The sequence below is a fragment of the Mytilus trossulus genome, chromosome 8 (assembly GCF_036588685.1).
Source record: "Mytilus trossulus isolate FHL-02 chromosome 8, PNRI_Mtr1.1.1.hap1, whole genome shotgun sequence".
Taxonomy (NCBI): Eukaryota; Metazoa; Mollusca; class Bivalvia; order Mytilida; family Mytilidae; genus Mytilus; species Mytilus trossulus.
Window position 1 is genome coordinate 41,924,444 of NC_086380.1, and position 72,089 is coordinate 41,996,532.

Below are 72,089 nucleotides of genomic sequence, written 5' to 3' on the forward strand. Positions count from 1 at the left end.
TCTGCCATTATACGTTTCTATTCAATACAACATAAAGTATAACAATTACGCGACGTCACAAAGATAGCGGCCGTACCGCAAAAAGGTTCGTTAATATTAGCGCAATTCTTAACATTCTGGGGCCGCAGAAAATGATATTTAACTTAAATTTGAAATACAATATGAAAAATTCGTAAATTGTAACATAAAATGAAATAAAATCATAGTTAAAGTCTCTCAATAGTTTTTTAACTGTTCCATCTGAATAATTTAACACTTTCACAAGTATATTTAATAACCGTAGTTAATTGAACAGTCTATACATCCACTAATTTCTCCAGGGCAGAAAGTTCTCCAGGGCAGAAAAGTTCATTCACTGTCATCATGTGTACTGCGTACTTCCAACGGATAGAGCTTCACAATCGGACGGTTGGTAATTCCTGTGTCGGTCTTGATAACAGCTGATCGAATGAGTCCATCCTTTCCACGAACTAAATCTTGTACAACTGCTAATTTCCACATTATTCGATTTGTGTCATTGTGTACTTGTACAATGTCACCTATTTGTATTGTTTGTTCGTTTCTCCCAGATGTACGGTGGAATTCACGGAGTGACGTCAGATATTCGTGTTTCCATCTTGAGCGAAAATGGTTTATTAGTTCATTATTTCTCTGTAGATTTTTATTCAGTTTCACGTGCAAGTCTTCTGAAGTAACACTGTCAATATTGTGTTCCGATTGGTTGTCAAGTCGACGACCATATAACAGGTGTGCTGGCGTCAGCGGTTCGGGATCTTTAATATCAGTAGAAATGTGAGTTATAGGACGATTATTTAGAGTTCCCTCGATTTCGATTACAATTGTATTCAACATTTCCGTAGTGACACATGACTTTCCTAGTATTGCTTTAATTGACTTTTTCGTGAGTCCAATTAGGCGTTCCCAAAAGCCTCCAAACCACGGTGCTCGGTTGGGTATGAATTTCCACTCAGTTCCTTGATCGGCAAGTTTTTCTTGTATTCGGTTGTCTTTGTTTGATCTTGTAATCTTTTCGGCGGCTGCCTTGAAGGTTGTTGCATTATCGGACAACATAATCCTTGGTGTAGATCTCCGAGCGACAAATCTTTTAAAAGCAAGTATGAAAGACTCCTCAGTTAAATCTGTGACTTTCACTATCTCCAAGTGTATAGCTCGTGTAGCGGCGCAAGTGAATAAACAAATATATGTTTTGCTTAATTCGTTGTGTTTTCCTTTTGTATACAAAGCTCCTGTGAAATCAACGCCGGTTACTGAAAAAGGATAATCGTAGTTGACTCGATCTTTAGGAAGCGGTGGCGGATCGGGTGCGCTGTAAGGCATTCCTGATATTTTAATGCATTGAACGCATTTACGAATTTGTGATTTTACGCACTGTCTTATTCTCGGTATCCAATATTTCTGTTGAATATATGCGATTGTACTGTTAAGTCCGGCATGTAAAGTCTTTGTGTGAGCATCCATTACGATTAAGGACGTAAGACTGTGGTGTGTTGGCAATAACAACGGATATTTAGTACTCTCCTTAACAGGTGCGTTTTGTATTCTCCCTGTACAACGTAGTAATCCGCTTTTGTCTGTATAAAGTTTAAGTTGTCGAACAAGTTGCACTTTTTTCTGTGAAGATGAATTCAAGCTTTCAATTTCATCCTTAAATGTTTGCTGTTGTGCTGTTACTATTAGAACTTCTAATGCTTTACATCGCTCCTCAACACTGATAAATCCGATTGTCCGTTTATCTCTTGAGTTCCGTAAATTCTGTATAAAGCGCAAGACGTATGCTGTTACTCTAATTGCTTTTTCTAAAGATCTGTATCGTTGTATATCTATACATGAAATTGTCTGTGTTGAAGCATTTGTACTTTCATCATCTGTATTTTCATCACTAACAGTTACCATCGTGCTGCAATCTTCAATTTTCCTCGTCCATGTCGGCCAATTTTCACGATTTAAAATCCATTGTGGACCGTTCATCCATAAGCAGTTGTTAAAAAGTTGTTTAGCGTAAATTCCGCGAGTTAAGTAATCAGCTGGATTGTCATCTGTTGGACAATAATTCCATTCAGCATTCTCTGTTAATTTTCGTATTTCTTTAAGTCGATTTTCTACGAACGGTTTTAAGATTTTTGACGATTTAATCCAACTCAAAACAATCTGACTATCGCTCCACATATACAAATGTTCTGTTGTTATGACTTTAAGAAGATGCGTTGCTAATCTGGCGCCGATAAGCGCGCCCATAAGTTCTAAACGTGGTAATGAAATCGGTTTTACGGGTACTACTCTGTTTTTAGCCATGACGATGACCGATGAATTTGCTGTAACTAAGTAAGCACAAGCTCCGTATGCTAACTGACTGGCGTCTGTGAAAATATGTAGTGACGTTTTCTCGTTTATAACTCCTTCCGTTAACATTCGTGGAAATACTATTTTGGTAGCCTCCTCGATATCTAAAGCTATTACCTGCCATTTACTTCTCAGTTCGTCGGACAAAAATTCATCCCAATCTAACTTTGCTTTCCATAAAGTCTGCATAAACAGCTTAGCTTTCACCGTAATTGGCGTGATTAATCCAAGGGGGTCGAAAATTCTAGACGATGTGCGCAAAACCTCGCGTTTTGTTATCATTCTGTCCTTTTCCATAAATTCAATCTGTTGAAATTTCAAATCATCGGATTCCCTATCCCATCTCATGCCTAAAATTTTGACTATGTCGTCATTGTCGCCAATCTTGTCTCGTCCTGCGACGTTCTGTAATTCTGTACTATTAGAGTTCCAAGACCGTAAGTTGAATCCTGCTTCTGACAATAATTTTCTTGACTCCGTGTAGAATTTCAAAAGTGATTGTTCATCTGTAAAACTGGTCAGAACGTTATCCACGTATAAGTTTCTCTGTAATTCAGTTGATGTAGTTGACGGATTGTCTCTAAAATGTTTCATTAGCGTGGCGCTTAACATGAATGGCGAACAGGTGGCGCCGAAAAGTACAACCTTAAACCGGTAAGTAATCAAACGGCTTTCTGTGTCCATGGGATTTTCTAACCAATAAAATCTTGTGACATCTCTGTCATCAACATCTAATTCAATATGCAAAAATGCTTTTTCAATATCTGCTGTAACTGCATATTTGTACATTCTAAAGCGTACTAATATCTCCGTCAAATCAGTCATAATTGGTGGATATGTTGCTAGGCAATCGTTAAGACAAGGGCTATTGTCGTTCGCTCTACAGCTACAGTTATATACTATGCGTATCGGGGTGGTGACTGAATCCTTTTTTACGGGATGATGCGGAATGTAATGAACCTTGTTTGTGCATGTACTTTCATCACATACCTTTTCAATGAATCCTCTTTGTTCTTGGTCTGTAATTATCTCACCATACTTTCGGAACATCTCGGGATCCTTCTTCAGTCGACGAATAACGCTTTCCGTTCTGCGTTTTGCGATGTCTTTATTTGTCGGTAGTTCTGGCGCATTCTCTCTCCATGGTAATTTCGCAATATACTTATCATTTTTCTTCGTAATAGAGGTTTGTAAGTAATTTTCAATTGATTCAGCTAGGTCTGGATCATTTTGTTCTTTAGCGTCAATTCCCAACGATTCAAGCTTCCAAAATTTTTCAAGATCGCACTCTTCTTGTTTGTGACATACTAGTATATTCATCATTGAGAAAGATGCATTGCTGGTTTGTGTAGGGACAGGACCGGAAAGTAAATATCCAATTTTCGAGCTAACTGCGGTTGGACCGTTTCCACGCACTATTTTGTCTTGAACTATGTCCCAGTAGAAATCACCTCCAATTAATAAGGATATTTCAAATTGCTCTCCATCCATGACTGGGTGTGCTAATTGTAGACCACGTAAATAAGAAAACTTCTGCGTAATTCCTATGTTGTGAGTTTGAAGTGGTGAAGCAATGGTTGGTACAATTAAAACTTTAATAGGGATTAATTCTCCTTCGGTAGACTTCAGATTAATTGTTGTTTTGTCAAGATTTCTCACCTTTTTTGTAGTACTTCCAAATGTAGCTATACTTAATGTTTCAGAACCTTCTTTTTTAATGTCCAATTTAGCTGCTAGTTCTTCTGTTATAAATGAGCGCTGAGCTCCCTCGTCAAAGAGTATTCTTGCATCTATACATGTATTCTTGTGAACGACTGGACTGAATGCGGTTTTTAGTAAAACAGTGGACCTTTCTTCGCTAGCGGTATACAACATAGAAGTTTCTGTGTCTACTTTACTTTGTGATTTTTCAGTTTCAATATGATGTTTATTTGAGTACGAGTTCTGTTTACATAATGAAGAGTGATGCTTCCGGTGGCAACACTTACACGTATTCTTAGATTTGCAATCGGCTATTTTATGCTTCCCTAAACAATTAAAGCATAATCTCTTTTCTTTTATAATGGCTACTCTTTTATCGTGATCTATGACATTTTTACATTCGTTTGGCCAGTGGTTTCCGTCACAATATGTGCATTGTTTCATCCGATTCGAGTTGAATGATTTGTCTGTTGTGTTTATCGGACGGGTTTTATCTGTAGTTACTCGTTTAACGCCTGTTATGAAATTTGCGCTAGGGGTTGCGGTTGAATACGTTTGGGTATAATCTCCGTATCCGGACTCTTGAATAGAAATCTCTTTACCTATCGCGTTTCTAAGCGATTGAATATTCCAACTGTCGCTCCCGTTTTCTCGTGTTATATTTTTTCGTACGTCATGTGGTATCTTCCCGAGAATTACTGGTATCAATAGCGATCCGTACATTTCCTGACATTGTCCAAGAGACTCTAGACCCCGTATGTAAGCTTCTGATTTGTCATGAAATGTTCTCAAACTTTCTAATGTATCATGTGGTGCGGGTATATCAAGAAGTGCTCTCATATATGCATTAATGATTTTATGCGGTTGCCCATAGCGGTTTCTCAATAATTCAATTGCTTTGTGATAGTTTGGATTTGTCATGGTCAATCCTGAAATTACGTTTGCAGCTTCAAATTGAAGCAATGAGTTCAAGTACGAAAATTTCTGAATGTCAGTTAATGTGTGATTGTGATGAATCGTGGTCTCGTATGAATCCCAGAAATATTGCCATTGTAGAATGTCTCCATTAAAATTGGGAAGAGATAGCTTTGGTAGGCGATGGTTATTACTTGAGGTAGAACTTGATTGAGATAATGGCTGACTTGTGTGAGTAAAGGGGTTTGTGTACGGAACAAACTCTGGTGCGTTTGAATCTAGTATCGAAGATGTTGCGTTTGTTACGGGCTTTAAGAACTTCTTAAATTTTCGAATTTTACCATCTAAATCTAAATAATACTCATCTGTTTCAAGAATTTCATTTGTAATATCTTCTGATTCGACTGCATTTAATATCTGTTCGTCTATTGAGGCTAACGTCTTCTTTTTCTTCTCAATTGCTTCGAGCAATGTTGATACTTCCTCCGTGTCTATTTGTGAATCTCCGATGGCTTCCTCCAGTTTTTTGAAAACTTTTGTTACTGCTGCTTTGTTCCCCGCTCTCAATGATTTTAATCGGCTGATGTCCATTCTCTCCGTTTGAAGTCACGGCACCAATTGTAGATTATTGCGTTGCGTTGTGTATTTGATCGTTAGTTATCTAAGGCGTTAAAGATAGAACTACGTTTGCCATTATACGTTTCTATTCAATACAACATAAAGTATAACAATTACGCGACGTCACAAAGATAGCGGCCGTACCGCAAAAAGGTTCGTTAATATTAGCGCAATTCTTAACAGAGCTATAATATACCTCAATGGCATGTCTAGGCGGTGCTGGGAGAAGATTTTCACTATAATTGATGTTTGCCTTTATGTTGGTTTTCTAGGCTTTTATGATGGTTTTTCGTGTTTTCCGCTTAATGAGGCACCTAATTAAGTTGGAAGACGCATTTTAAAGTTATACAAGGCCTTTACGGTAAAAATGACACCTTGTAGAGACCAATGACATGCTCAGTTTTGTCTCTAGGGTGAAAAGATCCGGGGTAGGTATGCTTAATATTGGCGTCTGGCGATCCAAATTGGGAGTAGGGGTCGATTAGATATTATTTTGGCTTACGTTCACATATTTCAGTATGAATAAAGATTCAGGCATGTAGTAGACACCCTAATCATTAGTTTGAGCTATAATATACCTCAATGGCATGTCTAGGCGGTGCTGGGAGAAGATTTTCACTATAATTGATGTTTGCCTTTATGTTGGTTTTCTAGGCTTTTATGATGGTTTTTCGTGTTTTCCGCTTAATGAGGCACCTAATTAAGTTGGAAGACGCATTTTAAAGTTATACAAGGCCTTTACGGTAAAAATGACACCTTGTAGAGACCAATGACATGCTCAGTTTTGTCTCTAGGGTGAAAAGATCCGGGGTAGGTATGGTCAATATTGGCGTCTGGCTATCCAAATTGGGGGTAGGGGTCGATTAAATATTGTCTTGGCTTACGTTCACTTATTTCAGTATAAATTAAGGTTCAGGCATGTAGTAGACACCCTAAGCATTAGTTTGAGTTATAATATACCTCAATGGCATGTATGGGCGGTGCTGGGGGAAGATTTTCACTATAATAGATATTTGCCTTTATGTTGGTTTTCTTGGCTTTTATGATGGTTTTTCGTGTTTTCTGCTAAATGAGGCACCTATTTATGTTGAAAAACACATGTTAAAGTTAGCCAGGACCTTTACGGTAAAAGTGACACCTTGTATAGAACAATGACATGCTCAGTTTTGTCTCTAGGGTGAAAAGATCCGGGGTAGGTATGCTTAATATTGGCGTCTGGCGATCCAAATTGGGAAAAGGGGTCGATTAGATATTATTTTGGCTTACGTTCACATATTTCAGTATGAATAAAGATTCAGACATGTAGTAGACACCCTAAGCATTAGTTTGAGCTATAATATACCTCAATGGCATGTCTAGGCGGTGCTGGGAGAAGATTTTCACTATAATTGATGTTTGCCTTTATGTTGGTTTTCTAGGCTTTTATGATGGTTTTTCGTGTTTTCCGCTTAATGAGGCACCTAATTAAGTTGGAAGACGCATTTTAAAGTTAGACAAGGCCTTTACGGTAAAAATGACACCTTGTAGAGACCAATGACATGCTCAATTTGGTCTCTAGGGTGAACAGATCCGGGGTAGGTATGGTCAATATTGGCGTCTGGCTATCCAAATTGGGGGTAGGGGTCGATTAAATATTGTCTTGGCTTACGTTCACATATTTCAGTATAAATAAAATATCAGGCATGTAGTAGACACCCTAAACATCAGTTTGAGCTATAATAAACCTCAATGGCATTTCTGGGCGGTGCTGAGGGAGATTTTCATTGTAATTGATATTCGCCTTTATGTTAGTTTTCTTGGCTTTTATGATTGTTTTTCGTGTTTCCCGCTTAATGAGGCACCTACTTATGTTTGAAAACACATGTTAAAGTTAGCCAAGGCCTTTACGGTAAAAATGAAACCTTGTATAGACCAATGACATGCTCAGTTTGGTCTCTAGGGTGAAAAGATCCGGGGTAGGTATGGTCAATATTTGCGTCTGGCTATCCACATTCGGAGTAGGGGTCGATGAAATATTTTCTTGGATTACATTCACATATTTCAATATAAATAAAGATTCAGGCATGTAGTAGACACCCTAAGCATTAGTTTGAGCTATAATATACCTCAATGGCATGTCTGGGCGGTGCTGGGGAAAGATTTTCACTATAATTGATATTTGCCTTTATGTTGGTTTTCTTGGCTTTTATGATGGTTTTTCGTGTTTTCTGCTAAATGAGGCACCTATTTTTGTTGGAAAACACATGTTTAAGTTAGCTAAGGCCTTTACGGTAAAAGTGACACCTTGTGTAGACCAATGACATGCTCAGTTTTGTCTCTAGGGTGAAAAGATCCGGGGTAGGTATGGTCTATATTGGCGTCTGGCGATCCAAATTGGGAGTAGGGGTCGATTTAATATTATTTTGGCTTACGTTCACATATTTAGGTATAAATTAAGGTTCAGGCATGTAGTAGACACCCTAAACATTAGTTTGAGTTATAATATACCTCAATGGCATATATAGGCGGTGTTGGGGGAAGATTTTCACTATAATTGATATTTGCCTTTATGTTGGTTTTCTTGGCTTTTATGATGGTTTTTCGTGTTTTCTGCTAAATGAGGAACCTATTTATGTTGGAAAACACATGTTCAAGTTAGCTAAGGCCTTTACGGTAAAAGTGACACCTTGTGTAAACCAATGACATGCTCAGTTTTGTCTCTAGGGTGAAAAAAACCGGGGTAGGTATGGTCAATATTGGCGTCTGGCGATCCAAATTTGGAGTAGGGGTCGCGTAAATATTTTTTTGGCTTACGATCACATATTTCACTTTAAATAAAAAATTCAGGCATGTAGTAGACACCCTTAGCATTAGTTTGAGCTATAATATACCTCAATGGCATGTCTGGGCGGTGCTGGGGGAAGATTTTCACTGTAATTGATATTTGCCTTTATGTTGGTTTTCTTGGCTTTTTTATGGTATTTCGTGTTTTCCGCCTAATGAGGCACTTATTTATGTTGGAAAACACATGTTTAAAGTTAGCCAAGGCTTTTACGGTAAAAATGACACCTTGTATAGACCAATTACATGCTCAGTTTGGTCTCTAGGGTGAAAAGATCCGGGGTAGGTATGGTCAATATTGGCGTCTGGCTATCCAAATAGAGGGGGGGTCGATTAAATATTGTCTTGGCTTACGTTCACATATTTCAGTATAAATTAAAGTTCAGGCATGTAGTAGACACCCTAAGCATTAGTTTGAGCTATCATATACCTCAATGGCATGTCCGGGCGGTGCTGGGGGAAGATTTTCACTATAATTGATATTTGCCTTTTATGTTGGTTTTCTTGGCTTTTATGATTGTTTTTCGTGTTTCCCGCTTAATGAGGCACCTATTTAGGTTGAAAAACACATGTTAAAGTTAGCCAAGTCCTTTACGGTAAAAATGACACCTTTTATAGACCAATGACATGCTCAGTTTGGTCTCTAGGATGAAAAGATCCGGGGTAGGTATGCTTAATATTGGCGTCTGGCGATCCAAATTGGGAGTAGGGGTCGATTAGATATTATTTTGGCTTACGTTCACATATTTCAGTATGAATAAAGATTCAGACATGTAGTAGACACCCTAAGCATTAGTTTGAGCTATAATATACCTCAATGGCATGTCTAGGCGGTGCTGGGAGAAGATTTTCACTATAATTGATATTTGCCTTTATGTTGGTTTTCTAGGCTTTTATGATGGTTTTTCGTGTTTTCCGCTTAATGAGGCACCTAATTAACTTGGAAAACGCATTTTAAAGTTAGACAAGGCCTTTACGGTAAAAATGACACCTTGTAGAGACCAATGACATGCTCAGTTTTGTCTCTAGGGTGAAAAGATCCGGGGTAGGTATGGTCAATATTGGCGTCTGGCTATCCAAATTGGGGGTAGGGGTCGATTAAATATTGTCTTGGCTTACGTTCACTTATTTCAGAATAAATTAAGGTTCAGGCATGTAGTAGACACCCTAAGCATTAGTTTGAGTTATAATATACCTCAATGGCATGTATGGGCGGTGCTGGGGGAAGATTTTCACTATAATTGATATTTGCCTTTATGTTGGTTTTCTTGGCTTTTATGATGGTTTTTCGTGTTTTCTGCTAAATGAGGCACCTATTTATGTTGAAAAACACATGTTAAAGTTAGCCAGGACCTTTACGGTAAAAGTGACACCTTGTATATACCAATGACATGCTCAGTTTTGTCTCTCGGGTGAAAAGATCCGGGGTAGGTATGGTCAATATTTGCGTCTGGCTATCCACATTCGGGGTAGGGGTCGATGAAATATTTTCTTGGCTTACATTCACATATTTCACTTTAAATAAAGATTCAGGCATGTAGTAGACACCCTAGGCATTAGTTTGAGCTATAATATACCTCAATGGCATTTCTGGGCGGTGCTGGGGGAAGATTTTCACTATAATTGATATTTGCCTTTATGTTGGTTTTCTTGGCTTTTATGATGGTTTTTCGTGTTTTCCGCCTTATGAGGCACTTATTTATGTTGGAAAACACATGTTCAAGTTAGCTAAGGCCTTTACGGTAAAAGTGACACCTTGTGTAGACCAATGACATGCTCAGTTTTGTCTCTAGGGTGAAAAGATCCGGGGTAGGTATGGTCTATATTGGCGTCTTGCGATCCAAATTGGGAGTAGGGGTCGATTAAATTCTATTTTGGCTTACGTTCACATATTTAGGTATAAATTAAGGTTCAGGCATGTAATAGACACCCTAAGCATTAGTTTGAGTTATAATATACCTCAATGGCATGTATGGGCGGTGTTGGGGGAAGATTTTCACTATAATTGATATTTGCCTTTATGTTGGTTTTCTTGGCTTTTATGATGGTTTTTCGTGTTTTCTGCTAAATGAGGAACCTATTTATGTTGGAAAACACATGTTCAAGTTAGCCAAGGCCTTTACAGTAAAAGTGACACCTGGTATAGACCAATGACATGCTCAGTTTTGTCTCTAGGGTGAAAAGATCCGGGGTAGGTATGGTCAATATTGGCGTCTGGCGATCCAAATTTGGAGTAGGGGTCGCTTAAATATTTTTTTGGCTTACGATCACATATTTCACTTTAAATAAAAAATCAGGCATGTAGTAGACACCCTTAGCATTAGTTTGAGCTATAATATACCTCAATGGCATGTCTGGGCGGTGCTGGGAGAAGATTTTCACTATAATTGATATTTGCCTTTATGTTGGTTTTCTTGGCTTTTATGATGGTTTTTCGTGTTTTCCGCCTAATGAGGCACTTATTTATGTTGGAAAACACATGTTAAAGTTAGCCAAGGCCTTTACGGTAAAAATGACACCTTGTATAGACCAATTACATGCTCAGTTTGGTCTCTAGGGTGAAAAGATCCGGGGTAGGTATGGTCAATATTGGCGTCTGGCTATCCAAATAGAGAGTGGGGGTCGATTAAATATTGTCTTGGCTTACGTTCACATATTTCAGTATAAATTAAAGTTCAGGCATGTAGTAGACACCCTAAGCATTAGTTTGAGCTATAATATACCTCAATGGCATGTCCGGGCGGTGCTGGGGGAAGATTTTCACTATAATTGATATTTGCCTTTATGTTGGTTTTCTTGGCTTTTATGATTGTTTTTCGTGTTTCCCGCTTAATGAGGCACCTATTTAGGTTGAAAAACACATGTTAAAGTTAGCCAAGGCCTTTACGGTAAAAATGACACCTTGTATAGACCAATGACATGCTCAGTTTGGTCTCTAGGGTGAAAAGATCCGGGGTAGGTATGCTTAATATTGGCGTCTGGCGATCCAAATTGGGAGTAGGGGTCGATTAAATATTATTTTGGCTTACGTTCACATATTTCAGTATGAATAAAGATTCAGACATGTAGTAGACACCCTAAGTATTAGTTTGAGCTATAATATACCTCAATGGCATGTCTAGGCGGTGCTGGGAGAAGATTTTCACTATAATTGATATTTGCCTTTATGTTGGTTTTCTAGGCTTTTATGATGGTTTTTCGTGTTTTCCGCTTAATGAGGCACCTAATTAAGTTGGAAGACGAATGTTAAAGTTAGACAAGGTCTTTACGGTAAAAATGACACCTTGTAGAGACCAATGACATGCTCAGTTTTGTCTCTAGGGTGAAAAGATCCGGGGTAGGTATGGTCAATATTGGCGTCTGGCTATCCAAATTGGGGGTAGGGGTCGATTAAATATTGTCTTGGCTTACGTTCACATATTTCAGTATAAATTAAGGTTCAGGCATGTAGTAGACACCCTAAGCATTAGTTTGAGTTATAATATACCTCAATGGCATGTATGGGCGGTGCTGGGGGAAGATTTTCACTATAATTGATATTTGCCTTTATGTTGGTTTTCTTGGCTTTTATGATGGTTTTTCGTGTTTTCTGCTAAATGAGGCACCTATTTATGTTGAAAAACACATGTTTAAGTTAGCCAAGGCCCTTACGGTAAAAATGTCCCTTGTAGAGACCAATGACATGCTCAGTTTGGTCTCTAGGGTGAAAAGATCCGGGGTAGGTATGGTCAATATTTGCGTCTGGCTATCCACATTCGGGGTAGGGGTCGATGAAATATTTTCTTGGCTTACATTCACATATTTCAATATAAATAAAGATTCAGGCATGTAGAAGACACCCTAAGCATTAGTTTGAGCTATAATATACCTCAATGGCATGTCTGGGCGGTGCTGGGGGAAGATTTTCACTATAAATGATATTTGCCTTTATGTTGGTTTTCTTGGCTTTTATGATGGTTTTTCGTGTTTTCCGCCTAATGAGGCACTTATTTATGTTGGAAAACAAATGTTTAAGTTAGCCAAGGCCCTTACGGTAAAAAGGACACCTTGTATAGACCAATGACATGCTCAGGTTGGTCTCTATAGTGAAAAGATCCGGGGTAGGTATGCTCAATATTGTCGTCTGGCTATCCAAATTGGGGGTAGGGTTCGATTAAATATTTTGTTGGCTTACATTCGCATATTTCAGTATAAATGAAGATTCAGGTATGTAGAAGACACCCTAAGCATTAGGTTGAGTTATAATATACCTCAATTGTATGTCTGGGCGGTGCTGGGGGAAGATTTTCACTATAATTGATATTTGCCTTTATGTTGGTTTTCTAGGCTTTTATGATGGTTTTTCGTGTTTTCCGCCTAATGAGGCACTTATTTATGTTGGAAAACACATGCTAAAGTTAGCCAAGGCCTTTTCGGTAAAAATGACACCTTGTATAGACCAAGGACATGCTCAATTTGGTCTCGAGGGTGGAAAGATCCGGGGTAGGTATGGTCAATATTGGAGTCTGGCTATCCAAATTGGGGGTGGGGGTCGATTAAATATTATTTTGGCTTACGTTCACATATTTCAGTATGAATAAAGATTCAGGCATGTAGTAGACACCCTAAGCATTAGTTTGAGCTATAATATACCTCAATGGCATGTCTGGGCGGTGCTGGGGGAAGATTTTCACTATAATTGATATTTACCTTTTTGTTGGTTTTCTTGGCTTTTATGATGGTTTTTCGTGTTTCCCGCTTAATGAGGCACCTATTTATGTTGGAAAACACATGTTAAAGTTAGCCAATGCCTTTAAGGTAAAAATGACACCTTGTATAGACCAATGACATGCTCAGTTTTGTCTCTAGGGTGAAAAGATCCGGGTTAGGAATGGTCTATATTGTCGTCTGGCGATCCAAATTGGGAGTAGGGGTCGATTAAATATTTTGTTGGCTTACGTTCGCATATTTAAGTATAAATGAAGATACAGGTATGAAGAAGACACCCTAAGCATTAGATTGAGTTATAATATACCTCAATGGCATGTCTCGGCGGTGCTGGGGGAAGATTTTTACTATAATTGATGTTTGCCTTTATGTTGATTTTCTAGGCTTTTATGATGGTTTTTCGTGTTTTGCGCCTAATGAGGCACTTATTTATGTTGAAAAACACATGTTAAAGTTAGACAAGGTCTTTACGGTAAAAATGACACCTTGTATAGACCAATGACATGCTCAATTTGGTCTCTAGGGTGAACAGATCCGGGGTAGGTATGGTCAATATTGGCGTCTGGCTATCCAAATTGGGGGTAGGGGTCGATTAAATATTGTCTTGGCTTACGTTCACATATTTCAGTATAAATTAAGTTTCAGGCATGTAGTAGACACCCTAAGCATTAGTTTGAGTTATAATATACCTCAATGGCATGTATGGTCGGTGCTGGGGGAAGATTTTCACTATAATTAATATTTGCCTTTATGTTGGTTTTCTTGGCTTTTATGATGGTTTTTCGTGTTTTCTGCTAAATGAGGCACCTATTTATGTTGAAAACACATGTCAAAGTTAGCCAAGGCCTTTACGGTAAAAGTGACACCTTGTATAGACCAATGACATGCTCAGTTTTGTCTCTAGGGTGAAAAGATCCGGGGTAGGTATGGTCTATATTGGCGTCTGGCGATCCAAATTGGGAGTAGGGGTCGATTAAATATTTTGTTGGCTTACGTTTACATATTTCGGTATAAATGAAGATTCAGGCATGTAGAAGACACCCTAAGCATTAGTTTTAATTATAAAATACTTCAATGGCATGTCTGGGCGGTGCTGGGGGAAGATTTTCACTATAATTGATATTTGCCTTTATGTTGATTTTCTAGGCTTTTATGATGGTTTTTCATGTTTTCCGCCTAATGAGGCACCTATTTATGTTGGAAAACACATGTTAAAGTTAGACAAGGCCTTTACGGTTAAAATGACACCTTGTATAGACCAATGACATGCTCAATTTGGTCTCTAGGTTGAAAAGATCCGGGGTAGGTATGGTCAATATTGGCGTCTGGCTATCCAAATAGAGGAGGGGTCGATTAAATATTGTCTTGGCTTACGTTCACATATTTCAGTATAAATTAAGGTTCAGGCATGTATTAAACACCCTAAGCATTAGTTTGAGCTATAATATACCTCAATGGCATGTCCGGGCGGTGCTGGGGGGAGATTTTCCACTATAATTGATATTTGCATTTATGTTGGTTTTCTTGGCTTTTATGATTGTTTTTCGTGTTTCCCGCTTAATGAGGCACCTATTCAGGTTGGAAAACACATGTGAAAGTTAGCCAAGTCCTTTACGGTAAAAATGACACCTTGTATAGACCAATGACATGCTCAGTTTTGTCTCTAGGGTGAAAAGATCCGGGGTAGGTATGGTCAATATTGGCGTCTGGCTATCCAAATTGGGGGTAGGGGTCGATTAAATATTTTGTTGACTTACGTTTACATATTTAAGTATAAATGAAGATTCAGTCATGTAGTAGACACCCTAAGCATTAGTTTGAATTATAAAATACCTCAATGGCATGTCTGGGCGGTGCTGGGGGAAGATTTTCACTATAATTGATATTTGCCTTTATGTTGATTTTCTAGGCTTTTATGATGGTTTTTCGTGTTTTCCGCCTAATGAGGCACCTATATATGTTGGAAAACACATGTTAAAGTTAGACAAGGCCTTTACGGTTAAAATGACACCTTGTATAGACCAATGACATGCTCAATTTGGTCTCTAGGGTGAAAAGATCCGGGGTAGGTATGGTCAATATTGGCGTCTGGCTATCCAAATTGGGGGTAGGGGTCGATTAAATATTGTCTTGGCTTACGTTCACATATTTCAGTATAAATTAAGTTTCAGGCATGTAGTAGACACCCTAAGCATTAGTTTGAGTTATAATATACCTCAATGGCATGTCCAGGCGGTGCTGGGGGAAGATTTTCACTATAATTGATATTTGCATTTATGTTGGTTTTCTTGGCTTTTATGATTGTTTTTCGTGTTTCCCGCTTAATGAGGCACCTATTTAGGTTGGAAAACGCATGGGAAAGTTAGCCAAGACCTTTACGGTAAAAATGACACCTTGTATAGACCAATGACATGCTCAGTTTTGTCTCTAGGGTGAAAAGATCCGGGGTAGGTATGGTCTATATTGGCGTCTGGCGATCCAAATTGGTAGTAGGGGTCGATTAAATATTTTGTTGGCTTACGTTCGCATATTTCAGTATAAATGAAGATTCAGGTATGTAGTAGACACCCTAAGCATTAGTTTGAGTTATAATATACCTCAATGGCATGTCTGGGCGGTGCTGGGGGAAGATTTTCACTATAATTGATATTTGCCTTTATGTTGGTTTTCTTGGCTTTTATGATGGTTTTTCGTGTTTCCCGCTTTATGCGGCACCTATTTATGTTGGAAAACACATGTTAAAATTAGCGAATGCCTTTAAGGTAAAAATGACAACTTGTATAGACCAATGACATGCTCAGTTTTGTCTCTAGGGTGAAAAGATCCGGGGTAGGTATGGTCTATATTGGCGTCTGGCGATCCAAATTGGGATTAGGGGTCGATTAAATATTTTGTTGGCTTACGTTCGCATATTTCAGTATAAATGAAGATTCAGGTATGTAGTAGACACCCTAAGCATTAGTTTGAGTTATAATATACCTCAATGGCATGTCTGGGCGGTGCTGGGGGAAGATTTTCACTATAATTGATGTTTGCCTTTATGTTGATTTTCTAGGCTTTTATGATGGTTTTTCGTGTTTTTCGCCTAATGAGGCACCTATTTAAGTTGAAAAACACAGGTTAAAGTTAGGAAAGGCCTTTACAGTAAAAATGACACCTTGTATATACCAATGACATGCTCAATTTGGTCTCTAGGGTGAAAAGATCCGGGGTAGGTATGGTCAATATTGGCGTCTGGCTATCCAAATAGAGAGTGGGGGTCGATTAAATATTGTCTTGGCTTACGTTCACATATATCAGTATAAATTAAGGTTCAGGCATGTAGTAGACACCCTAAGCATTAGTTTGAGTTATAAATACCTCAATGGCATGTCTGGGCGGTGCTGGGGGAAGATTTTCACTATAATTGATATTTGCCTTTATGTTGGTTTTCTTGGCTTTTATGATGTTTTTTCGTGTTTCCCGCTTAATGAGGCACCTATTTAGGTTGGAAAACACATGTTAAAGTTAACCAATGCCTTTAAGGTAAGAATGACACCTTGTATAGACCAATGACATGCTCAGTTTTGTCTCTAGGGTGAAAAGATCCGGGGTAGGTATGGTCTATATTGGCGTCTGGCGATCCAAATTGGGAGTAGGGGTCGATTAAATATTTTGTTGGCTTACGTTCGCATATTTCAGTATAAATGAAGATTCAGGTATGTAGTAGACACCCTAAGCATTAGTTTGAGTTATAATATACCTCAATGGCATGTCTGGGCGGTGCTGGGGGAAGATTTTCACTATAATTGATGTTTGCCTTTATGTTGATTTTCTAGGCTTTTATGATGGTTTTTCGTGTTTTCCGCCTAATGAGGCACCTATTTATGTTGAAAAACACAGGTTAAAGTTAGACAAGGCCTTTACGGTAAAAATGACACCTTGTATAGACCAATGACATGCTCAATTTGGTCTCTAGGGTGAAAAGATCCGGGGTAGGTATGGTCAATATTGGCGTCTGGCTATCCAAATAGAGAGTGGGGGTCGATTAAATAATGTCTTGGCTTACGTTCACATATATCAGTATAAATTAAGGTTCAGGCATGTAGTAGACACCCTAAGCATTAGTTTGAGTTATAAATACCTCAATGGCATGTCTGGGCGGTGCTGGGAGAAGATTTTCACTATAATTGATATTTGCCTTTATGTTGGTTTTCTTGGCTTTTATGATGGTTTTTCGTGTTTCCCGCTTAATGAGGCACCTATTTAGGTTGGAAAACACATGTTAAAGTTAGACAATGCCTTTAAGGTAAGAATGACACCTTGTATAGACCAATGACATGCTCAGTTTTGTCTCTAGGGTGAAAAGATTCGTGGTAGGTATGGTCTATATTGGCGTCTGGCGATCCAAATTGGGAGTAGGGGTCGATTAAATATTTTGTTGGCTTACGTTCGCATACGTCAGTATAAATGAAGATTCAGGTATGTAGTAGACACCCTAATCATTAGTTTGAGTTATAATATACCTCAATGGCATGTCTGGGCGGTGCTGGGGGAAGATTTTCACTATAATTGATATTTGCCTTTATGTTGATTTTCTAGGCTTTTATGATGGTTTTTCGTGTTTTCCGCCTAATGAGGCACCTATTTATGTTGAAAAACACAGGTTAAAGTTAGACAAGGCCTTTACGGTAAAAATGACACCTTGTATAGACCAATGACATGCTCAATTTGGTCTCAAGGGTGAAAAGATCCGGGGTAGGTATGGTCAATATTGGCGTCTGGCTATCCAAATAGAGGGTGGGGGTCGATTAAATATTGTCTTGGCTTACGTTCACATATTTCAGTATAAATTAAGGTTCGGGCATGTAGTAGACATCTTAAGCATTAGTTTGAACTATAATATACCTCAATGGCATGTCTGGGCGGTGCTGGGGGAAGATTTTCACTAGTATTGATGTTTGCCTTAATGTTGGTTTGCTTGGCTTTGTTGATGGTTTTTCGTGTTTCTCGCTTAATAAGGCACCTATTTATGTTCAAAAACACATGTTAAAGTTAGCCAAGGCCTTTACGATAAAAATGACACCTTGTATAGACCAATGACATGCTCAGTTTGGTCTCTAGGGTGAAAAGATCCGGGGTAGGTATGCTTAATATTGGCGTCTGGCGATCCAAATTGTGAGTAGGGGTCGATTAAATATTTTGTTGGCTTACGTTCACATATTTCAGTATAAATGAAGATTCAGGCATGTAGTAGACACCCTAAGCATTAGTTTGAGTTATAATATACCTCAATTGTATTTCTGGGCGGTGCTGGGGGAAGATTTTTACTATAATTGATATTTGCCTTTATGTTGATTTTCTAGGCTTTTATGATTGTTTTTCGTGTTTTCCGCCTAATGAGGCACATATTTAGGTTGGAAAACACATGTTTAAGTTAGACAAGGCCTTGACGGTAAAAATGACACCTTGTATAGACCAATGACATGCTCAGTTTTGTCTCTAGGGTGAAAAGATCCGGGGTAGGTATGGTCAATATTGGCGTCTGGCTATCCAAATTGGGTGTAGGGGTCGATTAAATATTGTCTTGGCTTACGTTCACATATTTCAGAATAAATTAAGGTGCAGGCATGTAGTAGACACCCTAAGCATTAGTTTGAGTTATAAATACCTCAATGGCATGTCTGAGCGGTGCTCGAGGAAGATTTTCACTATAATTGATATTTGCCTTTATGTTGGTTTTCTTGGCTTTTATGATGTTTTTTTCGTGTTTCCCGCTTAATGAGGCACCTATTTAGGTTGGAAAACACATGTTAAAGTTAACCAATGCCTTTAAGGTAAGAATGACACCTTGTATAGACCAATGACATGCTCAGTTTTGTCTCTAGGGTGAAAAGATCCGGGGTAGGTATGGTCTATATTGGCGTCTGGCGATCCAAATTGGGAGTAGGGGTCGATTAAATATTTTGATGGCTTACGTTCGCATATTTCAGTATAAATGAAGATTCAGGTATGTAGTAGACACCCTAAGCATTAGTTTGAGTTATAATATACCTCAATGGCATGTCTATGCGGTGCTTGGGGAAGATTTTCACTATAATTGATGTTTGCCTTTATGTTGATTTTCTAGGCTTTTATGATGGTTTTTCGTGTTTTCCGCCTAATGAGGCACCTATTTATGTTGAAAAACACAGGTTAAAGTTAGGAAAGGCCTTTACGGTAAAAATGACACCTTGTATAGACCAATGACATGCTCAATTTGGTCTCTAGGGTGAAAAGATCCGGGGTAGGTATGGTCAATATTGGCGTCTGGCTATCCAAATAGAGAGTGGGGGTCGATTAAATATTGTCTTGGCTTACGTTCACATATATCAGTATAAATTAAGGTTCAGGCATGTAGTAGACACCCTAAGCATTAGTTTGAGTTATAAATACCTCAATGGCATGTCTGGGCGGTGCTGGGGGAAGATTTTCACTATAATTGATATTTCCGTTTATGTTGGGTTTTTGGGCTTTTATGATGTTTTTTCGTGTTTCCCGCTTAATGAGGGACCTATTTAGGTTGGAAAACACATGTTAAAGTTAACCAATGCCTTTAAGGTAAGAATGACACCTTGTATAGACCAATGACATGCTCAGTTTTGTCTCTAGGGTGAAAAGATCCGGGGTAGGTATGTTCTATATTGGCGTCTGGCGATCCAAATTGGGAGTAGGGGTCGATTAAATATTTTGTTGGCTTACGTTCGCATATTTCAGTATAAATGAAGATTCAGGTATGTAGTAGACACCCTAAGCATTAGTTTGAGTTATAATATACCTCAATGGCATGTCTGGGCGGTGCTGGGGGAAGATTTTCACTATAATTGATATTTGCCTTTATGTTGGTTTTCTAGGCTTTTATGATGGTTTTTCGTGTTTTCCGCCTAATGAGGCACCTATTTATGTTGAAAAACACAGGTTAAAGTTAGACAAGGCCTTTACGGTAAAAATGACACCTTGTATAGACCAATGACATGCTCAGTTTTGTCTCTAGGGTGAAAAGATCCGGGGTAGGTATGGTCAATATTGGCGTCTGGCTATCCAAATAGAGAGTGGGGGTTGATTAAATAATGTCTTGGCTTACGTTCACATATATCAGTATAAATTAAGGTTCAGGCATGTAGTAGACACCCTAAGCATCAGTTTGAGTTATAAATACCTCAATGGCATGTCTGGGCGGTGCTGGGGGAAGATTTTCACTATAATTGATATTTGCCTTTATGTTGGTTTTCTAGGCTTTTATGATGGTTTTTCGTGTTTCCCGCTTAATGAGGCACCTATTTAGGTTGGAAAACACATGTTAAAGTTAGACAATGCCTTTAAGGTAAGAGTGACACCTTGTATAGACCAATGACATGCTCAGTTTTGTCTCTAGGGTGAAAAGATTCGTGGTAGGTATGGTCTATATTGGCGCCTGGCGATCCAAATTGGGAGTAGGGGTCGATTAAATATTTTGTTGGCTTACGTTCGCATACGTCAGTATAAATGAAGATTCAGGTATGTAGTAGACACCCTAAGCATTAGTTTGAGTTATAATATACCTCAATGGCATGTCTGGGCGGTGCTGGGGGAAGATTTTCACTATAATTGATATTTGCCTTGATGTTGATTTTCTTGGCTTTTATGATGGTTTTTCGTGTTTTCCGCCTAATGAGGCACCTATTTATGTTGAAAAACACAGGTTAAAGTTAGACAAGGCCTTTACGATAAAAATGACACCTTGTATAGACCAATGACATGCTCAATTTGGTCTCAAGGGTGAAAAGATCCGGGGTAGGTATGGTCAATATTGGCGTCTGGCTATCCAAATAGAGGGTGGGGGTCGATTAAATATTGTCTTGGCTTACGTTCACATATTTCAGAATAAATTAAGGTTCAGGCATGTAGTAGACACCCTAAGCATTAGTTTGAGCTATAATATACCTCAATGGCATGTCTGGGCGGTGCCGGGAGAAGAATTTTACTATAATTGATATTTGCCTTTATGTTGGTTTTCTAGGTTTTTATGATGGTTTTTGGTGTTTTCCGCTTAATGAGGCACCTAATTAAGTTGGAAGACACATGTTAAATTTAGCCAATGCCTTTACGGTAAAAATGACACCTTGTATAGACCAATGACATGCTCAGTTTTGTCTCTAGGGTGAAAAGATCCGGGGTAGGTATGGTCAATATTGGCGTCTGGCTATCCAAATTGGGGGTAGGGGTCGATTAAATACTATTCTTGCTTACATTCGCATATTTCAGTATAAATAAATATTCAGGCATGTAGTAGACACCCTAAGCATTAGTTTGATCTATAATATACCTCAATGGCATGTCTGGGCGGTGCTGGTGGAAGATTTTCACTATAATTGATATTAGCCTTTATGTGGATTTCTAGTCTTTTATGATGGTTTTTCGTGTTTTCCGCTTAATGAGGCACCTAATTAAGTTGGAAGACACATGTAAAGTTAGACAAGTCCTTTACGGTAAAAATGACAGCTTGTACAGACCAATGATATGCTCAGTTTTGTCTCTAGGGTGAAAAGATTCGGGGTAGTAATGGTCAATATTGGCGTCTGACGATCCAAATTGGGAGTAGGGGTCGACGAAATAATTTTTTGGCTTACGTTCACATATTTCAGTATAAATAAAAATTCAGGCATGTAGTAGACACCATAAACATTAGTTTGAGCTATAATAAACCTTAATGGTATGTCTGGGCGTGCTGGGGGGGGGGGGGGGGAGATTTTCACTATAATTGATATTCGCCTTTATGTTGGTTTTCTTGGCTTTTATGATGGTTTTTCATGTTTCCCGCTTAATGAGGCACCTATTTATGTTGGAAAACACATGTTAAAGTTAGCCAAGGCCTTTACGGTAAAAATGACACCTTGTATAGACCAATGACATGCTCAGTTTGTTCTCTAGGGTGAAAAGATCCGGGGTAGGTATGGTCAATATTTGCGTCTGGCTATCCACATTCGGGGTAGGGGTCGATGAAATATTTTCTTGGCTTACTTTCCCATATTTCAATATAAATAAAGATTCAGGCATGTATTAGACACCCTAAGCATTAGTTTGAGCTATAATAAACCTTAATGGCATGTCTGGGCGGTGCTGGAGGAAGATTTTCACTATAATTGATATTTGCCTTTATGTTGGTTTTCTTGGCTTTTATGATGGTTTTTCGTGTTTTCTGCTTAATGAGGCACCTATTTATGTTGGAAAACACATGTTAAAGTTAGCCAAGGCCTTTACGGTAAAAATGACACCTTGTATAGACCAATGACATGCTCAGTTTGTTCTCTAGGGTGAATAGATCCCGGGTAGGTATGGTCTATATTGGCGTCTGTCGATCTAAATTTGGAGTAGGGGTCGATGAAATATTTGTTTGGCTTACGTTCACATGTTTCAGTATAAATAAAAATTCCGGCATGTAGAAGACACCCTATGCATTGGTTTGAGCTATAACATACCTCAATGGCATGTCTGGGCGGTGCCGGGGAAGATTTTCACTATAATTGATATTTGCCTTTATGTTGGTTTTCTAGGCTTTTATGATGGTTTTTCGTGTTTTCCGCCTAATGAGGCACCTATTTATGTTGAAAAACACAGGTTAAAGTTAGACAAGGCCTTTACGGTAAAAATGACACCTTGTATAGACCAATGACATGCTCAGTTTTGTCTCTAGGGTGAAAAGATCCGGGGTAGGTATGGTCAATATTGGCGTCTGGCTATCCAAATAGAGAGTGGGGGTTGATTAAATAATGTCTTGGCTTACGTTCACATATATCAGTATAAATTAAGGTTCAGGCATGTAGTAGACACCCTAAGCATCAGTTTGAGTTATAAATACCTCAATGGCATGTCTGGGCGGTGCTGGGGGAAGATTTTCACTATAATTGATATTTGCCTTTATGTTGGTTTTCTAGGCTTTTATGATGGTTTTTCGTGTTTCCCGCTTAATGAGGCACCTATTTAGGTTGGAAAACACATGTTAAAGTTAGACAATGCCTTTAAGGTAAGAATGACACCTTGTATAGACCAATGACATGCTCAGTTTGGTCTCTAGGGTGAAAAGATCCGGGGTAGGTATGTTCAATATTGGCGTCTAGCTATCCAAGTTGGGGGTAGGGGTCGATTAAATATTTTCCTGGCAAACGTTCACATATTTCAGTATAAATAAAAATTCAGGCATGTAGTAGACACCCTAGGAATTAGTTTGAGCTATAATATACCTCAATCGCATGTCTGGGCGGTGCAGGGGGAGATTTTCACTATAATTGATATTTGCCTTTATGTTGATTTTCTTGGCTTTTACGATGGTTTTTCGTGTTTCCCGCTTAATGTGGTACCTATCTATGTTGGAAAACACATGTTAAAGTTTTAGTTGCATGAACTTTAACCTTCTTTAATATAAAACATAATGCTGCCATTAATGATTAGCATTTAACTAATATAATTGTGTGGTAAATAGATAATTAATTGCTTATACGCAATAGAATATATTTTCATATTGAAGCATTTGTTTTTCTTTAGTTATTTACACAAAAATGTTTTATTTAAATAAGAAGGCATATCCAATCACTAATGAAAGACATGCAGAGTTTGCTAATAAAGGAAAACTCACCATCTTGAAAGCGGAACAATGAATCTAGATATTTGCCTTACGCCATACCCTTTTAAGAAGAAAGTTCATATGAAAGTGGTGTTCGAAAAATAAAGGCACAAAGTTACCTTAAATAACAAGTGACAAATTAAGAAAATATTATTGTCCTTTTTTGATACAATACTAATAATTAAATAGAATATTAGAAAGAAATAATTCCGATGAAGAAACTTTTTTTAATTTTTGAATTCGCCCAAAGGTCCCATATTTACTTATTTTATTCACCCAAAGGTCCCTTTTATTTATGAAAAAATGCAAACCTTAAGGTAATGCCCAACTTACGTTTATGAATTTTAGTAGCATAACATTTAACCTTCTTTGATATAAAGCATAATGCTGTCATTAATGATAAGCATTTTACGAATATAATAGTGAAGTTCATAGATAATTACTTGCTTATACGCATTAGAATATATTTTCATATTGAAGCATAGATTGTTCTTTATTTATTTACACAAAAATGTTTTATTTAAATAAAAAGGCATACCCAATCAGTAATGAAAGACATGCAGAGTTTGCTTATAAAGGAAAACTCACCATCTTGAAAGCGGAAAAATGAATCAAGATATTTGCCTTACGCCGTACCCTTTTAAGAAGAAAGTTGATATGAAAGTGGTGTTCGGAAAATAAAGACACAAAGTTATCTTAAATAACAGGTGACAAATGAAGAAAATATTTATTGTCCTTTTTTGATACAATACTAATAATTAAATAGAATATTGGAAAGAAATAATTCCGATGACAAAACTACTTTTTATTTTTGAATTCGCCCAAAGGTCCCATATTTACTTATTTTATATACCCAAAGTTCCCTTTAATTGATCAAAACATTATCAACCTTAAGGCAAATACCAACTTATGTTTATCAATTTTTGTTGCATGAACTTTAACCTTCTTTAATATAAAACATAATGCTGTCATTAATGGTAAGCATTTAACTAATATAACAGTGTAGTATATAGATAATTAATTGCTTATACGTACTAGAAAACATTTTCATATTGAAGCATAAATTGTTCTTTAGTTATTTACGCAAAAATGTTTTATCTAAATAACAAGGCATATCCAATCAATAATGAAAGACATGCAGAGTTTGCTAATGAAGGAAAACTCACATTCTTGAAAACGGAACAATGAATCAAGACATTTGCCTAACGCCTTACCCTTTTAAGAAGAAAGGTCATATGCAGGTGGTGTTCGAAAAAAGAGACACAAAGTTATCTTAAATAACAGGTGACAAATGAAGAAAATATTTATTGTCCTTTTTTGATACAATACTAATAATTAAATAGAATATTGGAAAGAAATAATTCCGATGACGCCCAAAGGTCCCATATTTACTTATTTTATATACCCAAAGTTCCCTTTAATTGATCAAAACATTATCAACCTTAAGGCAAATACCAACTTATGTTTATCAATTTTTGTTGCATGAACTTTAACCTTCTTTAATATAAAACATAATGCTGTCATTAATGGTAAGCATTTAACTAATATAACAGTGTAGTATATAGATAATTAATTGCTTATACGTACTAGAAAACATTTTCATATTGAAGCATAAATTGTTCTTTAGTTATTTACGCAAAAATGTTTTATCTAAATAACAAGGCATATCCAATCAATAATGAAAGACATGCAGAGTTTGCTAATGAAGGAAAACTCACATTCTTGAAAACGGAACAATGAATCAAGACATTTGCCTAACGCCTTACCCTTTTAAGAAGAAAGGTCATATGAAGGTGGTGTTCGAAAAAAGAGACACAAAGTTACCTTAAATAACAAGTGACAAATGAAGAACATATTATTGTCCTTTTTTGATACAACATTAATAATTAAACAGAATATCGGAAAGAAATAACTCCGATGAAGAAACTATTTTTTATTTTTGAATTCGCCCAAAGGTCCCATATTTACTTATTTTATTCACCCAAAGGTCCCTTTTATTTATGAAAAAAATGCAAACCTTAAGGTAATGCCCAACTTACGTTTATGAATTTTAGTAGCATGACATTTAACCTTCTTTGATATAAAGCATAGTGCTGTCATTAATGATAAGCATTTTACGAATATAATAGTGAAGTTCATAGATAATTACTTGCTTATACGCATTAGAATATATTTTCATATTGAAGCATAGATTGTTCTTTATTTATTTACACAAAAATGTTTTATTTAAATAAAAAGGCATACCCAATCAGTAATGAAAGACATGCAGAGTTTGCTTATAAAGGAAAACTCACCATCTTGAAAGCGGAACAATGAATCAAGATATTTGCCTTACGCCGTACCCCTTTAAGAAGATAGTTGATATGAAAGTGGTGTTCGGAAAATAAAGACACAAAGTTATCTGAAATAACAGGTGACAAATGAAGAAAATATTTATTGTCCTTTTTTGATACAATACTAATAATTAAATAGAATATTGGAAAGAAATAATTCCGATGACAAAACTACTTTTTATTTTTGAATTCGCCCAAAGGTCCCATATTTACCTATTTTAATCATCTTAAGGTCCCTTTTATTTATCAAAAAATTATCATCCTTAAGGCAAAGACCAACTTATGTTTAACAGTTTTAGTTGCATGAAGTTTAACCTTCTTTAATATAAAACATAATGCTGTCATTAATGATAAGCATTTAACTAATATAATTGTGTAGTAAACAGATAATTAATTGCTTATACGCACTATAATATGTTTTCATATTGAAGCATATATTGTTCTTAAGTTATTTACACAAAAATGTTGTATTTAAATACAAAATCATATCCGATTAGAAATAGAAAATATGGGGAGTTTGCTAATTAAGGAAAAATGACAATCTTGAAAGCGGAACAATGAAACAAAATATTTGCCTCACGCCAAACCCTTTAAAGAAGAAGGGTCATATGAAGGTGGTGTTCGAAAAATAAAGACACAAAGTTACCTTAAATAACAAATGACTAATGACGAACATATTATTGTCCTTTTTTGATACAATACTAATAATTAAATAGAATATTGGAAAGAAATAATTCCGATGAAGAAACTTTTTTTTTATTTCTGAATTCGCCCAAAGGTCCCATATTTACTTATTTTATTCAACCAAAGGTCCCTTTAATTGATCAAAACATTATCAACCTAAAGGCAAAGACCAACTAATGTTTATCAATTTTAGTTGCAATAACTTTAACATTCTTTAATATAAAACATAATGCTGCCATTAATGATTAGCATTTAACTAATATAATTGTGTGGTAAATAGATAATTAATTGCTTATACGCAATAGAATATATTTTCATATTGAAGAATATATTTTTCTTTAGTTATTTACACAAAAATGCTTTATTTAAATAACGAGGCATATCCAATCTATAGTGAAAGACATGCATAGTTTGCTAATAAAGGAAAACTCACTATCTTGAAAGCGGAAAAATGAATCAAGATATTTGCCTTACGCTATACCCTTTTAAGAAGAAAGTTGATATGAAAGTGGTGTTCGGAAAATAAAGACACAAAGTTACCTTAAATAACAAGTAACAAATGTAGAACATAGTATTGTCCTTTTTTGATACAATAATAATAATTAAATAGAATATTGGAAAGAAATAATTCCGATGACAAAACTACTTTTTATTTTTGAATTCGCCCAAAGGCCCCATATTTACCTATTTTAATCATCCAAAGGTCCCTTTTATTTATTAAAAAATTATCATCCTTAAGGCAAAGACCAACTTATGTTTAACAGTTTTAGTTGCATGAAGTTTAACCTTCTTTAATATAAAACATAATGCTGTCATTAATGATAAGCATTTAACTAATATAATTGTGTAGTAAACAGATAATTAATTGCTTATACGCACTATAATATGTTTTCATATTGAAGCATATATTGTTCTTAAGTTATTTACACAAAAATGTTGTATTTAAATACAAAATCATATCCGATTAGAAATAGAAAATATGGGGAGTTTGCTAATTAAGGAAAACTGACAATCTTGAAAGCGGAACAATGAAACAAAATATTTGCCTCACGCCAAACCCTTTAAAGAAGAAGGGTCATATGAAGGTGGTGTTCGAAAAATAAAGACACAAAGTTACCTTAAATAACAAATGACTAATGACGAACATATTATTGTCCTTTTTTTATACAATACTAATAATTAAATAGAATATTGGAAAGAAATAATTCCGATGAAGAAACTTTTTTTTATTTCTGAATTCGCCCAAAGGTCCCATATTTACCTATTTTATTCACCCAAAGGTCCCTTTTATTTATCAAAAAATTATCATCCTTAAGGCAAAGACCAACTTATGTTTATCAATTTTAGTTGCATGAACTTTAACCTGCTTTAATATAAAACATAATGCTGCCATTAATGATAAGCATTTAACTAATATAATTGTGTAGTAAACAGAATAATTAATTGCTTATACGCACTAGCATATGTTTTCATATTGAAGCATATATTGTTCTTTAGTTATTTACACAAAAATGTTTTATTTAAATAAGAAGGCATATCAAATCACTAATGAAAGACATGCAGAGTTTGCTTATAAAGGAAAACTCACTATCTTGAAAGTGGAACAATGAATCTAGATATTTGCCTTACGCCGTACCCTTTTAAGAAGAAAGTTCATATGAAAGTGGTGTTCGAAAAATAAAGACACAAAGTTACCTTAAATAACAAGTGACAAATTAAGAAAATATTATTGTCCTTTTTTGATACAATACTAATAATTAAATAGAATATTGTAAAGAAATAATTCCGATGAAGAAACTTTTTTTTATTTTTGAATTCGCCCAAAGGTCCCATATTTACTTATTTTATTCACCCAAAGGTCCCTTTAAATGATCAACACATTATCAACCTTAAGGCAAATACCAACCTATGTTTATCAATTTTAGTTGCATATAAAACATAATGTTGCCTTCAATGATAAGCATTTTACTAATATAACAGTGTAGTATATAGATACTTAATTGCTTATACGCACTAGTAAATATTTTTATATTGAAGCATAGATTGTTCTTTAGTTATTTACACAAAAATGTTTTATTTAAATAACAAGGCATATCCAATCAGTAGTGAAAGACATGCATAGTTTGCTAATAAAGGAAAACTCACTATCTTGAAAGCGGAAAAATGAATCAAGATATTTGCCTTACGCTATACCCTTTTAAGAAGAAAGTTGATATGAAAGTGGTGTTCGGAAAATAAAGACACAAAGTTACCTTAAATAACAAGTAACAAATGTAGAACATAGTATTGTCCTTTTTTTAACCAATACTAATAATTAAATAGAATATTGGAAAGAAATAATTCCGATGAAGAAACTATTTTTTTAATTTTTGAACTCGCCCAAAGGTCCAATATTTACCTTTTTTATTCACCCAAAGGTCCCTTTTATTTATCAAAAAAAATATCATCCTTAAGGCAAAGTCCAACTAATGTTTATCAATTTTAGTTGCAATAACTTTAACATTCTTTAATATAAAACATAATGCTGCCATCAATGATTAGCATTTAACTAATATAATTGTGTGGTAAATAGACAATTAATTGCTTATACCCACTAGAATATATTTTCATATTTAAGCATTTGTTTTTCTTTAGTTATTTACACAAAAATGTTTTATTTAAATAAGAAGGCATATCCAATCACTAATGAAAGACATGCAGAGTTTGCTAATAAAGGAAAACTCACCATCTTGAAAGCGGAACAATGAATCTAGATATTTGCCTTACGCCATACCCTTTTAAGAAGAAAGTTCATATGAAAGTGGTGTTCGAAAAATAAATACACAAAGTTACCTTAAATAACAAGTAACAAATGTAAAACATAGTATTGTCCTTTTTTGATACAATACTAATAATTAAATAGAATATTGGAAAAAAATAATTCCGATGAAGAAACTATTTTTTATTTTTGAATTCGCCCAAAGGTCCCATATTTACCTTTTTTATTCACCCAAAGGTCCCTTTTATTTATCAAAAAAAATATCATCCTTAAGGCAAAGTCCAACTAATGTTTATCAATTTTAGTTGCATGAACTTTAACATTCTTTAATATAAAACATAATGCTGCCATTAATGATTAGCATTTAACTAATATAATTGTGTGGTAAATAGATAATTAATTGCTTATACACACTAGAAAATATTTTCATACTGAAGCATAGATAGTTCTTTAGTTATTTACACCAAAATGTTTTATTTTAATAACAAGGCATATCCAATCAGTAATGAAAGACATGCGGAGTTTGCTAATAAAGGAAATCTCACCATCTTGAAAGCGGAACAATGAATCGAGATATTTGCCTTACGCCGTACCCTTTTAAGAAGAAAGTTGATATGAAAGTGGTTTTCGAAAAATAAAGACACAAAGTGACCTTAAATAACAAGTGACAAATGGAGAACATATTACTGTCCGTTTTTGAAAAAATACTAATAATTAAACTGAATACTGGAAACAAAAATTCCGATGAAGAAACTATTTTTTATTTTTGAATTCGCCCAAAGGTCCCATATTTACCTATTTTATTCACCCAAAGGTCCCTTTTATTTATCAAAAAATTATCATCCTTAAGGCAAATACCAACTTATGTTTATCAATTTTAGTTGCATGAACTTTAACCTGCTTTAATATAAAACATAATGCTGCCATTAATGATAAGCATTTAACTAATATAATTGTGTAGTAAACAGAAAATTAATTGCTTATACGCACTAGCATATGTTTTCATATTGAAGCATATGAGCCGCGTCGGATAGAAATCGACCTTATGCAATTCGACGTCAAACCGAGTAACGTTACGATAAAGTTTCACAAGTTTTCATACAGGAAGTTTCTGACGTTATAAAAAAAAACATGTCGCTATCTTACAAAACTACGTTTTTTCAAAAAAATTATTGTGGGGACATTTCTGGTCGGATTTTAATGTACTAGGTACCAATAGAAGCAGAATTGTCACAGTTATATTTGTTTATTTGGATAGATTTTTGTTGTAAAACGTTTTCAATTTTTGGTTATATAACCAGTATTGTTTTTGTTCAGAGATTTCTTATGTATTTCAACGAAATTAGATTGTAAAAACTGTTATACATGTTCATATGAGAAACAAAAGTAATGGACGACAAAACTATGACAAATTAAACTAGTATACTTAAGACGATTCTACGTCTTTTAACTCCGTATTAATTTTGTGAAAATCCAACATAATATGTCTTCACATTTTTGTTAGTGGGGTTTTATATGAAATTTGTAAAAAAAAAAACATACGGGGAAACCATACAATGTTAATCTGAATAAATCGGGCTTTTAGCTAACGTAGTACATACATATAGGACAAAACTAGTATAGTCATGATAGTATTTCAGATAAGTTTAGTAAAAAATTCTTAATCTTTCACGGAAACCGCTTTATCCGGTCCGACATGAACATTTCCAAATTATCTGGGAACCGTCACCTGCGTGTCGCGTGTCGTCTGCTTTAATAAAAAAATGTTCCTGGATTCTGTCCTTTTCTAAATAACATATTTTTCAACCTTAGTATCAGTTTTGGCTAACAGGAATACATTGTTTTGCTAAGGTATGTATTTCCTAATACGTTCTGGATATTGAACTATTTTTACGTTCACGATCTATTTTTACTTTTTATACAAAGTGAAAGTACTATCTATTTTAGTAAAATTTATTTTCATTTCGTTCAGTGGCATATAACACCAGTCTTAAGAAATAATTGTATACAATTCTTAAGCTGAACTAAACTAAAGTAATATTCTGAAAAAACTATTTCTAGTAGTTTAAAACGAAATTTGTGTTGTATTGAAAAACTTTGCTACACACAGTCATGACAGTGACACACGCAAAAACAAAATTAAGTCAAAATATATTCATATTGTACCGTTGCATTTTGGAAAATCTAAAAAGAAACATTTACACAAATATACAATATTAAACAAAGACAAAGACGTGCTCTAGGTGGATTTTGTACTATTTGCGTGCAATTTATCTGTTCTTATCTATTCAGAAATTTAGAAATGTTTTGCGTGTAATTTAGTTCAATGACATTTCTATTTAGAAATTGAAAGAAAGAGAAAAACATTTGCATAATACATGTGTACATGTATTTCGAAAACAAATAACTTTCAAAATAAAACCTTTTAAACCTTCTTTTTCATATCCCGACAACTTTAAAATTAGTATTCGGGTAATAAAATTCCTGATCTATGCATCCGTGGGTCTTACAATTTTGCGTCCGTCCGTCCGTCTGCGTGATTAAGGTAACAATTTTGGAAGATGTTAACTGTGATTTATTAAAATAAACCAAAATTTCATTTAAAAAAACCGTTTATTTTCAAATTTGAACTACTCTAATTTACATAGATAGTATTTGAGATTTTGATCTTTCTGTCACAAATCACTGGTGAACTTTAATGGCGCAAAGCGCGACAACCAGTCGTATAGAAAAATTCTCTTGGTTCAATGTGTCTTAAATTTCATTCCTTTTTAATGTTGTAGTAAATTTCTGAAATGGACTGGTTCAATAACATAGGATGCGAAGAACTAGAAAATGAAGCAGTTGCCTATTTTGAACAATATATAGGGTCAATACCAGAGGTTTTGGCATCAAGCAATAATGAACTGAATGTGTCTGATAACAGCGATTCCGATATTGAAAATGACGAATCTGATATTGAAAATACATGTGACACAATTCAAGCTAGGGCCCGGGAATTTTATTCCACTTCCGTCATTCAAGATCAATCGGAAAATACATGTTCTCTTATTCCAAATGATGAATTGGAGGATCCTTCCCAACTTCGAATAAATGCTCTATTTGCTAACGACTGTAATTGTACAAAAAAATGTTTTACAAAGCTTTCCACATTCAGAGAACAGGCCTATGATGTATCGTTATCTGTTTGTGAATTTACAAAAGCAGAGCGTGACATATACTTGCTTTCAAAATTAGAAAATTTAGAAATAACAGACTCGGTTTTCAGAGGAGGAAAGAGAGAACGAAAACGATACCGATATTCTTTTCAAGGAGTTGAGATATGCGAGTTCACATGGAGAAATATTTATAACATTGGGAGGAGCGAATTTAAAAGTTTAAAACAGCACTTAAATGCAAATGGCGTAACCCCTCGATCACATGGTCTTAGTGGAAGAAAATCGAATCACGGACATTCATTTGAAGTGATTGAAAATACGATAAAATTTATCAAGCGGTATGCTGATGAATTTGGTCTCCCTCTCCCGGCTGCGCCTCGGGCAACCGACAATACCCCTCCTATTCTACTACCTTGTAGCGAGAGCAAGAAATATGTACACTCCAAATATGTTAGTTCATGCGTTAACTCAGAACAACAATATGTTCAACTAACCGTATTTAAAGAAGTTTGGAATGCATGTGTCCCTCATATTCAATTTATGAAACCAAAGACGGATCTGTGTAAAACGTGTTTTCAGTTGAGGGAGGATATTTCCGGATCTATTTCAGAAGACGCGAAATTAGTGACAACTCAAAAATTGATTGACCATATACAGTCTGCGCGGACGGAGCGTGAATATTATAAATTATGTACACAAAGATCACGTGATGAATTAAAGTTAGCTGAGTCTCCAATAGGACGGTATAACACTCCATGTTCAAAAAATTTTGAAAATGTTCATTACACTTTTGACTTTTCACAATATGTAAATTTGCCACATTCGTCTCAACAAGTTGGAGCTCTTTACTTTTTAACACCTCGAAAGGTTCAAATATTTGGAGTTTGCGATGAAAACTTTCCAATGCAAACTAATTATTTGATTGATGAGCAACAAACAATCGGAGAAAATGGAAGTCGGACACATGGACCCAATGCTGTTTTAAGTATGCTCCACCATTATCTGCATGGTAATACTTACGGTGAAAAAGCGTGTCATTTTCATGCTGATAATTCCGTGGGACAAAACAAAAATAAAACTACTTTACATTATCTGTTGTGGAGGTGCGCAAAGGGTTTACACAAAACTATTAATTTGCATTTTATGATTGCTGGGCACACAAAATGTTTATGTGACGCATGTTTTGGCATGTTGAAAAAAAAATTTAGAAAGTCGGACGTAAACACTGTTTCGCAACTGGTTAAAATCGTTGACAATTCTGCCAAATGCAATAGGTCAGAAGTTTTCAATGAAAATGACGATGACGAAAACAGCTTAAAGTGGTACAGATGGGATAGTTTCTTCACTAAATATTTTAAACCACTCAGAGGTATAGGAAAATTCCATCACTTCAGATTTACCAGTGACGAAGTAGGAGTCGTATTTGCGAGAGAAACTCTTGATGAACCGGAGAAAAGACTGGTCCTCCTAAAGGAAAGCGCAAACCTACCGGAGTTGCTCACGACACTTCCAGAAGTTATTCAGCCAGCAGGGCTGACAGAGGAGAGAAGGCGTTATCTGTACAATGAAGTCCGTCCTTTTGTTCAGTTTAATTTCCGTGACGAATTTTGTCCTCGTGCTTCAGAGGAGTAACACTTTACATATACTGGTTAAAGTTAGATTGAAAACTTGAGAATCATGTATTGCTTCATTGTAACAATCTTATAAATTTTATTAAATATTGTATACCAATGTATGATTTCATGTCTCTCTTTATTGCGAGAAAAGGACCGATACAGAATAAAATCAATGCACGATAACGTTAATTTCATGACGTTGTCGTGAGATCTGATGTAAAAATATAACTATCCGTCAAAACTTTGAAATGGCGAAACTTTTAAAAAAAGAAAGTTAGAGTAAAACGGTTTTTTGTATATAAATTGTATGACTATCAGCAAAATTGATATGAACAAAACTCAAATTAAGATTTTTTTTGCATAAGGTCGATTTCTATCTAAATTATATTGTTCTTTAGTTATTTACACAAAAATGTTTTATTTAAATAAGAAGGCATATCCAATCACTAATGAAAGACATGCATAGTTTGCTTATAAAGGAAAACTCACCATCTTGAAAGTGGAACAATGAATCTAGATATTTGCCTTACGCCGTACCCTTTTAAGAAGAAAGTTCATATGAAAGTGGTGTTCGAAAAATAAAGACACAAAGTTACCTTTAATAACAAGTGACAAATTAAGAAAATATTATTGTCCTTTTTTGATACAATGCTAATAATTAAATAGAATATTGGAAAGAAATAATTCCGATGAAGAAACTTTTTTTTACTTTTGAATTCGCCCAAAGGTCCCATATTTACTTATTTTATTCACCCAAAGGTCCCTTTAATTGATCAAAACATTATCAACCTTAAGGCAAATACCAACTTATGTTTATCAATTTTAGTTGCATATAAAACATAATGTTGCCTTCAATGATAAGCATTTTACTAATATAACAGTGTAGTATATAGATACTTAATTGCTTATACGCACTAGTGAATATTAGTGAAGAACATATTATTGTCCTTTTTTGATACAACATTAATAATTAAACAGAATATCGGAAAGAAATAACTCCGATGAAGAAACTATTTTAAATTTTTGAATTCGCCCAAAGGTCCCATATTTACTTATTTTTTTCACCCAAAGGTACCTTTTATTTATAAAAAAAACTGCAAACCTTAAGGTAATGCCCAACTTACGTTTATGAATTTTTGTAGCATGACATTTAACCTTCTTTGATATAAAGCATAATGCTGTCATTAATGATAAGCATTTTACGAATATAATAGTGAAGTTCATAGATAATAACTTGCTTATACGCATTAGAATAATTATATTTTCATATTGAAGCATAGATTGTTCTTTATTTATTTACACAAACATATTTTATTTAAATAAGAAGGCATATCCAATCACTAATGAAAGACATGCAGAGTTTGCTTATAAAGGAAACTCACCATCTTGAAAGTGGAACAATGAATCTAGATATTTACCTTACGCCGTACCCTTTTAAGAAGAAAGTTCATATGAAAGTGGTGTTCGAAAAATAAAGACACAAAGTTACCTTAAATAACAAGTGACAAATTAAGAAAATATTATTGTCCTTTTTTGATACAATGCTAATAATTAAATAGAATATTGGAAAGAAATAATTCCGATGAAGAAACTTTTTTTTATTTTTGAATTCGCCCAAAGGTCCCATATTTACTTATTTTATTCACCCAAAGGTCCCTTTAATTGATCAAAACATTATCAACCTTAAGGCAAATACCAACTTATGTTTATCAATTTTAGTTGCATATAAAACATAATGTTGCCTTCAATGATAAGCATTTTACTAATATAACAGTGTAGTATATAGATACTTAATTGCTTATACGCACTAGTGAATATTAGTGAAGAACATATTATTGTCTTTTTTTGATACAACATTAATAATTAAACAGAATATCGGAAAGAAATAACTCCGATGAAGAAACTATTTTAAATTTTTGAATTCGCCCAAAGGTCCCATATTTACTTATTTTTTTCACCCAAAGGTACCTTTTATTTATAAAAAAAACTGCAAACCTTAAGGTAATGCCCAACTTACGTTTATGAATTTTTGTAGCATGACATTTAACCTTCTTTGATATAAAGCATAATGCTGTCATTAATGATAAGCATTTTACGAATATAATAGTGAAGTTCATAGATAATAACTTGCTTATACGCATTAGAATAATTATATTTTCATATTGAAGCATAGATTGTTCTTTATTTATTTACACAAACATATTTTATTTAAATAAGAAGGCATATCCAATCACTAATGAAAGACATGCAGAGTTTGCTTATAAAGGAAAACTCACCATCTTGAAAGTGGAACAATGAATCTAGATATTTGCCTTACGCCGTACCCTTTTAAGAAGAAAGTTCATATGAAAGTGGTGTTCGAATAATAAAGACACAAAGTTACCTTAAATAACAAGTGACAAATTAAGAAAATGGTATTGTCCTTTTTTGATACAATACTAATAATTAAATAGAATATTGGAAAGAAATAATTCCGATGAAGAAACTTTTTTTTATTTTTGAATTCGCCCAAAGGTCCCATATTTACTTATTTTATTCACCCAAAGGTCCCTTTAATTGATCAAAACATTATCAACCTTAAGGCAAATACCAACTTATGTTTATCAATTTTAGTTGCATATAAAACATAATGTTGCCTTCAATGATAAGCATTTTACTAATATAACAGTGTAGTATATAGATACTTAATTGCTTATACGCACTAGTAAATATTTTTATATTGAAGCATAGATTGTTCTTTAGTTATTTACACAAAAATGTTTTATTTAAATAACAAGGCATATCCAATCAGTAATGAAAGACATGCGGAGTTTGCTAATAAGGGAAAACTCACCATCTTGAAAGCGGAACAATGAATCAAGACATTTGCCTCACGCCTTACCCTTTTAAGAAGAAAGGTCATATGAAGGTGGTGTTGGAAAAATAAAGACACAAAGTTACCTTAAATAACAAGTGACAAATGAAGAACATTGTATTGTCCTTTTTTGATACAACATTAATAATTAAACAGAATATCGGAAAGAAATAACTCCGATGAAGAAACTTTTTTTTATTTTTGAATTCGCCCAAAAGTCCCATATTTACTTATTTTATTCACCCAAAGGTCCCTTTTATTTATAAAAAACTGCAAACCTTAAGGTAATGCCCAACTTACGTTAATGAATTTTTGTAGCATGACATTTAACCTTCTTTGATATAAAGCATAATGCTGTCATTAATGATAAGCATTTTACGAATATAATAGTGAAGTTCATAGATAATTACTTGCTTATACGCATTAGAATATATATTATCATATTGAAGCATAGATTGTTCTTTATTTATTTACACAAAAATGTTTTATTTAAATAAAAAGGTATACCCAATCAGTAATGAAAGACATGCAGAGTTTGCTAATAAAGGAAAACTCACCATCTTGAATGCCGAAAAATGAATCAAGATAATTGCCTTACGCCGTACCCTTTTAAGAAGAAAGTTGATATGAAAGTGGATTTCGGAAAATAAAGACACAAAGTTACCTTAAATAACAGGTGACAAATGAAGAAAATATTTATTGTCCTTTTTTGGTACAATACTAATAGTTAAATAGAATATTGGAAAGAAATAATTCCGATGAAGAAACTACTTTTTATTTTTGAATTCGCCCAAAGGTCCCATATTTACCTATTTTAATCATCCAAAGGTCCCTTTAATTGATCAAAACATTATCAACCTTAAGGCAAATACCAACTTATGTTTATCAATTTTAGTTGCAATAACTTTAACCTGCTTTAATATAAAACATAATGTTGCCTTCAATGATATGCATTTTACTAATATAACAGTGTAGTATATAGATACTTAATTGCTTATACGCACTAGTAAATATTTTCATATTGAAGCATAGATTGTTCTTTAGTTATTTACACAAAAATGTTTTATTTAAATAACAAGGCATATCCAATCAGTAATGAAAGACATGCAGAGTTTGCTAATAAAGGAAAAGTCATCATCTTGAAAGCGGAACAATGAATCAAGACATTTGCCTCACGCCTTACCCTTTCAAGAAGAAAGGTGATATGAAGGTGGTGTTCGAAAAATAAAGACACAAAGTTACCTTAAATTACAAGTGACAAATGAAGAACATATTATTGTCCTTTTTTGATACAACATTAATAATTAAACAGAATATCGGAAAGAAATAACTCCGATGAAGAAACTATTTTTAATTTTTGAATTCGCCCAAAGGTCCCATATGTACTTATTTTTTTCACCCAAAGGTACCTTTTATTTATAAAAAAAACTGCAAACCTTAAGGTAATGCCCAACTTACGTTTATGAATTTTGTAGCATGACATTTAACCTTCTTTGATATAAAGCATAATGCTGTCATTAATGATAAGCATTTTACGAATATAATAGTGAAGTTCATAGATAATTACTTGCTTATACGCATTAGAATAATTATATTTTCATATTGAAGCATAGATTGTTCTTTATTTATTTACACAAAAATATTTTATTTAAATAAAAAGGCATACCCAATCAGTTATGAAAGACATGCAGAGTTTGCTACTAAAGGAAAAACTCACCGTCTTGAAAGCGGAAAAATTAATCAAGATATTTGCCTTACGCCGTATCCTTTTAAGAAGAAAGTTGATATGAAAGTGGTGTTCGGAAAATAAAGACACAAAGTTACCTTAAAAAACAGGTGACAAATGAAGAAAATATTTATTGTCCTTTTTTGATACAATACTAATAATTAAATAGAATATTGGAAAGAAATAATTCCGATGAAGAAACTTTTTTTAATTTTTGAATTCGCCCAAAGGTCCCATATTTACTTATTTTATTCACCCAAAGGTCCCTTTAATTGATCAAAACATTATCAACCTTAAGGCAAATACCAACTTATGTTTATCAATTTTAGTTGCATATAAAACATAATGTTGCCTTCAATGATAAGCATTTTACTAATATAACAGTGTAGTATATAGATACTTAATTGCTTATACGCACTAGTAAATATTTTCATATTGAAGCATAGATTGTTCTTTAGTTATTTACACAAAAATGTTTTATCTAAATAACAAGGCATATCCAATCAGTAATGAAAGACATGCGGAGTTTGCTAATAAAGGAAAATTCACCATCTTGAAAGCGGAACAATGAATCAAGACATTTGCCTCACGCCTGACCTTTTAAGAAGAAAGGTCAGATGAAGGTGGTGTTGGAAAAATAAAGACACAAAGTTACCTTAAATAACAAGTGACAAATTAAGAAAATGGTATTGTCCTTTTTTGATACAATACTAATAATTAAATAGAATATTGGAAAGAAATAATTCCGATGAAGAAACTTTTTTTTATTTTTGAATTCGCCCAAAGGTCCCATATTTACTTATTTTATTCACCCAAAGGTCCCTTTAATTGATCAAAACATTATCAACCTTAAGGCAAATACCAACTTATGTTTATCAATTTTAGTTGCATATAAAACATAATGTTGCCTTCAATGATAAGCATTTTACTAATATAACAGTGTAGTATATAGATACTTAATTGCTTATACGCACTAGTAAATATTTTTATATTGAAGCATAGATTGTTCTTTAGTTATTTACACACAAATGTTTTATTTAAATAACAAGGCATATCCAATCAGTAATGAAAGACATGCGGAGTTTGCTAATAAGGGAAAACTCACCATCTTGAAAGCGGAACTATGAATCAAGACATTTGCCTCACGCCTTACCCTTTTAAGAAGAAAGGTCATATGAAGGTGGTGTTGGAAAAATAAAGACACAAAGTTACCTTAGATAACAAGTGACAAATTAAGAAATGTTATTGTCCTTTTTTGATACAATACTAATAATTAAATAGAATATTGGAAAGAAATAATTCCGATGAAGAAACTTTTTTTTATTTTTGAATTCGCCCAAAGGTCCCATATTTACTTATTTTATTCACCCAAAGGTCCCTTTAATTGATCAAAACATTATCAACCTTAAGGCAAATACCAACTTATGTTTATCAATTTTAGTTGCATATAAAACATAATGTTGCCTTCAATGATAAGCATTTTACTAATATAACAGTGTAGTATATAGATACTTAATTGCTTATACGCACTAGTAAATATTTTTATATTGAAGCATAGATTGTTCTTTAGTTATTTACACACAAATGTTTTATTTAAATAACAAGGCATATCCAATCAGTAATGAAAGACATGCGGAGTTTGCTAATAAGGGAAAACTCACCATCTTGAAAGCGGAACAATGAATCAAGACATTTGCCTCACGCCTTACCCTTTTAAGAAGAAAGGTCATATGAAGGTGGTGTTGGAAAAATAAAGACACAAAGTTACCTTAAATAACAAGTGACAAATGAAGAACATTGTATTGTCCTTTTTTGATACAACATTAATAATTAAACAGAATATCGGAAAGGAATAACTCCGATGAAGAAACTTTTTTTTATTTTTGAATTCGCCCAAAGGTCCCATATTTACTTATTTTATTCACCCAAAGGTCCCTTTTATTTATAAAAAACTGCAAACCTTAAGGTAATGCCCAACTTACGTTAATGAATTTTTGTAGCATGACATTTAACCTTCTTTGATATAAAGCATAATGCTGTCATTAATGATAAGCATTTTACGAATATAATAGTGAAGTTCATAGATAATTACTTGCTTATACGCATTAGAATAATTATATTTTCATATTGAAGCATAGATTGTTCTTTATTTATTTACACAAAAATGTTTTATTTAAAAAAAAAGGTATACCCAATCAGTAATGAAAGACATGCAGAGTTTGCTAATAAAGGAAAAACTCACCATCTTGAAAGCCGAAAAATGAATCAAGATATTTGCCTTACGCCGTACCCTTTTAAGAAGAAAGTTGATATGAAAGTGGATTTCGGAAAATAAAGACACAAAGTTACCTTAAATAACAGGTGACAAATGAAGAAAATATTTATTGTCCTTTTTTGGTACAATACTAATAATTAAATAGAATATTGGAAAGAAATAATTCCGATGTAGAAACTACTTTTTATTTTTGAATTCGCCCAAAGGTCCCATATTTACCTATTTTAATCATCCAAAGGTCCCTTTTATTTATCAAAATATTATCATCCTTAAGGCAAAGACCAACTTATGTTTATCAGTTTTAGTTGCATGAACTTTAACTTCTTTAATATAAAACATAATGTTGCCTTCAATGATAATCATTTTACTAATATAACAGTGTAGTTTATAGATACTTAATTGCTTATACGCACTAGTAAATGTTTTCATATTGAAGCATATATTGTTCTTTAGTTATTTACACAAAAATGTTGTCTTTGAATACAAAATCATATCCGATTAGAAATAGACAAAATGGAGATTTTGCTAATTAAGGAAAACTGACCATCTTGAAAGCGGAACAATGAAACAAAATATTTGCCTCACGCCATACCCTTTTAAGAAGAAGGGTCATATGAAGGTGGTGTTCGAAAAATAAAGACACAAAGTTACCTTAAATAACAAATGACTAATGACGAACATATTATTGTCCTTTTTTGATACAATACTAATAATTAAATAGAATATTAGAAAGAAAGAATTCCGATGAAGAAACTTTTTTTTATTTTTGAATTCGCCCAAAGGTCCCATATTTACCTATTTTTTTTCACCCAAAGGTCCCTTTAATTGATCAAAACATTATCAACCTTAAGGCAAATACCAACTTATGTTTATCAATTTTAGTTGCAATAACTTTAACCTGCTTTAATATAAAACATAATGTTGCCTTCAATGATAAGCATTTTACTAATATAACAGTGTAGTATATAGATACTTAATTGCTTATACGCACTAGTAAATATTTTCATATTGAAGCATATATTGTTCTTTAGTTATTTACACAAAAATGTTTTATTTAAATAACAAGGCATATCCAATCAGTAATGAAAGACATGCGGAGTTTGCTAATAAAGGAAAACTCACCATCTTGAAAGCGGAACAATGAATCAAGACGATTGCCTCACGCCTTACCCTTTTAAGAAGAAAGGTGATATGAAGGTGGTGTTCGAAAAATAAAGACACAAAGTTACCTTAAATTAAAAGTGACAAATGAAGAACATATTATTGTCCTTTTTTGATACAACATTAATAATTAAACAGAATATCGGAAAGAAATAACTCCGATGAAGAAACTATTTTTAATTTTTGAATTCGCCCAAAGGTCCCGTATTTACTTATTTTTTTCACCCAAAGGTACCTTTTATTTATAAAAAAAACTGCAAACCTTAAGGTAATGCCCAACTTACGTTTATGAATTTTTGTAGCATGACATTTAACCTTCTTTGATATAAAGCATAATGCTGTCATTAATGATAAGCATTTTACGAATATAATAGTGAAGTTCATAGATAATTACTTGCTTATACGCATTAGAATAATTATATTTTCATATTGAAGCATAGATTGTTCTTTATTTATTTACACCAAAATATTTTATTTAAATAAAAAGGCATACCCAATCAGTAATGAAAGACATGCAGAGTTTGCTAACAAAGGAAAAACTCACCGTCTTGAAAGCGGAAAAATGAATCAAGATATTTGCCTTACGCCGTATCCTTTTAAGAAGAAAGTTGATATAAAGGTGTACGGAAAATAAAGACACAAAGTTACCTTAAAAAACAGGTGACAAATAAAGAAAATATTTATTGTCCTTTTTTGATACAATACTAATAATTAAATAGAATATTGGAAAGAAATAATTCCGATGAAGAAACTTTTTTTAATTTTTGAATTCGCCCAAAGGTCCAATATTTACTTATTTTATTCACCCAAAGGTGCCTTTTATTTATAAAAAAAACTGCAAACCTTAAGGTAATGCCCAACTTACGTTAATGAATTTTTGTAGCATGACATTAACTTTCTTTAATATAAAACATAATGCTGCCTTCAATGATAAGCATTTTACTAATATAACAGTGTAGTATATAGATACTTAATTGCTTATACGCACTAGTAAATATTTTCATATTGAAGCATAGATTGTTCTTTAGTTATTTACACAAAAATGTTTTATTTAAATAACAAGGCATATCCAATCAGTAATGAAAGACATGCAGAGTTTGCTAATAAAGGAAAACTCACTATCTTGAAAGCGGTAAAATGAATCAAGATATTTGCCTTACGCTGTACCCTTTTAAAAAGAAAGTTGATATGAAAGTGGTGTTTGGAAAATAAAGACACAAAGTTACCTTAAATAACAAGCAATAAATGTAGAACATATTATTGTCCTTTTTTGATGCAATACTAATAATTAAATGGAATATTGGAAAGAAATCATTCCGATGAAGAAACTATTTTTTATTTTTGAATTCGCCCAAAGGTCCCATATTTACCTATTTTATTTACCCAAAGGTCCCTTTTATTTATCAAAAAAATATCATCTATAAGGCAAAGACCAACTTATGTTTATCAATTTTAGTTGCATGAACTTTAACATTCTTTAATATAAAACATAATGCTGCCATTAATGATTAGCATTTAACTAATATAATTGTGTGGTAAATAGATAATTAATTGCTTATACGCACTAGAAAATATTTTCATATTGAAGCATAGATTGTTCTTTAGTTATTTACACAAAAATGTTTTATTTAAATAACAAGGCATATCCAATCAGTAATGAAAGACATGCAGAGTTTGCTAATAAAGGAAATCTCACCATCTTGAAAGCGGAACAATGAATCAAGATATTTGCCGTACGCCGTACCCTTTTAAGAAGAAAGTTGATATGCAAGTGGTTTTCGAAAAATTAAGACACAAAGTGACCTTAAATAACAAGTGACAAATGAAGAACATATTACTGTCCGTTTTTGATAAAATACTAATAATTATTATTAAATAGAATATTGGAAACAAAAATTCCGATGAAGAAACTATTTTTTATTTTTGAATTCGCCCAAAGGTCCCATATTTACTAATTTTATTCACCCAAAGGTCCCTTTTATTTATCAAAAAAATATCATCTATAAGGCAAATACCAACTTATGTTTATCAATTTTAGTTGCAATAACTTTAACATTCTTTAATATAAAACATAATGCTGCCATTAATGATAAGCATTTTACTAATATAACAGTGTAGTATATAGATACTTAATTGCTTATACGCACTAGTAAATATTTTCATATTGAAGCATAGATTGTTCTATTTTTACACAAAAATGTTTTATTTAAATAACAATGCATATCCAATCAGTAATGAAAGACATGCGGACTTTGCTAATGAAGGAAAACTCATCATCTTGAAAGCGGAAAAATGAATCAAGATATTTGCCTTACGCCGTACCCTTTTAAGAAGAAAGTTGATATGAAAGTGGTTTTCGAAAAATAAAGACACAAAGTGACCTTAAAAAACAAGTGACAAATGAAGAACATATTACTGTCCTTTTTTTTTTATAAAATACTAATAATTAAATATAATATTGGGGAAAAAAAAATCCGATGAAGAAACTATTTTTTATTTTTGAATTCGCCCAAAGCTCCCATATTTACCTATTTTATTCACCCAAAGGTCCCTTTTATTTCCTTAGCCGTATTTTGCACAACTTTTTGGGAATTTTGGATCCTCAATGCTCTTCAACTTTGAACTTGTTTGGCTTTATAAATATTTTGATATGAGCGTCACTGATGAGTCTTATGTAGACGAAACGCGCGTCTGGCGTACTAAATTATAATCCTGGTACCTTTGATAACTAGTTACACCACTGGGTCGATGCCACTGCTGGTGGACGTTTCGTCCCCGAGGGTATCACCAGCCCAGTAGTCAACACTTCGGTGTTGACATGAATATCAATAATGTGGTCATTTTTTATAAATTTCCTGTATACAAAACTTTGAATTTTTCGAAAAACTAAGGACTTTCTTATCCCAGGCATAGATTTCCTTAGCCGTATTTTGCACAACTTTTTGGGAATTTTGGATCCTCAATGCTCTTCAACTTTCAACTTGTTTGGCTTTATAAATATTTTGATATGAGCGTCACTGATGAGTCTTATGTAGACGAAACGCGCGTCTGGCGTACTAAATTATAATCCTGGTACCTTTGATAACTAGTTATTTATCAAAAAATTATCATCCTTAAGGCAAAGACCAACTTCTTTTGATCAATTTTGGTTACATGAATTTTAACCTGCTTTAATATAAAACATAATGCTGCCATTAATGATAAGCATTTAACTAATATAATTGTGTAGTAAACAGATAATTAATTGCTTATACGCACTAGCATTTGTTTTCATATTGAAGCATATATTGTTCTTTAGTTATTTACACAAAAATGTTTTATTTAAATAAGAAGGCATATCCAATCACTAATGAAAGACATGCAGAGTTTGCTAATAAAGGAAAACTCACCATCTTGAAAGCGGAACAATGACTCTATATATTTGCCTTACGCCGTACCCTTTTAAGAAGAAAGTTCATATGAAAGTGGTGTTCGAAAAATAAAGACACAAAGTTACCTTAAATAACAAGTGACAAATTAAGAAAATATTATTGTCCTTTTTTGATACAATACTAATAATTAAATAGCATATTGGAAAGAAAAAATTCCGATGAAGAAACTTTTTTTAATTTTTGAATTCGCCCAAAGGTCCCATATTTACTTATTTTATTCACCCAAAGTTCCCTTTAATTGATCAAAACATTATCAACCTTAAGGCAAATACCAACTTATGTTTATCAATTTTTGTTGCAATAACTTTAACCTTCTTTAATATAAAACATAATGTTGCCTTCAATGATAAGCATTTTACTAATATAACAGTGTAGTATATAGATACTTAATTGCTTATACGCACTAGTAAATATTTTCATATTGAAGCATAGATTGTTCTATTTTTACACAAAAATGTTTTATTTAAATAACAATGCATATCCAATCAGTAATGAAAGACATGCGGACTTTGCTAATGAAGGAAAACTCATCATCTTGAAAGCGGAAAAATGAATCAAGATATTTGCCTTACGCCGTACCCTTTTAAGAAGAAAGTTGATATGAAAGTGGTTTTCGAAAAATAAAGACACAAAGTGACCTTAAAAAACAAGTGACAAATGAAGAACATATTACTGTCCTTTTTTTTTTTATAAAATACTAATAATTAAATATAATATTGGGGAAAAAAAAATCCGATGAAGAAACTATTTTTTATTTTTGAATTCGCCCAAAGCTCCCATATTTACCTATTTTATTCACCCAAAGGTCCCTTTTATTTCCTTAGCCGTATTTTGCACAACTTTTTGGGAATTTTGGATCCTCAATGCTCTTCAACTTTGAACTTGTTTGGCTTTATAAATATTTTGATATGAGCGTCACTGATGAGTCTTATGTAGACGAAACGCGCGTCTGGCGTACTAAATTATAATCCTGGTACCTTTGATAACTAGTTACACCACTGGGTCGATGCCACTGCTGGTGGACGTTTCGTCCCCGAGGGTATCACCAGCCCAGTAGTCAACACTTCGGTGTTGACATGAATATCAATAATGTGGTCATTTTTTATAAATTTCCTGTATACAAAACTTTGAATTTTTCGAAAAACTAAGGACTTTCTTATCCCAGGCATAGATTTCCTTAGCCGTATTTTGCACAACTTTTTGGGAATTTTGGATCCTCAATGCTCTTCAACTTTCAACTTGTTTGGCTTTATAAATATTTTGATATGAGCGTCACTGATGAGTCTTATGTAGACGAAACGCGCGTCTGGCGTACTAAATTATAATCCTGGTACCTTTGATAACTAGTTATTTATCAAAAAATTATCATCCTTAAGGCAAAGACCAACTTCTTTTGATCAATTTTGGTTGCATGAATTTTAACCTGCTTTAATATAAAACATAATGCTGCCATTAATGATAAGCATTTAACTAATATAATTGTGTAGTAAACAGATAATTAATTGCTTATACGCACTAGCATATGTTTTCATATTGAAGCATAGATTGTTCTTAAGTTATTTACACAAAAATGTTGTATTTAAATACAAAATCATATCTTATTAGAAATAGAAAACATGGAGAGTTTGCTAATAAAGGAAAACTCACCATCTTGAAAGCGGAACAATGAATCAAAATATTTGCCTCACGCTATACCCTTTTAAGAAGAAGGGTCATACGAAGTGTGGTGTTCGAAAAATAAAGACACAAAGTTACCTTAAATAACAAGTGACAAATGAAGAACATATTATTGTCCCTTTTTGATACAATACTTATAATTAAATAGAATATTGGAAAGAAATAATTCCGATGAAGAAACTTTTTTTTTTTTTAATTCGCCCAAAGGTCCCATATTTACCTATTTTATTCACCCAAAGGTCCCTTTTATTGATAAAAAAATTATCAACCTTAAGCCAAATACCAACTTATGTTTATCAATTTTTGGTTGCACGAACTTTAATCTTCTTTAATATAAAACATAATGCTGCCTTCAATGATAAGCATTTTACTAATACAACAGTGTAGTATATAGATAATTAATTGCTTATACGCACTAGAAAATATTTTCATATTGAAGCATATATTGTTCTTAGGTTATTTCCGAGGGTTATCTACAAAAACATGTTCAATTAAAATAAAAAGGCATATCCGATCAGAAATGAAAGACATGCAGAGTTTGCTAATAAAGGAAAACTCACATTCTTGAAACCGGAACAATGTATTAAGACATTTGCCTTACGCCTTCCTTTTTTAAGAAGAAAGTTCATATGAAAGTGGTGTTCGACCATGTTTGTAATATTTGTTCTGTTTTGATTCTTTCAAATGCAAATGAACAATGAAATACTTTAGATAGTTAGAGCTTAAGTATTTAAAATGGTTAAACAGAATAAAAAAAATAAACTAAAAAGCAAAAACATAACCTTTGCTCCATGGTTGAGGTAATTAATGTTTTACAATGGCCAAATTTCTTTATTAACCATGAAAAGTGTTTTTGATACCAATTAATTGTTGCTTTGATTCAACATAACTACACAATTATTTCTTGACGGATGTTAAGTAACCAAAACAAAATTAAAAATATATTTTACAATAATAGATCGTACTTTCACTTTGTTTAAAGTATGATGTAAAAATAACCCAAAAACTACAAAATACAACTATGGTTCAATATATAGAACGTGTAATAAAAATGAAAACACGTATCTATACTGAATGAAAATAATGCATTATTGTAATCGAATAATGATTCTTCACATTGAGAAAGAAATAATAAAAAAAGAACAAGATGCAGGGGAAGTTACATTGAATATAAGGGATAATGCGGTTTTTGTGAACGCTTCTCGGCATTTTGTAATTAAACTGTTATCAGAACTTTGACCCACCCCCTCCCACCCCCTGTATTTTAATCTCATCTCGGTTTTATTTTAAATGATATACATGTCAGCCTTAATCCTATTTTAATCAGATTAAAAATGCAGTTATATAGCAGGAAGACTATTAAAAGTTCAAGACTAAAAATGTGATACTAAATGGAGAAAGATATAAAAACTTATTTAATAAAACGTACGCAACTATTAAAAAGTGAAGACCATGTAAACTTTATCAGAAATCTAAAATTACTCTGCTTGACGTCAAATTGTATAAAGTCGATTTCTATCCTTCACGGCTTGAGATATTGATATTTGATCTTGTTTACGTTTCTAAGACAAATGATGCATACACAAAATAATGTTAACAGTAAATATAGTAATTAATAATCAATTATTCATAACGTAATGATCAAAATATGAACACAGACAATAATTCAGATTTGTTTTGATAGTATATCTATAAAAAGATACAGGTTAATTTAAAAATAGTTTTCAGGTCAATATTGCAATTCACCCGTCAATTAACCCAACACTCCAAAAAGTAGTTAAACCTTGTTATATATGATTGAAAACTTTGGTGTAATTCACTTTGGTGCAATAAAACATGTATATATAAACTAGCGTTTAATTGAGTACATACTTAAAAAAAAAAAAAGTCACATTTACATGATAAAAATTCATTAGTCATCAGCAATTATTTAGTTTTTGATAATTTATCAAAGTTAACATTATATTCAGCCTTGTTAATTATTTAGCCACAACGTACCATTCATACGCTTTTGTTCCGAATTACCCCAACAAGCCATTTATCGGTTATATATATATATATATATATATTTTACAATGTCGATTGTAGGGGTTATTTAAAATCTAAATATCAAAATACCATTGAGCATAAAGAAATCTCAAATTTAAATACAGAAACGGACTGTGTTGACTTTTCGTCCACTGAGTACAGAGATATCTGTACGTTATAAAGTTTATTGGTAGATGGAATAGGAAGCTTGAACATGCTAATGTTAGTTCTTGTGACAAGACTGTTGCCTATATCTTGCCGCTGCCAAATGCATCATCCAAACCTGAAATATCATCCTTCCGTATTGATTTGTTAGTAAACAACAAACCCAAATACTATAAGCCCATATATATTTTGTTGTGATGATTGTTTTCTGTTTTAAATTGTCTATTTATGGACCATGATTTTTTATTGAAAATCAATCGCAAAAACCACATCGGTAAGTAACGTCTTTAAAGGTCAATGACTACAATAAACCGTCGACCGACGATTTCCTCCATAAAGTCTTAATTGCAATTATTGTCTATCAGATCATTCATCTTCATAATTAATACTTTTAGCAAAATCATTAAAACACGGATGTGCATGGGCAAACGTATATACTAACATGCGATTCGGTTATAAAAATAAACAAAGCTTGAAAGAACTGCAGGATTTATAGCAAAAGCATGAAACACAACCAGTAATAATGATCACAATACTTCGATACTGTGGTATGCTTTGAAGGAAAAGTTCGTACAATGTCACCATTTACAATATATCATACTGTTCCAGTAAAAGAGACCCTTCATAATCAACTCGATGAACATTAGGTTTACATGTATTGTAATAATAATTAAAAAGAACACCATACAATTGATAGAATAATAAGTACAACAAAATAATATGATTACTGACCATTAAAGATAAAAAAAATCTCACTAAAAAAATTCTAACAGTGTTTATACTAACAATGCTTCTTTTAGGATTCACATACTTAACACTCGAAGGACATAGCCTTCTTCCACACATAAGAAAACATTTTTTGTAAAGACTTAATTATAAATGATTCTTCAAGCAAATTAATAGGTGAACAGTTTAAGCCTATTGGTTTGGAGACAATTTTAGTATGTAACAACTGTGGTGTGAAGGTAAAAAAAAAAATCCCTTAAGTATTCAGGTACCAACAATTGAGTGTCAGGTTATTGCATTTGGTGGGCACATTCAAAAGACAGTGAAAAGAATATGCATTAAGCAAATTTGTTACAAAAGTATTATTTGCATATACCATCTACTATGTTAATTCAAGTTTTGAATTATCAAGTTGTAAACATTGTTTTCCTTAGCAAATAATTAATTTTTAACTTTTTCTTACATTTTACCAATCATTCAAAAACCTTTTCTCTAGGCAGTTATAAATGAAGCGGTTGAATTATATGTATCAATAATATGTACTCACATTTACAAACACTAAGAAATATATTTCATTATATTGTGTTTTACCAATGGTCACCTAACTTACAAAACCAGTTCATTTTTCAATTTTCATTCTGTAAAAATGAGCTCATCATCTAACAAACACTTAGTAAAAACCACTTTTAAAACATGTCATAAAAATATAAGTTGCATAAGTTGCCGTATGCATGTCAAACATTTTTTACATTGCTGTTTTTGATATTGACGACTATCTACTATTAATCATTAAGGTCACACTTCTTATATGAACACTGACAAACAAACTGAATTGGGTTATTTTTGTGTTTCATTATTGTTCTAAACAAATTGTCTTAAGCAAGGAATAGACAAAACTGTTTTACCAGTTGATTAAATTGCACATATCAATTCAAAGAGCAACTTTGATTATTAACTATGTTTGGTGAGAAGATCAATCCTTTGAAAAAACAACAAATTAACACGATGTACATATTTTAATTGAAATTAAAATTATTTAGTTTTGGTAAAAATAAAAGCTCAAATACCATTCATTAAGAATTTGTAGAAGTACATCACAAATTGTGATTGGCAACCGTTTAATGACCATAATTTACAAAAGAAGCTGCAAATTGTTTTCGTTAAGCATATTGTGTTCAATAGTATTAAACAAGAATAAACCGCGAATCGTGTAACCGGTAAGTATACATTACTTCCATCAATTAAAAGAATTCGTCAAAACACTGAAATATGTCGTAAGTAAAAATTTGTTCTATAAAGTATCCAAACAACAATTTGGTTTTCAAATATATAAAGTCGCTATATGTGTATTGTTTAGGTTTTTAAGATCATTATTGTATGCTGATACGAAAAGCAATACCATTCATCTCATAAAGAACTTGCTAAAGTTTAAAGTGATGTAATCTACCTATTTATCCTGACATAACATCTGATACATTGTCAAATTTGAATTTTGATTTATGGCAGTACGATAATGTTCCTTAACATTTAACATATAGAGGCTCACATATAGATCGCCTTTCCTTCTCACCTGTTACAACCTTTTGATATCATATAAAACATTTTTCAGTGGTATTCTAATTTAAAAAATCCTTGCTGCAAATTCGGCAGACGTTTTTCCTTAATACATGTAGTTCGATCAATCTTTGTTATATAATGCATTCAGTAACTTCTTATAATAAATGTATGTGTAACATCAATGTTTTATTGTCGCAATACTTATTTCTGCTGGCTCTTGTATTTTTATAAGTAACCTCTCAAAATATCCTCCAAGATCTCCTTTCTAGGATTGATAATCTCCTGCCAAAGAAAGATATTCAAAGTTAATAAGGGAAAAAGGTTAAAATTTATACAAACTATAAGTGATAGATACCGTCGTACAATTAAATAATTTTACGTCTTATGTTTGAACTGTTTTACATTGTTATTTTGGGGCCTTAAACAGCAGACTATGCGGTTTAGGCTGTGTTCACCGTACGGTGACATATAGTTGATAATTTCTGTGTCGGTTTGATCTCTTGTAGAGAGTTATCTCATTGGCAATCATACCACATGTCTTTTTTGGTACTAACAAACAACAGCTGATCGATATCCAATCATAATTTTCTATAAAAGTGTGTTTACTATAACTATCAAGCTTTGAAAAGTTTGTCGTCATATGGAGATTAAACACAATTAGTGAGGTTCCTAATTAGACTTCGTTTTTGTCAGGCTGTATACATTATTGACATGCAAGTGTGCACCACATGTTTAGACAAAAGTTATTGACGGAACCGTGTACGTACCGTTTTCGTAATTGTTGATACTGACATGTTACGTTATATCCTACTTTTGGTATCATGCATTTTTTTAATGAAACATTATCTTTTTTTTTATATTTACAGTTGAATGAATTATACATTTGAAATCATTTGAGTTTCAACTGAATTTTGTTTCAATGCAAGTATTTTGGTCGGGCTCTGTACATCAAATATTCTTTCATCTTATCAGGAAAATATTCAAATAAAATTCGTTTTAAAGTTTTCATCTGTGGATAAATAAAAATAAATTCCTTTTTTTGTTCTACCTTTTCAATTAAATATTGATGTACTGTCCTTTTCAACGACAGATCAACTTATCATTTTAGTTTTTTGCATTTCCTTGATAGTGCTTAATTTTTCAGTGATTTAAGTTATTGATATTACCAATGTTATTTCAACTGATCGGGTGGAGCTTACACTTTAACGAACAGTCGCTTGCAAGATGAGTCTGATAAGGATTAATTCCGTGATGACTCTCGTTCAATTTTAATTAGCATTAGTGTCACCGAATGGATATACAAATGAACTTGAGGGTATGATATTGGACACGTCATTGGTGAGTTTATCCCGTAACACTATATCGGACTTGTTAAACCCTGTCCAGTCAAGTGAAATAAATCAAGTAATATTTTTATAATAAATATTCAGTACAAATTTGAATGCGTAAATAAATGATGGGTTGAACATGGTTTGGTATGCAACAAAACCCGGTTCAATCCACCTTTTTTGTTTTATTTAAGTGTCCTGTACCAACTCATGAAAATGACAATTGATACAATTTAGTTCGTTTCTGTGTGTGTTACACTTCAATGTTGTGTTTCTGTTGTGTCGTTGTTCTCCTCTTAAATTTGACGCGTCCCTCATCATTAGTTTGTAACCCAGCTTTGTGTTTTCCCCAATTGATTTATGAGTTTCGAACACTGGTGTACTATTGTTCCCTTTACTAGTATTTAATAGTTACAATTCTTGATACTATCCATAATAAATGTGCATACAGTTAGAGTTGGTGATAATGATTAATAACAGAATTATAATATGCATAAAAGTGATAATACCATATACAAAAAATATTGTAAGATAAAGTATGCAAACAGTTTTTGCGATTTGTGTATTATGATAAACGAGTTAAATTATTGAATTATTTCGTCGAACATTGTTTACACATACAGATATATTTGCAATGTTGTACAAATGAGTACAAACCTTATGTTGTCTGCAACAAATCATCTTCGCAAATAGAAGAACGAATGGACCACAATCATAACTATTTTGCTGCTTTGGTATTACCTTAAAAATCAAAATAACATTCATGATTCTCACATAATAGAATTTTATAACGACTGTATAACTAAATAATACCGTCAAAGTCGATTTTTTGAAGGAACGATACAACTTGATTACATGTTGTTTTCTTACACTAAAGAGTAGGATAACTTTTCATTTTGACTGCTCATAAGATCAACGCAATCAAAGCCATAACGCTATGATTCTATTCACCAATGATTAGTTTATATCATTGCATGATAGACAGGAAGACATATAGAATTGAGGTTTTGTATTGGATAATTGTCGCAGGTTTAATAACTAATTACCGAACAGTTCATTTGAGAAAACACATAATGACGACTTTTATTCCATTAGTTATAACTACGTTTCCTATTTCAATGGGATAACTGTACTGTTTTTAAACACACTGGACAAAATCGTGGTATATGGACTGCCCACAACACAGTGTAAATGACTTGGAAAGCGATAATGACTTAGTCGAAGACAATGTCATTATCGTTGTCGCAGTCAATACCATTGTTATACTGGCAGTCTATGTATTGGGATAGTGACATATTATATTTATTTCATATAGGAACCATTTCTTTATTGTAAATTTCCAAGCCAACTCGAGGTATTGTACGGTATCTAGGAAAGAGTGAAGACTAGTCATAGTTATAACTATAACTCATTCCTATATGTTGTAACGCACTTTTCTTAAGTAAATTAATAAGAACTAAAGATTTCTATATGTTTATAAATAACCAAAACATTACTTAAACAATTTAACAGCTTCAATATTTTGATTAATTAACTTTTCTCTAAACAGAAAATCCACGCTCCATTGGTCATTCACATGTGAAACGACCGGTTTTCTGGTCCGTTACATTCTGTTGAACACCGAAGGAGTCTTTCTACTAGAAAATAAATAATGTCACGTGCACTTGGATATCCAGAAAAATAACCGAAATCTCTACCGATTTGACATAATAATAATAGTTATTTCAAATCATTATTGACCCAGGCAAACAGTTAAGGAAAAGATTAACTTAAGTGTGACAATCTAGAAGAATTTGTTAAATGGACTACAAATCTATAACAAAACAAAAATATCAAATGCAATCGGATTTCAAAAAAGAAACTACAGATGAAACATATAATATAATTTGCTTAAGAAAATACAAACGAATCATAAAATATATTAATACATAAGGAGAAACACTTCATTCTGAGGAAAATTGACACACAATTGCATGTGTTTTTAAAAAGATGATAAATACCTGTTCTACATCTCTTGACCTTTTTAACTCTATACCCTTCTGTTGCCACATTTTTCTGTATAAAGTAATAAATAAGAAATATACCAAAAAAATCGATAGCATTCAGTATATATTTAAAAAAAAAATGTTCCATGATTGCCAATAAGACCACAAGACCCCTAATGACACTGAACTTAACCATGTTAACTGCTATACGTTACATACGGCCATTAACAATGAACATAGCGAGGTGGATTATATAACATCAAGAGAAATCTGAAAACATGCGTTATGTTATTTATATACACATTGAAGTCAGATATTCCTGTCGATAGCGGGTTAGGTATACACAATTATCAAATGTAGCAAGCTTATAGTTTGATGTGCCAGAATAACGCTTTATTTGCAAAAGAGTCAACAGTGACGGTTAGTTCAAAAACAGATGAAAAACTAAAACTTTCAAAGTTGAAGAGCATTAGTGACCCAAAACTTCAATCAGTTGCTACAAATACGACCAAGGTAATTACATTATATACATGATTCATTGTAATACGTTATTCTGATTGGCTAATTGCAAGCACGCGTTATTTCTTTATCAACTTCATTACACAATGAAAGTTATCATTTATTATGACACCAGGTCCGACAATAAGTACGCGGGTAAATAAAATTAAAACTGGATAAAAATTGGCTTTTTATGATCTTAAGTAAAAATTTAGTTATAACTTTTGAATGGTTTTTTTTGTAACTCATAGGGTTGTAAAAGCGTAGACAGTGCGCACATTTAAAGTGATTTTCGGTGAACGCTTATATACCCCTATAAGTTACAAATAGAAACATTCAATTCTTAAATAAAAGTCAATAATGTTAGTGTTATAAAACACTGTCCGGTAACAATATAAATGTTACAGTAATTTCATGAAGTAAGTGGCAAATAAGTTCTTCAGACCTACGGAAATCCATGTCATCGTCATTCATCTCAAAACATATTGAAAAAAAGTGTGTGTTTGTGCTACGGCTTGATATCTGGTTTCTCTACATTTTAATTACGAAAAAATTCTATCTTTGATTTTAAATCATGTTCTTTATAAATTTTTCGAAATAAGTTGTTTCTATTATTCCTAAGCAAAACATTTCTTTTTGTTTCATACTGCAAACCGAAAATTTGATAAGTTTGTTATTACATGTATTACATGTTTCTTGGTTGTTTTGCCTAATCAACAGAGGAAAGTGTATTGTATCTGCCTAAACCTTTACATATGTTTAGAATAGAAAACTGTACAGTAAACATTTAATTGACCAACACAGACAGCCATTTTTTTTTAATATCCTGGAGTTTGGATTTTGACAAGGACAAGTAAAGACTTCATGTAAATTTCTTTAACACTTGGTTATATCCAGGATTTCTCCTCCAACGAATGACTTGTCGTACTGAACTAAAATCACTTTATATATCCCAAGTCATGAATCTGAGGTTCAGTAGTTGTTGTTTGATTAAGTGGTTCATACGTAGTCTTTTATATGGATTAAACCGTTGGGATTCCCGTTCAGAGGGTTTTACGCTAGGAACAAGTAAATTCACAAAAATGCTGAACTTGGAGGAAAATCAATTAGGATTTTGTCGGTTACTTGTTGGTGCCCTTTACAGCTTCCTGTTTGTTGCGAAGCAATGATCCGTGTTGAAGACCATACATTGATCTATAATTGTTTAATTTTTAAAATTGTGATTTGTCTCATTGAAGTCATACCACATCTTTCTATTTCTATGTATAATAGGTTTTGAAAATTCTAAAATTGAGAAGTCATGACATGCACGAATAATTAAGACATCTAAAATCCACACACTTTTTACACAGTATTAATGATATACGTTAATCAATTGACAGTGCAACAACTTCTTTATTTTGTAAAGATGAACATATAATTATATAAACTTGTGTACAAAGACCTTTGATGTCTTTCTAGTTACTTAGACACAACTAACACAGTAGAAATCCATAAGAAATCAGATTTTGTTTTATTCATATTTCATTCAATTCCATATTGAATGTCTTCACCCTGCAAAGTTTCACTATAAGTTTGAAACCTTTGGTAAAATTGCATTGTACAAATCATTGATAAAATAACTATATTTAACCGATTTACCTCACAGTCTTCATAAAACTAAAGTCAGTTGTAGAGAATGCAGGATCAAGAAGTGCAATTTCCTTTTCAGCATTGTCAATCACCTAAATATTACCTCAAAGTATTAGTATTTTGTATAGGAATGTGGAACATAATCTTGATTATATATTTATCATCATCCTTATATTTTCATGAAAACTTTTATATCCATATATATGCTTATCATTTAAAACTGATAGGTATACATAAGCTTATAACAATTATCTAAAGAGCGCTAAGACGGAACTTAATTAAAAAAACTTATATAGTTTGATAATAGTGCGTTTCATATGAATATGCATAACTCACCAGTATTGACCAATGACAAGGTGTGTAATAAGGAAAGAACACGATTTCTTTCAGTAACCATGCATCATTGAAAGCTGGTTTCTCTTTCCAAAAACTGTCTACAACTGCAATGTTATCATATTTCATTGAAAGTAGCGACAAATAGGCATTCACCAACTGAAAAACAAAATAGATCCAATAAGCAGTCATTAATAGTGCTAGCAATCTCGTGTTTAAATAGAATTCAACAATTACATATTGCATCACAATTGTTTCAATGACTGAACATTTAGGTAAAACATTTATTCATTCTTACAGAAAATTCATCATCGGCATTACGAAATGGTTATGTTGCACTTACAACTACATAAAGAAAAACGAAGATAACGATGTATTAATAAGAATATCAAAAGGTTCCTTGGATCTTAAACATATTTATATTAATATAACAATAAGGATTTCAGTGCAGTATTTCCTTTGAAACATGTTGTAAGTATGGCCCTGTCTGCGTTATTGCTGTAGTTGTGGTTTTGTCTAACATTTTGTAGCATTTTGTTAGTCTTTGAAATGACGACTTTGGTGACACTTCCATTGAAAAATTTACCTTTTCATTAAAACTTCATGTTTTTGTAATACAGCCAAAAATTAGCTTTTGCTCTTTTTCTTTTGGAGATTCACGACACTTTTAACCAATCAATACATCAGTATATATTTTCTGGCTTCATAGAATCACTAATTTTGTGCCAGTCTTTGTAAGAATCAGGCAATTTAGGTAAAAATTAAAACATGGTTAGAAAAAACCCACCGAGCTAATCATGCTATTCAATTCTAACCATCATCCTGAGTTAAAAAGTATGAGTCTTTCGTTTGTGTGTGTCTGGTAATATCAAATAACTTCGTTAGAAAATTGGTTAGAATGATAGCAAATTACAGAAAAATTAGGGAGTTATCTCCCCTTATTTGTCAATTTCTAGTGCATTTCAACCAAATTGTATCTTCTATTACCAGAACAGAAAATGGAAATAAATGTTATTTTTGTGCATAACTACATATTATGAACTGAAATCAATGTCAAATTGGGTGGGTTTTTTTTGTCATGTTTTCACCACTGCCTGATTCTTAGGCAGACTGGCACTTAAACATAGACAGTTACAGAAATCTGGAAGATTGGGTTTACGTGTACATCTCGTACTTTGAGTGCAACAGGTATAAAAAAAAATGACATTACATGAACTAAAAGGTGGTGACAGGTATTAATATCATACAGTAACACAAACCTGATCATTAATCCACTCTGTTCCTTTCAATATATCAACATCTGACTGTTGAAGATAAATCTTTCCTCTTAAAAATCCGCTCTGAATAAAATGTATCTTTACTTAGTTATATTCGGATATAGATAAATTTAACCGGAAACCATATTATTTTTTCTCTACATTTCAATAAATTTCTTGAAGACTTCCCAGAATAGATGCAATTGATAATTGACAAGAATAGAACACATGTTACTTTTGTTATGAACTAAGTCATATAAAAAAATATTCCCGGATGGTGACTCTCACAAGTTACTTTTTTTATGAACTAAGTCATATGATATTTTTTTTCAGGATGCTTTATTCAAATTGCGTTTTACGAATGCCTTGATATCACTGTTTTCTGAATAGACATTTATTCATTTATAAAATATTTGCGATATTAAAACATATAAAAAGGAATGGAATAAGATCGAATGGAATAAGATCGAATGTAAATATATATTGGCGCAATAAGTGGGCTTCATTGGTTCTGAATCGGAAAGGTAACGCAAGATCGATAGATAGACCTTATATTCAGTTATCAGACATTAAAGGTTCACACCATCATATTCTGTTGTTCGTGTTCCGTCAAGGCAAAACAAAATGGAATCTTTTTTTAACTAGAAAGTACTAAAGAGACCTTACGAACCTATGTATACTACTTGACCACCCAAGTGCAACGTAACACTTCTTTGATTGCTAATGACATTTAAGTTAATAACTTAGGTCCTTATTCCACCCTTTACATTTTTGTAACACAAACCGTTCTCATTTTCATGACCTTTTCATTAAGAATGACAACCGGAATTGCATGATCACCATGGCGGATGGCACAGGCGAAACAAGATCTACCTTCCCTCCACGAGTACATTCAATTACTGTCGAATTTTGTTAAGGGTCTCTTTGTTTAGTCTTCAGTCGTCGGTCTTGTGTGTTCTATTCCATTGTTTGTCTTTTTATATAATAGTCCTTCTCTATGACTTTGACAGTTTATTTTACAACTACATGTTTGATTGCCCCTTAAGTATTTTTCGCATTTCGCTAATCAACGCATCTGTTAATATTTTGTGAATCCAATTCCAACAGGAACATTATAATGTAAAAAAACCATGTCAACTACATGGATATCGCAAAAATTGAGGACGACAGATGGACAGTATAACATTATTCAAGCAGTAATCAGAATTGTCTTAACACATATAAGTAAATAAGTAAATGTATACCCATCCACCCCTAAGCTTCTGAACAGGAATAAAGTAAATGATACAATATCGTAAAATATTCGAATTAATTCAATTATGAACTACTCACTTCAAGACTTGCATCCTTCCTTTCATATGCTAACAGATACGCATTAGACTGAAATTATAATATTAGGTAAATTCTTTTAGAACCGGTACAATGCAATTAAATTGAAAGATAAAACTATTGTATACCATTTGAACCATGTCTATTTGTAAATGATTGTTGTGCTTTAAATGAAAATTTCAATGATATATCTATACCTATAGAAACGAGGTACTATCTTCAGTTTGCTCGTATGAGTGTCTGACACATTTTACAAATACATATTATTAAGGGGAATAATTACCTGTATCTCTTTTCCATTTATGTAACTTGGCAATTTCACATTTACATTGGCGTCGTCATACACTATTACTGCATTTGTTGAGGGTTCCACTGCCCAGTCTGTTAAAAAAATACGTTTTAAGAATTAAACAATTCAGTTGGCATAATATAAAGAACATGACAGTGTTTTATGAAGTTGTCAAAGAAATATTTATTTTGCAGCAGAATAATTGCACATAGTATTATACAAATATTTTCCACCAAAACTTCCCTTACATTAATTCTCATACTTAAAGCCAGACAAAATAACAAAACTAAAGTAGTTCAAGATCAGTTACTTCCTTACCATTGGCATTTTATTTTTAATCAAATTATAGAAAAATTGCAATCAATAAGAAAAAAATAATTATGAAATAGGAAGTGTTCAATTTATGTCAGTGCAAGTTACAAGAGACATGTAAACAGCAAGAATGAAATAAGGATGATAATCAAAGAATATAAATAATAATAATTCATAGTTTAATGATATAGAAAATGATGAACCCATGCAATAAAAAGAATATAATGTTCAAAATTACAACAGACTATCGGCATAACAATGGAAACCAATTGTGTCGATCTTCTTGCCGACTTGTTCCTTATTATAATGAGGCTGACTTCAAACAGGAACTTTTCAGGAAGAAAGATATAAAGTATTCAATATCCTGTAACTCTACTTTCCCTTATATAAATGATGTTCTTTCATCAAATTATTTAAAATGTAGTGACTATGTTGAACGAATCTATCCCATCGAACTAGAGATAAAGGATACAACAGAACAGATACAGTAAAGTCGGTCTCATTTCTTGGCTTATATCCAGAAATTGCCACTGAGAGTCGGTTGAAAACAAAATTTAAGGACAAAGACATGATTTAAGAACCAATAAAACCAAGAGACATGTATTGTCGAAATGCGCATCTGGTGCAAGAAAATTAGTACCGTTAATTTTATTTACATGTTGAAGTTGAAATCATACATTCGTAAATTGTTTGGACGCCATCACGAGTTGGTTGACCGTTATGGAATGACCGTTTCACAAATGATATCGGATATATTTTTTACGTCGTAACTGAATTCCCTTCATTTTCATGAATATGACGTACCAACTTAGATTATTTACCAGATTTGTTATAACATTAGCAAAACGACGGGTGCAACACATTTAGCAGGATCAGATTACCCTACCGGTACACCAGAGATCACTCGTATTTTATTGTTGGGTTCGTGTTGCTTATTCTTCAGATTTCTATACTGTGTCATGTAAACTATTGTTTTTTTTTGTCATTTTTCATGTTAAGCCATGGCGTTGTCCATTTATTTTCGATTGACGAGCTTGACTCTCTCCATGGTATCTTTCGTCCCTCTTTTACCTATCAGTTTGACCATAAATTTTGATACCTTTGCTGATTAAGGAAGGAAAATTAGGATATCTACACGGCCCCAGATTTGATTTAAAAAAATCACTTCTGTTCTGCCTGTACGGTCAAATAGAAGGATTAAAAATCATATCAACAGCCATACTAAGCAGCAAATGTGTAAATACTTTATTTTTGAAGTTGAAGTTTAAAAGTATCATGATTGTTTGATTAAAAAATTGTAAATCGGCACTGTAGTTTCTATCATTTGGTAAAATTGTATAGAAATGCATAATGTTAATAGTCAACTCATTCTTCCACGATAGTTGTAACATAAGACGATTGTAACATAAATTTGTACTTTATCTAAACAAAACATAAATAAAACAATATAACCAAGTGTTAATACTGAAACTGAATGAGAAAACACGTCGAACATGCAAAAATGCCACATAATTGAATTTAATTGCTTCGTATGTATCCAAGCAAGAACAAACATTATTTGTTTTTTTTAACATGCGTCCCAAATCTGAAATTCACAATTATAGATAACATTGCAATGGTAGTATTAACTTTACAAGACATTAGGGACTAGTGTAAAATTATAATGAGTTGATACTTGGATAAATTCGAAAAATCATAACAATTCATTGACTCCTTACAATGACCACTACTTATATTTTTTCCAGTATGACTCTACAATAAAGATATAGTTGTTAACTTTGATTGAATATGCTCTCTGGTGCTGAATTCTCTAAAAATCTTTTATTTTCTTAATAATGTTAAGTAGTTTATAAATGATCATATTGACAATGCTGAATCACCTGATGTATATCAATTTCAAAATTGTGTTGGCCGAAGAAAAGAAAAAAAATTCAACAAAAGAATGATTACATTTATATGTATGACAAAAAGAATGATATATATATATATGCATATTGATAAATAAAAAGTCATAATTAGTTTCTGATAAATAAAAATTCATAATTATTTTCTGTGACTGTATCTTTTGAATTTGAATTCTGAATTTGTAGGATCCTTTACTATTGATAATTAAGCTGATCTGTAACAATAACATCTACATGCCTTATATATTTTGTACTGTAGTACGCCGCTAGATTAAAACTGACGTGGAAAGGTAACACATGCCCACCGAGGGCTTTACTTTTGTGAAGCCGAGGTGGTCGTGTGGTCTAGCGGGACGGCTGCAGTGCAGGCGATTTGGTGTCACGATATCACAGTAGCATTGGTTCGAATCCCGGCGAGGGAAGAACCAAAAATTTGCAACCCAACAATGTTAGATCTGTAAATTTGCGCAAAATTTTGGTTCTTCCTCGCCGGGATTCGAATATATATATATAGCCATGTATCACCATCATTGATGGCGATCCGATGGATACATATGTTGTAGGGTTGTCACTGACTCAGACGTACTTATGAATATAATTATTTTCGGTGACTGTATCTTACATTAATTTGTAGGATCCTTTACTATAGATAATTTAGCTGATCTGTAACAATAACATCTTCATGCCTTATATATCATGTACTATAGTACGCCGCTAGATTAAAACTGACGTGGAAAGGTAACACATGCCCTCCGCAAGCTCTTTTTTTTAGAGAGCCCAGGTGGTCGTGTGGTCTAGCGGGACGGCTGCAGTGCAGGCGATTTGGTGTCACGATATCACAGAAGCATGGGTTCGAATCCCGGCGAGGGAAGAACCAAAAATTTGCGAAAGCAAATTTACAGATCTAACATTGTTGGGTTGATGTTTAGACGAGTTGTATATTTATATATATATATATATATATATATAACCGATAAATGGCTTGTTGGGGTAATTCGGAACAAAAGCGTATGAATGGTACGTTGTGGCTAAATAATTAACAAGGCTGAATATAATGTTAACTTTGATAAATTATCAAAAACTAAATAATTGCTGATGACTAATGAATTTTTATCATGTAAATGTGACTTTTTTTTTTTTTAAGTATGTACTCAATTAAACGCTAGTTTATATATACATGTTTTATTGCACCAAAGTGAATTACACCAAAGTTTTCAATCATATATAACAAGGTTTAACTACTTTTTGGAGTGTTGGGTTAATTGACGGGTGAATTGCAATATTGACCTGAAAACTATTTTTAAATTAACCTGTATCTTTTTATAGATATACTATCAAAACAAATCTGAATTATTGTCTGTGTTCATATTTTGATCATTACGTTATGAATAATTGATTATTAATTACTATATTTACTGTTAACATTATTTTGTGTATGCATCATTTGTCTTAGAAACGTAAACAAGATCAAATATCAATATCTCAAGCCGTGAAGGATAGAAATCGACTTTATACAATTTGACGTCAAGCAGAGTAATTTTAGATTTCTGATAAAGTTTACATGGTCTTCACTTTTTAATAGTTGCGTACGTTTTATTAAATAAGTTTTTATATCTTTCTCCATTTAGTATCACATTTTTAGTCTTGAACTTTTAATAGTCTTCCTGCTATATAACTGCATTTTTAATCTGATTAAAATAGGATTAAGGCTGACATGTATATCATTTAAAATAAAACCGAGATGAGATTAAAATACAGGGGGTGGGAGGGGGTGGGTCAAAGTTCTGATAACAGTTTAATTACAAAATGCCGAGAAGCGTTCACAAAAACCGCATTATCCCTTATATTCAATGTAACTTCCCCTGCATCTTGTTCTTTTTTTATTATTTCTTTCTCAATGTGAAGAATCATTATTCGATTACAATAATGCATTATTTTCATTCAGTATAGATACGTGTTTTCATTTTTATTACACGTTCTATATATTGAACCATAGTTGTATTTTGTAGTTTTTGGGTTATTTTTACATCATACTTTAAACAAAGTGAAAGTACGATCTATTATTGTAAAATATATTTTTAATTTTGTTTTGGTTACTTAACATCCGTCAAGAAATAATTGTGTAGTTATGTTGAATCAAAGCAACAATTAATTGGTATCAAAAACACTTTTCATGGTTAATAAAGAAATTTGGCCATTGTAAAACATTAATTACCTCAACCATGGAGCAAAGGTTATGTTTTTGCTTTTTAGTTTATTTTTTTTATTCTGTTTAACCATTTTAAATACTTAAGCTCTAACTATCTAAAGTATTTCATTGTTCATTTGCATTTGAAAGAATCAAAACAGAACAAATATTACAAACATGGTCGAACACCACTTTCATATGAACTTTCTTCTTAAAAAAGGAAGGCGTAAGGCAAATGTCTTAATACATTGTTCCGGTTTCAAGAATGTGAGTTTTCCTTTATTAGCAAACTCTGCATGTCTTTCATTTCTGATCGGATATGCCTTTTTATTTTAATTGAACATGTTTTTGTAGATAACCCTCGGAAATAACCTAAGAACAATATATGCTTCAATATGAAAATATTTTCTAGTGCGTATAAGCAATTAATTATCTATATACTACACTGTTGTATTAGTAAAATGCTTATCATTGAAGGCAGCATTATGTTTTATATTAAAGAAGATTAAAGTTCGTGCAACCAAAAATTGATAAACATAAGTTGGTATTTGGCTTAAGGTTGATAATTTTTTTATCAATAAAAGGGACCTTTGGGTGAATAAAATAGGTAAATATGGGACCTTTGGGCGAATTAAAAAAAAAAAAAGTTTCTTCATCGGAATTATTTCTTTCCAATATTCTATTTAATTATAAGTATTGTATCAAAAAGGGACAATAATATGTTCTTCATTTGTCACTTGTTATTTAAGGTAACTTTGTGTCTTTATTTTTCGAACACCACACTTCGTATGACCCTTCTTCTTAAAAGGGTATAGCGTGAGGCAAATATTTTGATTCATTGTTCCGCTTTCAAGATGGTGAGTTTTCCTTTATTAGCAAACTCTCCATGTTTTCTATTTCTAATAAGATATGATTTTGTATTTAAATACAACATTTTTGTGTAAATAACTTAAGAACAATCTATGCTTCAATATGAAAACATATGCTAGTGCGTATAAGCAATTAATTATCTGTTTACTACACAATTATATTAGTTAAATGCTTATCATTAATGGCAGCATTATGTTTTATATTAAAGCAGGTTAAAATTCATGCAACCAAAATTGATCAAAAGAAGTTGGTCTTTGCCTTAAGGATGATAATTTTTTGATAAATAACTAGTTATCAAAGGTACCAGGATTATAATTTAGTACGCCAGACGCGCGTTTCGTCTACATAAGACTCATCAGTGACGCTCATATCAAAATATTTATAAAGCCAAACAAGTTGAAAGTTGAAGAGCATTGAGGATCCAAAATTCCCAAAAAGTTGTGCAAAATACGGCTAAGGAAATCTATGCCTGGGATAAGAAAGTCCTTAGTTTTTCGAAAAATTCAAAGTTTTGTATACAGGAAATTTATAAAAAATGACCACATTATTGATATTCATGTCAACACCGAAGTGTTGACTACTGGGCTGGTGATACCCTCGGGGACGAAACGTCCACCAGCAGTGGCATCGACCCAGTGGTGTAACTAGTTATCAAAGGTACCAGGATTATAATTTAGTACGCCAGACGCGCGTTTCGTCTACATAAGACTCATCAGTGACGCTCATATCAAAATATTTATAAAGCCAAACAAGTTCAAAGTTGAAGAGCATTGAGGATCCAAAATTCCCAAAAAGTTGTGCAAAATACGGCTAAGGAAATAAAAGGGACCTTTGGGTGAATAAAATAGGTAAATATGGGAGCTTTGGGCGAATTCAAAAATAAAAAATAGTTTCTTCATCGGATTTTTTTTTCCCCAATATTATATTTAATTATTAGTATTTTATAAAAAAAAAAAGGACAGTAATATGTTCTTCATTTGTCACTTGTTTTTTAAGGTCACTTTGTGTCTTTATTTTTCGAAAACCACTTTCATATCAACTTTCTTCTTAAAAGGGTACGGCGTAAGGCAAATATCTTGATTCATTTTTCCGCTTTCAAGATGATGAGTTTTCCTTCATTAGCAAAGTCCGCATGTCTTTCATTACTGATTGGATATGCATTGTTATTTAAATAAAACATTTTTGTGTAAAAATAGAACAATCTATGCTTCAATATGAAAATATTTACTAGTGCGTATAAGCAATTAAGTATCTATATACTACACTGTTATATTAGTAAAATGCTTATCATTGAAGGCAACATTATGTTTTATATTAAAGAAGGTTAAAGTTATTGCAACAAAAATTGATAAACATAAGTTGGTATTTGCCTTAAGGTTGATAATGTTTTGATCAATTAAAGGGAACTTTGGGTGAATAAAATAAGTAAATATGGGACCTTTGGGCGAATTCAAAAATTAAAAAAAGTTTCTTCATCGGAATTTTTTCTTTCCAATATGCTATTTAATTATTAGTATTGTATCAAAAAAGGACAATAATATTTTCTTAATTTGTCACTTGTTATTTAAGGTAACTTTGTGTCTTTATTTTTCGAACACCACTTTCATATGAACTTTCTTCTTAAAAGGGTACGGCGTAAGGCAAATATATAGAGTCATTGTTCCGCTTTCAAGATGGTGAGTTTTCCTTTATTAGCAAACTCTGCATGTCTTTCATTAGTGATTGGATATGCCTTCTTATTTAAATAAAACATTTTTGTGTAAATAACTAAAGAACAATATATGCTTCAATATGAAAACAAATGCTAGTGCGTATAAGCAATTAATTATCTGTTTACTACACAATTATATTAGTTAAATGCTTATCATTAATGGCAGCATTATGTTTTATATTAAAGCAGGTTAAAATTCATGTAACCAAAATTGATCAAAAGAAGTTGGTCTTTGCCTTAAGGATGATAATTTTTTGATAAATAACTAGTTATCAAAGGTACCAGGATTATAATTTAGTACGCCAGACGCGCGTTTCGTCTACATAAGACTCATCAGTGACGCTCATATCAAAATATTTATAAAGCCAAACAAGTTGAAAGTTGAAGAGCATTGAGGATCCAAAATTCCCAAAAAGTTGTGCAAAATACGGCTAAGGAAATCTATGCCTGGGATAAGAAAGTCCTTAGTTTTTCGAAAAATTCAAAGTTTTGTATACAGGAAATTTATAAAAAATGACCACATTATTGATATTCATGTCAACACCGAAGTGTTGACTACTGGGCTGGTGATACCCTCGGGGACGAAACGTCCACCAGCAGTGGCATCGACCCAGTGGTGTAACTAGTTATCAAAGGTACCAGGATTATAATTTAGTACGCCAGACGCGCGTTTCGTCTACATAAGACTCATCAGTGACGCTCATATCAAAATATTTATAAAGCCAAACAAGTTCAAAGTTGAAGAGCATTGAGGATCCAAAATTCCCAAAAAGTTGTGCAAAATACGGCTAAGGAAATAAAAGGGACCTTTGGGTGAATAAAATAGGTAAATATGGGAGCTTTGGGCGAATTCAAAAATAAAAAATAGTTTCTTCATCGGATTTTTTTTTCCCCAATATTATATTTAATTATTAGTATTTTATAAAAAAAAAAGGACAGTAATATGTTCTTCATTTGTCACTTGTTTTTTAAGGTCACTTTGTGTCTTTATTTTTCGAAAACCACTTTCATATCAACTTTCTTCTTAAAAGGGTACGGCGTAAGGCAAATATCTTGATTCATTTTTCCGCTTTCAAGATGATGAGTTTTCCTTCATTAGCAAAGTCCGCATGTCTTTCATTACTGATTGGATATGCATTGTTATTTAAATAAAACATTTTTGTGTAAAAATAGAACAATCTATGCTTCAATATGAAAATATTTACTAGTGCGTATAAGCAATTAAGTATCTATATACTACACTGTTATATTAGTAAAATGCTTATCATTAATGGCAGCATTATGTTTTATATTAAAGAATGTTAAAGTTATTGCAACTAAAATTGATAAACATAAGTTGGTATTTGCCTTATAGATGATATTTTTTTGATAAATAAAAGGGACCTTTGGGTGAATAAAATTAGTAAATATGGGACCTTTGGGCGAATTCAAAAATAAAAAATAGTTTCTTCATCGGAATTTTTGTTTCCAATATTCTATTTAATAATAATTATTAGTATTTTATCAAAAACGGACAGTAATATGTTCTTCATTTGTCACTTGTTATTTAAGGTCACTTTGTGTCTTAATTTTTCGAAAACCACTTGCATATCAACTTTCTTCTTAAAAGGGTACGGCGTACGGCAAATATCTTGATTCATTGTTCCGCTTTCAAGATGGTGAGATTTCCTTTATTAGCAAACTCTGCATGTCTTTCATTACTGATTGGATATGCCTTGTTATTTAAATAAAACATTTTTGTGTAAATAACTAAAGAACAATCTATGCTTCAATATGAAAATATTTTCTAGTGCGTATAAGCAATTAATTATCTATTTACCACACAATTATATTAGTTAAATGCTAATCATTAATGGCAGCATTATGTTTTATATTAAAGAATGTTAAAGTTCATGCAACTAAAATTGATAAACATAAGTTGGTCTTTGCCTTATAGATGATATTTTTTTGATAAATAAAAGGGACCTTTGGGTAAATAAAATAGGTAAATATGGGACCTTTGGGCGAATTCAAAAATAAAAAATAGTTTCTTCATCGGAATGATTTCTTTCCAATATTCCATTTAATTATTAGTATTGCATCAAAAAAGGACAATAATATGTTCTACATTTATTGCTTGTTATTTAAGGTAACTTTGTGTCTTTATTTTCCAAACACCACTTTCATATCAACTTTCTTTTTAAAAGGGTACAGCGTAAGGCAAATATCTTGATTCATTTTACCGCTTTCAAGATAGTGAGTTTTCCTTTATTAGCAAACTCTGCATGTCTTTCATTACTGATTGGATATGCCTTGTTATTTAAATAAAACATTTTTGTGTAAATAACTAAAGAACAATCTATGCTTCAATATGAAAATATTTACTAGTGCGTATAAGCAATTAAGTATCTATATACTACACTGTTATATTAGTAAAATGCTTATCATTGAAGGCAGCATTATGTTTTATATTAAAGAAAGTTAATGTCATGCTACAAAAATTCATTAACGTAAGTTGGGCATTACCTTAAGGTTTGCAGTTTTTTTTATAAATAAAAGGCACCTTTGGGTGAATAAAATAAGTAAATATTGGACCTTTGGGCGAATTCAAAAATTAAAAAAAGTTTCTTCATCGGAATTATTTCTTTCCAATATTCTATTTAATTATTAGTATTGTATCAAAAAAGGACAATAAATATTTTCTTTATTTGTCACCTGTTTTTTAAGGTAACTTTGTGTCTTTATTTTCCGTACACCTTTATATCAACTTTCTTCTTAAAAGGATACGGCGTAAGGCAAATATCTTGATTCATTTTTCCGCTTTCAAGACGGTGAGTTTTTCCTTTGTTAGCAAACTCTGCATGTCTTTCATTACTGATTGGGTATGCCTTTTTATTTAAATAAAATATTTTGGTGTAAATAAATAAAGAACAATCTATGCTTCAATATGAAAATATAATTATTCTAATGCGTATAAGCAAGTAATTATCTATGAACTTCACTATTATATTCGTAAAATGCTTATCATTAATGACAGCATTATGCTTTATATCAAAGAAGGTTAAATGTCATGCTACAAAAATTCATAAACGTAAGTTGGGCATTACCTTAAGGTTTGCAGTTTTTTTTATAAATAAAAGGTACCTTTGGGTGAAAAAAATAAGTAAATACGGGACCTTTGGGCGAATTCAAAAATTAAAAATAGTTTCTTCATCGGAGTTATTTCTTTCCGATATTCTGTTTAATTATTAATGTTGTATCAAAAAAGGACAATAATATGTTCTTCATTTGTCACTTTTAATTTAAGGTAACTTTGTGTCTTTATTTTTCGAACACCACCTTCATATCACCTTTCTTCTTAAAAGGGTAAGGCGTGAGGCAATCGTCTTGATTCATTGTTCCGCTTTCAAGATGGTGAGTTTTCCTTTATTAGCAAACTCCGCATGTCTTTCATTACTGATTGGATATGCCTTGTTATTTAAATAAAACATTTTTGTGTAAATAACTAAAGAACAATATATGCTTCAATATGAAAATATTTACTAGTGCGTATAAGCAATTAAGTATCTATATACTACACTGTTATATTAGTAAAATGCTTATCATTGAAGGCAACATTATGTTTTATATTAAAGCAGGTTAAAGTTATTGCAACTAAAATTGATAAACATAAGTTGGTATTTGCCTTAAGGTTGATAATGTTTTGATCAATTAAAGGGACCTTTGGGTGAAAAAAAATAGGTAAATATGGGACCTTTGGGCGAATTCAAAAATAAAAAAAAGTTTCTTCATCGGAATTCTTTCTTTCTAATATTCTATTTAATTATTAGTATTGTATCAAAAAAGGACAATAATATGTTCGTCATTAGTCATTTGTTATTTAAGGTAACTTTGTGTCTTTATTTTTCGAACACCACCTTCATATGACCCTTCTTCTTAAAAGGGTATGGCGTGAGGCAAATATTTTGTTTCATTGTTCCGCTTTCAAGATGGTCAGTTTTCCTTAATTAGCAAAATCTCCATTTTGTCTATTTCTAATCGGATATGATTTTGTATTCAAAGACAACATTTTTGTGTAAATAACTAAAGAACAATATATGCTTCAATATGAAAACATTTACTAGTGCGTATAAGCAATTAAGTATCTATAAACTACACTGTTATATTAGTAAAATGATTATCATTGAAGGCAACATTATGTTTTATATTAAAGAAGTTAAAGTTCATGCAACTAAAACTGATAAACATAAGTTGGTCTTTGCCTTAAGGATGATAATATTTTGATAAATAAAAGGGACCTTTGGATGATTAAAATAGGTAAATATGGGACCTTTGGGCGAATTCAAAAATAAAAAGTAGTTTCTACATCGGAATTATTTCTTTCCAATATTCTATTTAATTATTAGTATTGTACCAAAAAAGGACAATAAATATTTTCTTCATTTGTCACCTGTTATTTAAGGTAACTTTGTGTCTTTATTTTCCGAAATCCACTTTCATATCAACTTTCTTCTTAAAAGGGTACGGCGTAAGGCAAATATCTTGATTCATTTTTCGGCTTTCAAGATGGTGAGTTTTTCCTTTAT

General features: G+C 32.6%; 2 protein-coding genes across 2 annotated transcripts; one reads left to right on the plus strand and one right to left on the minus strand.

Annotated features, from left to right (window-relative positions):
- Positions 1–348: 348 nt before the first annotated feature.
- Positions 349–5,568, minus strand: LOC134727674 (uncharacterized). The gene has a single exon (XM_063592054.1). It carries the CDS (start codon positions 5,566–5,568, stop codon positions 349–351), a length of 5,220 nt encoding a protein of 1,739 aa, XP_063448124.1.
- A 15,057-nt stretch (positions 5,569–20,625) lies between these two features.
- Positions 20,626–34,449, plus strand: LOC134727675 (uncharacterized). Its single transcript, XM_063592055.1, has 3 exons — positions 20,626–20,637; positions 31,347–31,366; positions 33,093–34,449. Exons 1-3 carry the CDS (start codon positions 20,626–20,628, stop codon positions 34,303–34,305), a joined length of 1,245 nt encoding a protein of 414 aa, XP_063448125.1. The 3' UTR covers positions 34,306–34,449.
- The last annotated feature ends 37,640 nt before the right edge of the window (positions 34,450–72,089 follow it).

Bases quoted from the DNA above. Each gene is read 5' to 3' on its own strand.
- LOC134727674 (XM_063592054.1), bottom strand. From the start codon at position 5,568: ATGGACATCAGCCGATTAAAATCATTGAGAGCGGGGAACAAAGCAGCA.
- LOC134727675 (XM_063592055.1), top strand. The intron at 31,367-33,092 runs GTATGTATTTCC...ACTACCTTGTAG, and splicing joins GAATACATTGTTTTGCTAAG to CGAGAGCAAGAAATATGTAC.